Consider the following 72,089-nt stretch of genomic DNA (forward strand, 5'->3'; position numbering starts at 1 on the left):
CAAATTTCCAAGCTTCGTTGAGCAGCTTTTCAGGCAAGCGTCCAAACATGCCATTCTGCTTCAGTAGTTTCGGCCATAATTCAATGACTGGCTGGATGTGGATGAAGAACTCATCCTCTTGGATTTTTGGGACGTTGCAGTCATAAACATTTATCACCCCCTCCTCAATTATGAATTCGAGGGTGACAAACTGTCTGACATTTATGTTCATGATAGTAAGCACCCTTTTGGCACCAACCCACTCGCGACCACCTTTGGCTGGTGCAGTACCTCTACAGTAAGCGATAACATCATCATCCCATATAAAATCATCAAGCATTTGATTGAATGGAATAACTTCTGGCTGTGTGCTTTCATCCGACAACTCTGTGTATCGCTTGAGCATGATATTGTAGAAGTTGAGATCCAAGATTATATCTGTGGAAGCATAGTGCTCAGTGAAAGTGCTTTGCCTCACACGCATTAAGAGCATAATTACATCAGCATACTGCATTAAAAGTATAAGGAATGTTAGTCACCTAAACAACTAAGTGAGTTGTTGCAACAAGTATTGGTCTTGTTCCAACAACTCACTTAGTTGTTGGAGTTTTCTTACAGCAGTTGGGGAAATAGACCCAACTACTGTAAGCAAACTCCAACAACTAAGTGAGTTGTTGTAACAAGACCAATACTTGTTGCAACAAGTGTTCCACTCGTTGCAACAAATATATAACTTGTTGCAACTGATACGCTCAAATTACACCTATTAATGGCGTAAAGCGGACGTTGTCAAATATAGTAACCCAAACAAGGTTGGGGTCGAATCCCACAGGGAATATGGAGAGAAAAGGGTACTAATTGTATGCGATACTAGTGTTTAAAGGCTTTAGTCCTATTCCGAATATTTTAAAAAGGAGATTTGGTTTGTATTTGCTATTTTGAACTGTCTGAAATTTGTTTGGAATTGGAGAACCAAAGTTGTGTCCCCGCAATGATTAGACGTTATGCTATGGGTGTCAATATGATATATTTCTAATGGGTCGCGGTTATGCATGCACTTAATCTCTAATACACTTCCTAATATTTTTCAATAGTTAGAAAGTATTTCTTTTCATGATTTTCCCAAATGCAGAAAAGTTATAAATAAGGTTGATTAAATATGCCAAGTAGAACTCATCTTATTCCTAAGCGAGTTCATTAAACGAGGGTTAGCGCCCCGAGTCCTTGTTATATTATTTCAAATCACACCCTAGTTCATCTTTCTAAATAAACTAGGGTTTGTGCATGAACAAGTGTTTGCAACCACTTATAAAACAGTGAATACGAGAAATAATAAAATACATCACAACCCATTATATATATATACAATGTTAGATACCCATCACATAGCACACATCATTTTGGGTCCACAACTTTGATTAAGGAGACTACTCACTCACACATTATGGTCTCAAAAGTAGTAAGCAATAAATGAGACATAAAGCTTACAAAGGTAGTAAAGATGATGGAATATAGAATCTTGTTGTTTTCACTAAGCTCCAAAAGGGGAGTATTCAATGCTCACCCACCAATGGGACTTTTTAGTTGAGCACAATAAAATCTCAATATCAAAGTAAAACCTAAAATGTTCTTTAAATAGGATCCAAAAACGCACAGCAAAAACTGACAAATTGCCCCCGATAGCAAGATCGACGGACCGTCGATTGTTCGACGAGCCGTCGATTTCTTCGTCTTTTGTAACTTCAGCACTGTGTACCGTTCGACGGTGCCGTCGACCAGTTCGACGCTCCGTCGATCATTTCGTCTTTTTCTCCTCTGTTGAAAGATCCTTCTTGACGACACAAATGACGAAACGTCGATCAGTTCGACGCTTCGTCGATGCCTCCGTCCTTTGTCGCCTTCAACTTTGTCATCACTGGAAAATCAGGCATATTGACGGTTCAAATGACGGTTCGTCGATAGATCGACAGACCGTTGATCCTCATTTCTGGCAACTTTTTCTGTTGTTCTTTGCTTTTTGCTTTTGGGCCATTGTTTTCCTAAAACACAACAAAACATATTAACGAGAACCAGACTTACTTGAAAACAACCAAGATTCATAGTAAAAAGGCGTCGAATGTGCCACAAATCTGCGGCACATCAATACCCCCAACTTAAGATCTTTGCTTGTCCTCAAGCAAGTCAAACAAAACAAACCACAAAATAAAATTTGCAACTATGCTAAAAATAAAGTAAAAGTGACTATAATGGTGTTTGCTCATTGCTACCGGCATGTGCATTTTAAAATCAACTCTCTCTTTCATCATTTCCCCAACAAGGTTCTTTCAAAACAAACTTATTAGAATTGACCCTGCCGCTTCAATTGATGACATCACATTATTAGAAGCATTTATGCGTGTAAGTATTCACCATTTTGCCCTCACTTAGCTTATAGAATGTCCCACACACAATTTGACAATAAGAATTGGGGCAAGGATAGAAGAGAATAGAAAGCACTCGCGCTCACAAAGAAGTTCATGATTTACCAGTGCAGATACCATATGCTTGCCTTTAATTTCAATGCCTAACACTTTCGGATGGTTCAGTTGTGATCACTATAGGACTTGTTTTTGGGTTGTAATGTAGGCTCGGGGACGGGTAGGATACTCATTTGGGAATTAGTGACTCATCCTCCTTGAGACTACAAAATTTGACCTTTCTTCTCATGCCCAATCTATTCATTCTTCAACTCCTGACCACGATGTGATTTTACCCTTTAGAATTTACAATCTTTTTACAAGACAACATTATTATTGCTATAAAACTATATATATACATATATATATATATATATATATATATATATATATATATACGTACACATATGTACATGAAATGTATATATACATGAGACAACATTTTTTTTATAAACTTTTCTCAAATTTAATCCGCTATCACATCTAGTCCTTGATTATGCAACTCACACACCCCCAACTTTAGGCTCTTCGCCTCTTTTCTCTAGTAGTGTCAAGGAGGAAATGGGTGCAAAGATGGAATGAAGCCATGAAATAGGGAAAAAGTTTGTTATAGCAAATCAAGAGAAAAAGTCAAAGGCTCAACATGGGAACTAGTGATATTCATATAGAACAGGTTTAGGGCTTTTTGAGGCTGACGTGACTATTCAGAAGGAAAGCCTATGATCACTTCACAACCGACTATCCTAAGCAATATAGCACGACCTACCAGGCAAGTTCTGGATCCACATATGCTAATAATGAACACAAGAAGTTCTCACACTCACAATGGCATAAAGATTTGAACACTCAATTCATACACACTCTAATATCTTTGATGTCACAAAAAGAACCATACATGTCAATTCATTACAACCTGAGATACGCAATCAAATTTTGGAGGGGTCAATTTCAAATCAACCCATAAAACACATCATAAAGATCCTTTTTCATCCAAAATCCATGCCATAAGTTCAAAATGCAACAACCATGAGAGTCACAATTACTTTAATCCATAAAACAACTATAAATATCCATAAAAAAAATATAAATATCCATAAAACAAATAAAAATACTGAAAAGTACATCAGGTTGCCCCACCCCCAACAAAAAGAAGATGCATTGTCCCCAATGCATCAAAAATCATACCATCACTCCATGGTGGTGGTGCCGACCTGATATACTCTAATCCTGATTTTGCTGCTGAGGTGCCTCTCCCGCAGCAGTCTGAATGGGTGTCCTTTCGGCGGCTGGCTCGGTGGACTGAAGCGATGGAGCTGACTGGCTCTGTGGCTGCAGGTCCTGAGGAGCTATCGTGATCGGCCTGATTGGCGCTGGGATAGCACTAGTGCTGGAAGATGCACCGGTGAACCTCATATCAAGGCGTGACCGCCGAATACCCTCCTGAAGCTCGAGGTCGTCATCCTCATCCTCATCATCAGCTATTTTGACAGGCCTCTTTCTTTTGCGACTCTCCCTCGGCTCGTCCTCAGTCACCAAATCAACTACTCTGATCAAATCGGAAATGCTGGCGACTGGTGCAGGTGGTGTCGGGTCATCCACAATAATCGGCTCTCTCGTCCGAAAGGCCGCAATCTCAGCTCGGATCTGGTCAAGCTCGGTCTTCAAATATCCCGAAGTACCAGACTCACTCTTCTTCTCAATAGTGAGTATTCGCATCTCCAACTGTCAAGTAGTGCATTGACTCTAGCATGATGCCTCTCCATAGCCTCCTGAAGGGGCTCCAACTCCGGTGCAATATCTTAGCGGATGAACTTACCCAACTGCTGTAGTATCCGGGTCACCTGCTGATCAACACGCTCTACTTTGATTGCAAAATCCCTGAAGTTGGTTCTGTTGAGGACAAAGAGATCCTCGGAAGCTGATGCTGTGGCTGTCGGAGGAATAGGAGATGCAGATGGGATAGCGGGCCGAGTTGGTGCCTCAGAAGAAGGGGTAGCAGCAGCTGCAGATGGTGTGGAGGCCTCTGTGGTGGACAATCCTTCTGTGCCCTGAGGTACTGAATCCGTGACATGCTCAGCCTGCTCATCCATGAGCTCTAGCAATGAAGTACTGGTGGCCTGAGATGTACAGAGGGTCTCATCCTTACTCTGCGTGATGTCGCACACCTTTGTGGCCTGAAGAGTAGCTGCAAATGCCTCCAGGTGCCGCACCTGGGCCAACCGACACAACTGCGTGATGAGGCACGGGAATATCAAGGCTATCGCCTTCTGTGGTGCGCGTGCCCGGATGGCCCTACTGATCAAATCACCCAAGTTCATTGGGTACCTCGAAAGCATAGAAGCCACAACCACTGCTCTATCTGGCGTGACTATGTTATCTGCTCCCGTGGGCAGAACCCGATAGATGACGAAATTCCACCAGAATTTAGCTTCCAAGCTGATATCTGCCTTACGGATGTTGGCACCCAATTTTCTCAACCATGGGGACTGGTCCGCTGGCCCTCTAGCCATTAATTGCGCAAACCATTCCCGTACAGATTGCTCAGCCCGTCTTTCCATTTTATCATCATAGTCAACTGTGGTCGGTGTCACGAAGTCATCACCAAAATAAAACCGGTTGATTGTGCGCACTGAGACGTCAACATGGACACCCCGAACATATACCTTGTCCAATGGAGGGGCGGATTTCAATGCTCTCTTGGTCTTGTGACGCTGCTCGAGTATTACTCTGTATGTAGCATAGAATTACCGAACCATGGTCGGGCAATAATCACCTGGAGGCTAGGTGAATGCCTCAAGATGATAGTGCCTGATGAGATCGGTGATCCGAGGATAGCTCTCCAAGCCGCTCATACTGATCTGTTCTTCCTCTTGAATATTTCTCCTCGGATGACCTCCGTCATCTGTATTGGCCCCTCGGACATAGTACTTGCGGCACCCTGCATAGGGGAAGCGGACTGCCGCTATCTCCATCTTTTGCAGATGCAACCGCTCGTTCTCCTCATCTGAATTTCGCTCAGGAGCGGCTGGTTGGTCTGTCGCTGCATCACTAGAATCAGCGGATGTGGAGAATGACGTCCCCTCGGTAGACTAAGAGGAGACTACAGTGGGTGATTCTGCTTAGGGTGTGGTGGTCTGAGCCCGTGACTGAGTCGTTAGGGCTACCGCTTGATTTTCCGAGTCAGATGGTTCATCCCTAAGAGTAAGGGCCAATTGACCCCGACCTCGGCCCTGTCTGGGACCACCACCCCGCTATACTTGCTTCTTTTGAGGCATTCCTGAGAAAAGAATACACTTCATAGTTAAGATGACCATAAAAACATAAAAGAATCAGTTTAAAGTACAAGACATGCGATCATTGATAAGGTTGCCAGTGGTCCGTCGATGTGCTAAAGCATCGTCGAATAGATCGACGGAGCGTCGAATAGATCGACGAACTGTTCGACGCACCGTCGATCGCATCGTTGATCACGGGTAAGCCACTGGAAATATCGAGCAAAAGACGGTGAGAAAGACGCCCCGTCGATCAATTCGACAGGCCGTCGATCTCATCGTCGATCTCATTTTATCACCAAATTTGCCACTGGAAATTCTAACTAAACGACGGTGGGAAAGACGCCCCGTCGATTGATTCGACGGGTCGTCGAATCCACCGTTGATGCTGTGTTTGGCAAAAATATTAGACAGGCTCATTCGACGTTAAATAGGACGGTCCGTCGAATTGAGCGTCGAATGTGTTTCACATGCTAGACTACAGATCCTATACATTCTTTGGTTGATGTGCCAATCGTCACGTATTTTGGGGTTACTCAGACTTCACCCCATGTTGGCTTGGGTTAGACCAGGGAAAACATTTGGCGGGTAAAACAACACAAAGGTCGTAATGCCCTCCAAGCCATTGTGACACCCAATGTCCCTCTTGGGCATTTCATCGAACAGTTGGTGGGCAAAACCACAACAACCTCCTGACTGAGGTGTATTTGTCGTAATGCCTTCCAACTTGGATAAAAATCAATCACCCAACAACCACAGACAATTCAACAAACCACCCCCAGCAAAAAAATAAGAGCATACCAGGCGAAAATAACACGATGCAAACAAAACAAGGAAAGCAGCCAAAAATAAGCACATAAGCCCAGAATGCAAAAACAAACAATTGCAAGGGAAACTAATCCAGTAAGGCAAATACCTGGAGGATTAGTTCAACGTTCTAGAATGGAAAACTACTCGAGAAAAAGTCACAGACAAAGAGAGACAAAGTAGTAGGGCAGGGGGGGGGGGAGATGGTGGTAGTGGCTGGTGAAGAAAGGGGAGAGTGGGAAGGGTTGGGGTAGCAGTTAAGGCAAAGGGGGAGAAGTGGGAGTGGAAGATAGAGAGAATTAGAGAAAGGGAGACGTTACATATGAAAAAGGGGAGGGCAACAGACGTGGGTTATAAACACACGTCCCTGAATATCCGAGTTTAAACGACGGAGGGTCTGTTCAATCGACGGAGCGTCGAATCAATCGACGTTCCGTCTTTTTATCACGACCCTCCGTGTCTTTCTTTTTTTTTTTTTTTTTTTTACAAAGAGCAGAAGAACGCCCGTCGAGCAGTTCGACGGAGCGTCAAACCTGTCGTCGATTTGCCATAATTTCCAGTGACCAATCTTTCCTGTGATCCACTCGACGGTGCATTTGACATTTCGTCGATCGGATCGACGGTCCGTCGAATGTGTCGGGTAACTGCTGTCCTGGCAATTTTCTAGGTTTCAACACTTAGGTTCTGCAACACATCAACAAACATGTAAAACAACACAACAACAAAAATCAGCGGAATGGAATAAAAATATATTGCAAAAAAAAAAATTGCACATGGGTTGCCTCCTAAGAAGCGCACAATTTAACGTCGCGGCACGGCGTGATACCACTTTGGATGCTAAGGTCTGGTGCCATGTTTTAACCGGTGAGCATCGAAAATCTTGTCACCATAAACCATCCAATGGTAGTGCTTTACCCGATGGCCATTGACTCTGAAAGTACGCGTCCCGTCGTCAGACTTTAATTCCATTGACCTATTGGGTGACATACTCACCAAAGTAAAAGGGCCGGACCACTTGGATTTCAACTTGCCCGGAAAGAGCTTCAATCTTGAATTGAATAGCAACACCGAATCACCCGGTTGAAAATCTCACTTCAGAAGTTTGACATCATGATAGTGTTTCATCATTTCTTTGTACAAACTCGCACTCTCATAGGCATGATACCGAAACTCATCCATTTCATTCATTTGAATCAACCGCATCTTGGTTGCTTGGTCCCAATTCATGTTCAATTTTTTTAATGCCCACAAAGCCTTGTGTTAGAGTTCAACAGGTAAATGACAAGCTTTACCGAATAACAACCGATAAGGAGAAGTACCAATGGGTGTCTTGAACGCTGTTCTATAAGCCCAAAGAGCGTCATCAAGCTTAGATGACCAATCAGTTCGGTTTGCATTAACCGTCTTTGCTAAAATGCTCTTTATCTCCCGATTGGAGACTTCGACTTGCCCACTGTTTGGGGGTGGTAAGGAGTTGCCACCCTGTGCTGCACGCCATATTTCTCTAAGAGGTTAGCGAATTGCTTGTTGCAAAAGTGAGTGCCACCATCGCTAATGATTGCCCTTGGAGTGCCAAACCTTGTGAATATGTTTCTTTTGAGACATTTGGTGTCACTCTTGCTATCATTGTTGGGCAATGCTACAGCTTCAACCCACTTGGACACATAGTCAACCGCAACAAGGATGTATCGCATGCCACGAGAACTTACAAAGGGGCCCATAAAGTCGATGCCCCACACATTGAATAGTTCAACCTCCATGACAAAATTCATTGGCATTTCATGCTTCTTCCTAATGGATCCTTGGCGTTGGCATTGGTCACAAGATTTCACCATCAAATTTGCATCATGATAAATGGTGGGCCAATAATAGCCACATTCAAGCACTTTAGCTGCTGTGCGGCTCCCACTGTGATGACCCCCCACGGGAGAGTCATGGCAAGCTTTCAAGATTTTCATGGTCTCAGATTCTGCCACACATCGCCGAATGATGTTGTCGGCACAAGTGCGGAATAAATAGGGCTCATCCCAATAGTATTGACGACTATCTCTCAAGAATTTCTTCTTTTGGTAAGCCTTGATATCGTCGGGGATAAGACCTGTCACCAAAAAGTTGGCGATATCTGCGTAGCAAGGGGCAACATCACAAGATATAGCCAAGAGTCTCTCATCAGGGAAAACATCATTCAACTCAAGATTTTCACTTGGTCTCCCAGCTTCCTCAAGTCTAGATAGATGATCCGCGACTTGGTTTTCAAAACCTCTTCGATCTTTGACCTCAAAGTCAAACTCTTGCAACAACAAGACCCAACGAATCAACCTTGGCTTTGCATCTTTCTTTGTCATCAAATATCTCAAAGCCGCATGATCCATATGAACAACCACTTTGGATCCAAGTAGATAGGCCCGAAACTTCTCAAATGCGTAGACAATGGCTAGAAGCTCTTGCTCGGTGACGGTATAATTCATTTGAGCTCCATTGAGGGTCTTGCTAGCGTAATAAATTGGGTGCATGATTTTGTTGTGCCTTTGCCCAAGCACCGCACCAATAGCAAATCCGCTTGTGTCACACATGAGCTCAAATGGCATTGACCAATCCGGAGATACAATAATTGGAGTAGAGGTGAGCATTTCCTTCAACTCATTAAATGCCTTAAGGCATTTCTCATCAAATGCAAACTTAGCTTCTTTTTCAAGAAGCTTACACATCGAGTTGGCGATCTTGGAAAAATCTTTGATGAATCGCCGATAGAAACCGGCATGTCCCAAGAAACTGCGAACCCCTTTTACAGAGATTGGTGGAGGGAGCTTGGCTATGACATCAACTTTTGCTCGATCTACCTCAATTCCCTTCTCGAAAATCTTATGGCCCAGGACAATCCCTTATGTCACCATGAAATGACATTTCTCCCAATTAAGTACAAGATTGGTTTCCTCACACCGCTTCAATACCTTGCCGAGATTGGCAAGACATTCGTCAAAGGAATCACCAACAACCGAAAAATCATCCATGAAGCCTTCCAAGAAATCTTCCACCATATCTGAGAAAATAGACATCATACACCGTTGGAAAGTAGCCGAGGCATTGCATAAGCCGAAAGGCATGCGGCTGAAAGCAAAAGTGCCATAAGGACAAGTGAAAGTGGTCTTCTCCTGGTCCTCTAATGCAATGTTAATTTGGTTGTACCCCGAGTATCCATCCAAAAAGCAATAATAAGATCTTCCAGCTAGCCGATCAAGCATTTGATCAATAAAAGGTATAGGGAAGTGGTCTTTACAAGTTGCGGTGTTCAGCTTCCGGTAGTCCATACACATTCTCTATCCGGTGACCGTCCTTGTAGGAATCAGCTTATTCTTGGAGTTAGGGACAACAGTGATGCCTCCCTTCTTTGGCACAAATTGCGCCGGACTAACCCATGGACTGTTTGCAATTGGATATACAACACGCGCATCCAACCATTTGATTATCTCTTTCTTGACCACTTCTTGCATAAAAGGGTTTAGCCTCCTTTGATGCTCCACACTTGATGAACTATCCTCCTTAAGCTCGATTCTATGTTCACAAATACCGGAGGAAATTCCCCTAATATCCGCAATAGTCCACCCAATAGATCTTCGATAAGCCAGCAACACTTTAAGCACCTTTTGAGTTTGTTCCTCACTCAACAAAGATGAGAGAATAACCGGTAAAGTATTATCTGGGCCAAGAAAAGCATACTTCAAATGAGAAGGAAGTAGCTTAAGCTCAAGTTTTGGAGGCTCAATAATTGAAGGCTTAGCCAGGGGAGTTGTTCTGTTGTCAAGATCAAGAGATAGTTTCTTCGGTTCATAAGAGTATGAACCCGGGCCAATGAGAGAATTAACTGTTTCAATATAGCCCTGCATGTTATCCGCCTCGAAGTTCACCAAAATAGCCGAAAGTGTCTCATCAAAGTGCTCCTCTTCTAACTGATGCTCCACCGCTTTGTCCATCACATCGAACTAATCAATGACCGAGATGCTCTCATAAGCACTAGGCAACTTCAACCCCTTTCTAGCTTGGAAGGTTACTTCTTCATCATTGACCCGGAATTTTATTTCATTCCTTTCCGAGTCCATTAGGGCTCTCCCGGTGGCAATAAATGGCCTTCCCAAGATAATTGGGACTTCTTTGTCAACCGCACAATCAAGGATGACAAAATATGCCGGTAATAAGAATTCCCCTACTTTAACAAGGATATCATCAACAACCCCTACCGGTCTCTTGATGGTTCTATCGGCCATTTGGAGACGCATGCTCGTTGGTCTAGGTGTTCCCAAACCAGCTTGCTTATATATGGCCAGTGGCATCAAATTAATACTAGCTCCATTGTCACATAAAGCACGAGAAAAATCATGATGACCGATGGTGCTAGGGATAGTTAAAGCCCCGGGATCTCCCTTCTTTTCAACTATTGATGACGAAATAATAGAGCTCACACGGTGGGTGACTCCCACCGTATCATGCTTGATTGGACTTTTCTTCGTCAACAAATCTTTCAAGTATTTAGCAAATCCCGGAATTTCATGGAATGCGTCTAGGAATGGGATATTCATTGACAACCCTTTCAATTGGTCGTAGAATCGTTGGCACTTGGCATCCTCCGTTCTTTTCATCAATCTTTGTGGGAACGGGGGAGGAGACTTATATATTTGAGTCAAGGGTTTAATTGCCCCCGTGACCTTGTTCTTTTGAAAGCTCTCACCAGTAGCTTTTTCAACACTTGGCTCCTCCTCACCCTTTTGAACAATAGGGTGAACTTCTTTCTCTTTCTCAACAATAATAGGCACTTCAATTGGTGCCTCAATTTCTTTTTCAACCTCTTCTTCAATAACCTCATCAATGATCGGCTCGACATTGATAGGTTCAACCACCTTCTGATTTACCGCGTTTAGGATCTTTCCGCTTCTAGTGGAAATAGCTTTGCATGAGGCAATGTTATCGCCTCCACTACCCCTTGGGTTCGGAACTGTGTCGCTAAGAAGGCCCCGTCTTTGCGGTGGATGTTGCTCACAAGAAAGATCTCGCATTTGTGACTCCAGTTTATGAATTGAAGCGGTGTGAGAGCCTACCACTTCAGTCAGATTCTCCATTTTCTTGTCGCTCTTACGCTGGTGGTTGTCCAGTATCTTTTCAAGCATAGATTCCATTCGAGAAGTCCCCTGATCATTGGAAGGACCTTCTCGCCAATTATGAGCGTTAGACATACGACCCTTTGGTGGAACATAGGCATTGGGATTCCGATTACCATAATTGTTGTTGTTGTAATCCCTCCTGTCGGAACCACCATATTCATTTCGGCCATATTGATTGCTTTGTTGTTGGGGTCTCCATTGCTTTTGATAGCCCCCTTGAGAGTGATCGATATAATTGGCATCCTCATTTTATGGCTGCCTCTCTAGATAAGCTTCCTCCGAGACTTGGTACATTCCGGGAGTATGAGGCAGCATCTCTTCGACAACATTCACACTTTTAGATTCTTTCTCCGTAAGCCTCTTTGACAACAAATCCACGGTGGTTTGCAACTGAGCAAAAGTATGATCTCGCTCATGATTTTCTTTGGCCACTGCGGCAGTAGAGGGACTACTATATGACAGGACTTCGCTATCACTCGAGTGCCAAGCTTGATTGTGGGTGGTGAGCTTATCAAGCAACCGTGTAATAATGATAAATGACTTGTCTATGAAGCATCCTCCTGCGGCAGTATTGACAGCAATCTGATTCATTGTATCCAAGCCCTTGTAGAATTTTTCCGTGAGAATAGCATCCGGAAATCCGTGAGTAGGAGATTGAGCTAGATAATACTTGAAATGCTCCCATGCTGAATATAATTGTTCCCCCGGAAGTTGTTTGAACTCAAAGATCTTATCCCGAAGCTCAGCCTTTTTGCTTGGAGGGAACCATTTCTTCAAAAATGTATTGGCTAACTCGTTCCAGGTATGAATAGAATTGCTGGGGAGCTTTTCATACCATTCCCTGGCTTGACCAGCTAAGGAATATTTAAAGACCCATAATCGAAGTGCATCTACAGAAACAGCACCTTGGGATTGTTGAGAACACACATGCAAGAAGTTCTTCAAATGTCGAAGTGGACAATCCTCCGAAGAATTTCGGAAATAACCTTCAAGTTTCAAAAGTTGATAGATGGAACTATCAATTTTGAAAGTAGCATTTCCAGTTCTAGGAGGAACCATGGCAGAAGCATAGTCAACTTCATTGATGAAATCCGCAAATATGTTTTCATCTTCATCCTCTTCTGGTGCAGGTTGGTTCACTTGGAGACCACCTTGGTTTCCTTGATTCCGATTATGTCTTCCAGCCATGTTCACCTGGTTCACCACAACAGCAAACAAGGTGTGATGGAATAGAAAAAGTTTTAAAGAAGAGTACACAACAATTAGTAATTTTTAAACCTTATTCCTCGGCAACGGCGCCAAAATTTGATACGCTCAAATTACACCTATTAATGGCGTAAAGCGGACGTTGTCAAATATAGTAACCCAAACAAGGTTGGGGTCGAATCCCACAGGGAATATGGAGAGAAAAGGGTACTAATTGTATGCGATACTAGTGTTTAAAGGCTTTAGTCCTATTCCGAATATTTTAAAAAGGAGATTTGGTTTGTATTTGCTATTTGGAACTGTTTGAAATTTGTTTGGATTTGGAGAACCAAAGTTGTGTCCCCGCAATGATTAGACGTTATGCTATGGGTGTCAATATGATATATTTCTAATGGGTCGCGGTTATGCATGCACTTAATCTCTAATACACTTCCTAATATTTTCCAATAGTAAGAAAGTATTTCTTTTCATGATTTTCCCAAATGCAGAAAAGTTATAAATAAGGTTGATTAAATATGCCAAGTAGAAATCATCTTATTCCTAAGCGAGTTCATTAAACGAGGGTTAGCGCCCCGAGTCCTTGTTATATTATTTCAAATCACACCCTAGTTCATCTTTCCAAATAAACTAGGATTTGTGCATGAACAAGTGTTTCCAACCACTTATAGAACAGTGACTACGAGAAATAATAAAATACATCACAACCCATTATATATATATATACAATGTTAGATACCCATTACATAGCACCCAATATTTTGGGTCCGCAACTTTGATTAAGGAGACTACTCACGCATTATGGTCTCAAAAGTAGTAAGCAATAAATGAGACATAAAGCTTACAAAGGTAGTAAAGATGATGGAATATAGAATATTGTTGTCTTCACTAAGCTCCAAAAGGGGAGTATTCAATGCTCACCCACCAATGAGACTTTTTAGTTGAGCACAATAAAATCTCAATATCAAAGTAAAACCTAAAATGTCCTTTAAATAGGCTCCAAAAATGCACAGCAAAAACTGACAAAATTGCCCCCCCGATAGCAAGATTGACGGACCGTCGATTGTTCGACGATCCGTCGATTTCTTCGTCTTTTGTAACTTCAGCACTGTGTATCGTTCGACGGTGCCGTCGACCAGTTCGACGCTCGGTCGATCATTCCGTCTTTTTCTCCTCTGTTGAAAAATCCTTCTTGACGACACAAACGACGAAACGTCGATCAGTTCGACACTTCGTCGATGCCTCCGTCCTTTGTTGCCTTCAACTTTGTCATCACTGGAAAATCAGGCATATTGAAGGTTCAAATGACGGTTCGTCAATAGATCGACGGACCGTTGATCCTCATTTCTGGCAACCTTTTCTGTTGTTCTTTGCTTTTTGCTTTTGGGCCATTGTTTTCCTAAAACACAACAAAACATATTAACGAGAACCAGACTTACTTGAAAACAACCAAGATTCATAGTAAAAAGGCGTCGAATGTGCCACAAATCTGCGGCACATCAGCAACTAATACAACCAAAATAAGACTTGTTTCAACAAAAATAATTGTTGTTTTCAAACTTACACTAGCCGGCCACCAATCTTCTATGCTTGTCATTATCCTGAAGTCATCGGCCTTAAATTCATGCAATGAATACATCGTACCCTTGCTCTTCTTGGCATTGACGAATTTTTCAAGCTTCTTCATTTTTTGAGCATCTGCCTGCTTATACATATTTACCTTTTTAAGATCAACAACAGCAGCTGCATTGTGGGGTGTAGAAGATTTCCTTGACCAAACATCGACAAGTGCCTTGGAAATTGCTTTTCCCTTCTTGCGAATGCGAATAAGAGTATAGGGTGAGGTCAGCTTCTTGGATGGATTGACACCCCTCTTGGATAACAAATTCTGTAAAGCAGAATTTGTGTCTTTTTGTGCCTTCACCAACTCCTCAACATTATTTATCAAATCATCCATTCGCTGCTTGCAATAGGTGCATTCACAAGCACATTTCGATGTGTCGGCACCAACAAAGGAAAATCTACCACCAAATCCGCCATAACTAACATCTCCATCAATTGGAGTTTGTCCACCGACATCACCACCAATTGGAGTTTGTCCACCAACACCACCACCAATTGGAGTTTGTCTACCAAAATCAACATCATCATCTATTATTTTTTCACCGGCAATTTCTTCCACAACGTCATCAACAACAGGTTGACCACCAGCAATAACACCACCACCACCAACATCTACCACAACTGATTCCCTTTTGATGGCTGTCACTCCAGCCAATTCTAATTTCATCCCCTCAATCAATATATCAGGAATAGATTGTAAGGGCTCAAAGGAAGCAAGGAATGGCATCTCCAACTCCCGTACTGTCGGGACAAGCCACGGGTGCACAACCTACAACAAAAAAGTAGATATATTAAAATGGTCCTAAATCATGAAATGCAACAGATAACTAGGTTGTTGCAACAGGTGTCATACCTGTTGGACATTGTCCAACAGATTAGTAACTTGTTGCAACAGGTGTCATACTTGTTGGACATTGTCCAACATATTAGTAACTTGTTGCAATAGGTGTCGTACTTGTTGGACATTGTCCAACAGATTAGTAACTTGTTGCAATAGGTGTCATACTTGTTGGGCATTATCCAACAGATGACCAAGTTTATTCTATATATATGTCTTAAGGCTTACCTCTTCCAAAGGAGGGTTAAAAAGATCAACACTCAATCTTGTGTTGCTCTTTGCAGTCAGCCATCTAAGCATTCTTGGAAAAGACACTTCTGAAGGGTAGTCCTTCACTTGTTGTCGGAGGTAAGGAATGGCTTCAAATGCCCAAGCCTAGAAAACAAGATACCATCAAAATTAGAATGATGATATAAATACAAAAAGTACAAGAAATTGACATTGCAAATGCTTTACCATGAAAGCCCAAGGGAAGCCATATAAATTGACTGTCTTCACTATTGGCTTAAGCTCTTTCGATAAATAGTCAACAGTCAACTTGAAGCTTTCCCGGCCCCATCCATGGTTGTTGAATGCCTCATAGTCCTCCGCAAGTTTAAGCAAGCCAAGTGGTATGTTCAGACTTGTATCTTTTTCCATAAGAACACAATGCACAAACCAAACTAAACACAAGGATTGCTTATGCTTTTTTGACATGGTTTTGGACTGCAAATCTACAAGCTGCTTATCTCCTTTGTAGCTTTTTCCAACTAACTCCACCAAACCAGTTTCACTCTTATCTTTTCCACCCTTTCATACTTTCTTGGCTTCTTTGGCTGTCTTGCTAGTCCGGGCTGGCTTATTCAATACAACAGTAGGAAGCTCACAAGGATGACATCCAGGCCAGTAACTATGGCAAACTCTTTCAAGCCAAAGCACACCGGCATGCCACAGTAATTAATCCAAAGCTCATCCTTTGCATCCGAAAGAATTCTACGCTTCATAAGCCCATATACCATTTTCATTTGAAACCGTGCACCGGTCTCTTCAGGAAGATCCAAATACATCCCAAAACAGCTTTTCCTAAAGAAATCCTCTAACCCCTGCTTTTTAAGAATTATCCTAAACATAACAAAGTTCTTGCCCATGCCTGATTTGACCGTAAGATCAACGGTCAAATCATTATTTTCATTCAATGGCATCCTCACGACATACTTGTCAATACTGAAAACCTTGACGACCTCAGCAATGGAAGGTCTTTTATGATCTATGTCCAATCTACTAGAAGATTTTGCAATTAAATTGGCATTCACACTATTTCTCTTCTTTGTTCTTAATTCAGCTATGAACGTCGACAATTGAACTGTATTTTCGGAAGCACTGCCCTTTTCATCATCTTCATCCAATCCATCTAATCCATCAGCAGTTTCTTCAGCTTCTAATTCTTCTTCACTTCGTTCATTTGTATCTACTGCTTCTTGGCTTTGTACTTCCTCTTTTTTTGAGGATTGATTGTCAGTTTGGCTGTCTCTTTCCTCTATATTTGCTGATTCAACAATAGATTTTGCTAAATCAGCAAGATTCTCTAATGATGATTGCACTCTAGCTTTTTTATTATCTCTATGACCCTCAGTTGATTTCTCAACTTTTCTTTTGGCTGGAGACATTTTATCTACACACAGGAGAAAAAAAAAGCTTCAACTGATTAGTGCATCATTTAAAGTAAACAGATAATAAGAAGTGCAACATTTGATCAAACAAAATACAACAAGTAACAGAATTCCCCAACAACTGAAGAATTTGTTGCAACAAATGATGTAACTGTTGCAACAAGTGAATAGGTTGTTGCAACAGATTCTTCAGTTGTTGAATAAGTGATTAAGGTGTTGTATATCTTCTACAAACACAACCAAATAACTGAAGCAATGTCCAACAGATTTATAGTTATTGTAACATATTGTATAGTTGTTGCAACAAATGTATAACTTGTTGCAACAACTATAAATCTGTTGGACATCTTCTACAAACAGAACCAAAAGACTGAAGCTAAGTCCAACAGATTTGTAGTTGTTGCAACATATGGTATACTTGTTGCAACAAGTGTATAACTTGTTGCAACAACTATAAATCTGTTGGACATCTTCTACAAACAGAACCAAAAGACTGAAGCTAAGTCCAGCAGATTTGTAGTTGTTGCAACATATGGTACACTTGTTGCAACAAGTGTATAACTTGTTGCAACAACTATAAATCTATTGGACATCTTCCACAAACAGAACCAAAAGACTGAAGCTAAGTCCAACAGATTTGTAGTTGTTGCAACATATTGTATACTTGTTGAAACAAGTGTATAACTTGTTGCAACAACTAAAAATCTGTTGGATATTTTCTACAAAACACCAAAAAACTGAAGCTATGTCTAACAGATTTGTAGTTGTTGCCACATATTGTATACGTGTTGCAACAACTAAAAATCTGTTGGATATCTTCTACAAACAGTTGCAAAAAACTGAAGCTATGTCCAACAGATTTGTAGTTGTTGCAACATATTATCTACTTGTTGGCACAAGTGTAGAAATTGTTGCAAAAACTAAAAATTAGTTGGACATAGCTTCTATAAACAGAACCAGATAAATACTAGGACAAGAACAAAAAAACCATCTATTGGATATCCACTCCTAAACCCTGAACCATACCAGGACAACAACAGAAAAAAATCATTTATTTCACTACAAACACACAACAACAACAACAACAACAACAACAAAAACAACAATAATAATAATAACAACAACAAGATGGATTTTATCCAAGCTTTTCCTAAACACTTAACCAAACCAAAACAACAAGCATTTACTTCCAAGACAACAGCCAAATCGTCTACTACAGACACATAATCATACAAGTTAAACAAAATACACCAAATGTATGTGCAATAATTGTTTATCCTTTCTTTTCCTAAACCATACCATAACAGGACAACACCAACACCAACATCAACATCAACATCAACATCAACACCAACATCAACATCAACATCAACACCAACACCAACACCAACACTAACACTAACACCAACACCAACACCAACACCAACAACAGTATTTCACTACAAATACACTAAATAGAGGTTTTTAAAGCAGGCAACCTGTTATATCCCGTAATTTTGCACATTTGGATAAATCGAAATAATTGTGGCTAGTAAGAGATAGGGCAATATTTTGATTTTACTTAATATATAAGTTGTTCATGGAAAAATATTGATGCGGAAATATGGAGGAAGGCTAAGGGCAAAATTGGAAATTTGGAAAATAGTTTTCATTAGTTACAAAAATTTGTCATGAAATAAGTGGGCTTGGAAAATTAAAAAAAAAAGGATTTTGGGCTTGAAAAAAAGGCCAAGTGGCCGGCCACCATGAGGTGGGCCTTGGGCCACATGGGAGCCCAACTTTAAATCATAAAATATGTGGACTTGGGCATTATTTTTCATTCTTCTCCTTAGAGTTTTCAAGAACATTCAAGAGAGAGAAATTTGAAAGCAACAAACAAAGGCCATTCGGCCAAGAACAAGAGAAAGAAAAAATTTTGAGGCCATCAATCCTTGGTCCAAAAATTCATTTCTTCTTGAATTCTTACTAATTTCAAGACCCTCTTCAACGTGATATAATTATTTAAGCAAGAAAACCACTTTGGTGACAAGTGGAAAAATTGAAGAAAAGGTAAGAATTGCTATTCTTTTACATGTTATGGAAGATTTATATATGTTGTAATATGTGGAAATGAATGAAAAGTATGAAATTTGTGTGTTGTGGGTGTGGCCGTGTGGGTGTGTGTGAGTGTATGTGGCCGTGTATGTGTGTGTAGTGTAGGGAAGATGAACTAATTTTTATGTAGTAATTTGGTTGTTGTTGATATGTATTCTATGATGAAAATGAGAATTTGATGATTTAAGTTGAAGTTGTGATGGTTGTGGGCCGTTTTGGAAGCCATCGTGGTCATTAACGTAGTTCTTGTATTTGTGGAAATGGAGTTGCTAAAGTGTGAATTGTTGTTGTTGTTTTTGAATTTGAAGGAAGAAATTGTATTGTTGTGGCTTTTGTTGTATTGTAGAGATTTCGGGTGGAGTATAGTGTTGGAGGAATTGTTTGAATATTTTGTAGAATGTTTGAAATGCTTTTGAATTGTATTTGAATGATTTTGGATTAGTAATGAAGATGTGAGCGTTGATATTGGCTTGAATGTACGTAGTCGAATTGAATATGATAAGCTACGTAGAGAAGAAAGTTACTAATGTTAGAATGCGTTTAAATTGATTCTTGATGATTATTAGTATGGTTGTTGGTATTGTTGGTATGGTTGTTGATAAATTTGGCCGAGTTAAATTCTCGGGGATGTTGAATTTACAGGGGAGATGCTGCCGAAATTTCTGTAGACAAGTACTAGTTAGAATTGAATTTCTAAGTACTTGTAGCTAATGTTTGGTAATTGATAACGTTATTGTAGATATTGGAGAGCCCGAGATTTGAGTCGGGATTTGTTTAGCGAACGATCGAGGTATGTAAAGCCTACCTTTCGTTCTTTTGGCATGACCTTTATGAAATGAACCAATAACACATATGTATGCCTCTAAAGATAATCCTATTCTTAGAGCCACTAGGATGGACAACATCTTTGACTTCCATAAGCTATTCCATATGGCTTGATACGTATTTTATGATGTTCGAAGATTCTAGTGGTTATGTTTCCGAATGTTGTTCGAAAGAAAATCGAGATGACTAAAGTTTTTGATGAATACTTTGATACGTAAATATGGTCTTAAAGTCTCCATTTGGTTTGATCCATAATGTTATTCAAAAGTTCCTAATATGAATGATACTTGAATTTCCAAATATGGCTTATGAAATGTTTTTAAAAGGTTCTGTACTTCAAAAGCTCATAACTTTCGTATACTAATTCCGATTGACTCGATACTTGTTTCTGAGCTTTCTGATATCGGTATATATATATTTATTCATCGAGTCTTGGAATCTATTTACTCATATGCATATGGTTTTCTCACTACTCCGCTCGTGCATACTACTACTACATCGTTCGCCGGGTCCCGGGCCGGTTTTGTGATCGTGCGCACTATGTTATATTCGGCAGTATGATGTGTTACGGTTCCCGAGTTCCTCGCTATAGGGCCGGGTACCGCTTATATACGCCGTTATGATGTGATATGGCATATGATGTGTTCTGATGTTGTGATATGTTTTGGTGATACGATATGTTCGGGGATTGTACGGAGATTTGAAACCTTCTGGAGTATGATGTGTTGTGGCGCCAGCGTCGGAGTGGCGACCACGTTCCTGAGCCCTATGCATGGTTTTTATTTGCATTATTTATGTTTTCAGCACAGGTTTTGATATACTAATTATGTATCCATTTTTCGTACTTCTCACTTCAGTTCTGATTTGGATTACTGTATTTCATGCTTTACATACTCAGTACATATTTCGTACTGACCCCCTTTCTTCGGGGGCTGCGTTTCATGCCCGCAGGTACAGCCATTTGTTCTGGTGACCCGCCAGTGTAGGACACTTATTCTGCTATTTGGAGTACTCCTTTGATCCAGAGCTCATATTTTTGGTACATATCTTTTGTTATACATATTTCTGTATATATGACTATTTGGGGTACGGCGGGGCCCTGTCCCGTCATATGTTTCTGTTATGGTTTGTAGAGGCCTGTAGACATATATGTGGGTCATGGGTCGTGTTTGTTCGATTATGTCTGTGACTTGTGCCTTAAGCGGTCCTGTTTGGTATTATGGCCAAAACGGCCCATATGTTTGTATATGTATATATATCCGGGCGATGTGTATTCCGCCAGCCTGCCGGCTTTTGTATTATATTTCTGTTACAGGTGACCGCTTAAGATGACGTTCATTTTCAGTAACTGTTCAAAATAACGTATGCTAAATTTGAATAAGTCTTTGATATGTCGATTTGGTGAGCGAGTGGGTTTGGGTGTCCAATTAGGACACTAGTCACGGCCCACGGGGCTGGGTCGTGACACAACCTCAGCAACTGTCTGCAACTGTCAAACAAGTGCTGAAGTTGCTGCAGCAACTTACTCATCTATTCGAAAAAGTCAACAAGATTGCAAGCCATTTTTTCGAAATCTTAAGGAGAACAAGAACAAAAACATCACAAAAAATCATAATTTGAGAACAATGTACGCTATTTACAAACGCAAAAACCCCAACAAGTCAAACAAATACCCTAAATAAGGGTTTCTCGAACAAGGAACAACAAAATAAACAACGTTGAAGACAAACCCATGTTCTTCTTCTTCTTTTTCTACAACCAAAATCGTCAATTTTTACCAAATAACTTTTGGAACAAGTGAAACAAAAACTTTACCTTGATATTAAAGAAGAAGCAGCAGCAACGACACCTATAGACGAGGGTGAAGAAGAAGATGACAAGAAGAGAGGAGAGATGAGAGACGTCCAAGTGAAGGAGATTAACTGTTTGCTTGGGAGTTTTGATTTTGAAATATGGAAGAAGTGCGAGGGAGTTGTGGGGAGGAACGGTTTGGGAAGTTTTGAATATTGGGTGGGTGTTTTGGGTTTTTTTGTAGTTTGTAAAAGATTAAGAAGTTTTAAAAATTACATTTTGGACCCCAATCTTCTTAATCCCAAATTTAATTGGGTTTTGATGTGGGATGGGCCCTACACGTCACCTTTAGTAATTTGAAGACTTTTTAGTCACCTAGAATTAATTCTTCGAAGAAAAAAAACAAACAAGAAAAAAAGAAGAAGAAAAGGTTGAAATGCGGGAGCGATAATAGAAGTCCAAAACGCAGACGACTCTAGTTCGTTTTCGTTTGTTGTTCGCTAACAAAACTATTTTTCAGTAATTTTAATGAGACAAAACATATTTTTGTAACTTTATTTTTATAACGAGTAAAGTTCATTATTTTTAATGTTGTAATGATAGATAAAATTCAACTTAAATGACGTGATTTCCATTTCAAAATCACTTTTCAATAAAGAAGCATTTCATGAAAGGAGTGGTCCAAATTTCAATAAGATTTAGCCCCCGTTTGGCCATAAGAATTATTCACTTTATTCCGGATTTTTTTTTCACTTTTTTCCGGATTCAGCGTTTGGCCATGAGAATTCCGAATACAACTTGAAGTTGTATTCCGGAATATCAAAAACTTGTTTTTCAATTTTTTTTACTTTTTTAACTTTTTTTACTACATTTCACCAAAAACTACAATTTCAAAAACTATAGCCAAACACAACTCCAACTCCAACTCCAAAATTCCAAAAAAAGTGATTTTTTTTTTTGTTATCTATGGACAAACGGGGCCTTAGAGTCTATTTGGGTAATGATAAAGTAGTTGATAAGTATCTAAGTGTGGAATAACATTTTTAAGTTTTAAGAATAGAAGCTGATTTTATAAATAAGGAATAATTTCAATGAACACCTCCCTTTTTAATTAAATACAAGAAGAACAACTAACTAGAGAGATTCTAATAAATAATAATGTTACAAACATGTCTAATCATCTAATAATTCAAAAATAAAATCAAAATATAACAAACAAAATTATCTAATGGATAGGATAGAGTAAACTAAGCCTAACTAACTAAGAGATTTGATCTTATCTAAATACATCTCCCTCAAGTTAGGTGTGGTGCATCAATACCTAACTTGTCTAAACAACGAAGAAAGGCTGGCTTGGGCAATGCCTTTGTGAGAGTGTCCACATCTTGTTCAAAAGAAGTATGCTTCACAACTACTTGATCAGATCTCACATTATTGCGAACAAAGTGAAAATTCACTTCTATGTATTTCATTTTGATGGGAAAAACTAGATTTTGATTCAAGTAATGGTGGGCATCTTAGAGACGGAGTAGCTTTGTTCACCCAACAAGTTCTTAACCCACGTGAGTTCGACAAGAGCATTGGCAACCGACTTGTATTCAGCCTTAATGGAATAATGAACAACCACTTGTTGCTTCTTAAAGGACCAACAAATTGGATTTCCTCAAAATAGAATATATTCAGGGGTGGAAATCGTATCATCTAGATTTCTTGCGCAATCCGCATCAGCATATATACATAAGTTTCTATCAGTATGATGGAGAATTTGTTGACATCATGTACACGTGGCCTTCATTATTAGAAAACAAGGAATTAGTGATGGACAAAATTTCGTAGCTAAGCAGCAAAAATCCCATGCTAATCTTATTTAGCTACGGATTAGCGACGGATTATAAGAAAATCTAATTAGCGGGGAGCTATTTAACGACGGATTAGCTAGGGATTACCGACAAATTCCTTAGTTAATTCCATGTTCTCTTGTACTGAGCTTAACGTATCTCATGACCCTCTTGACCGCCTTCCAATGCTTAGAGCTTGGAGCATAACAATATGTTAATGAAAAACGAAATATCAGGTCGTGTAAAAGTTAATTAAGTATTGCAGTATACCAATTGTGCCGCGGTAAAGGGTTGCATCAGCCGGCAAAGAACCATCCATCAGTAGCTCGTGGAGGTGCACTTGAACATATGGGGGATGAAACACCTTTGCAATTGGCCATATCAAGAGCAAATAAGATTTAAAGAATATAACTGTACTGTGATATGAAGAGATCATCGGAAATATATTTTACATCAATGCCTAAGAAATAATTTAGACGGCTAAGATCTTTGGGAAAGAACTGACCGACAAGGAACTGATAACAAACTTAATCATATGTTGATGATTTCCAGTAATAAGTGTATGTCATTAACACACCAAGACATAAATTGTGACTACTAGATTTCTCGAAATAAATAGAGAGGCATCAGACTTAGATTTTTAAAATCCCATATGCTACAAGTGAGACTTAAGGGCCTCATACCAAACCTGTGGAGCTTGTTTCAACCCATAAACTGCGTTATTAAGGGGACATACATGAGAAGGGAAGTCAAAGTTGATGAATCCTTTAGGTTGAGCTATTGAAATATGTTCTTTTAAGTCGCCTTACAGGTACGCATTGTTCATGTTGAGCTGATGAACTGGCTAGTTATGTTGTTCTACTATGAAAAAAATGATGCGCATATATACATCTTTAAAGTAAATATTTACAAAACGCGACGACAGTTTTCAGTTTACAAGATATAACAGTACAATACTTACAAACCTATACAAAACCCAATTAGAGGCCAACCCCACGGAATCACGCACGCAAATACCATTGCTTCCTACTCTTCCCATAATATCTCCCTCGATTTTTCTCCCCCAATTTCGCTCAATGTTTTCGCCCTATCTCTTCAGTTTTCATTGAGGATTCGAATGTGATTGAAGAAACAACTGCAACGTTGATAAACAATCAATTCCTCAATCAAAAACCATTGAAGTATCAGAAGTAATACAAATTTCGAGTTCCAAAAAAAAAAAGGAGCAGGTATTTTCCTTTTTTTGTTGTTGATATTTTGTGGAAGAATACAATCTGATTTAATAGAAGTCGATTGATGCATCAATTACCTAAACAAATTATCAATTATATGCGATTGAAATTTCAGAAGAACCATTCAAAATCGTACGGATCAAAGCTTTATTAGTGTAACAATGGCGGATAGCACAATGCAGTCAATAATGATACAACACAGTGGAAGATGGGACGCATCAGGTGAATATATTTGAACTCCAAATACATTATGTTTTGAAGGCAATTAAAAGCATGTAATCTCGTGCATGAAAGAATTTGTATGAAAATTTGTATGAACTTCATATAATAAGTAGATTCTGTAGTAATATATCGTTTTTGTTCAGGAAAAATTTGTCTATTGGAGTATGTATGAATTTTTGTTGAAAGTTGTATGAACTCCGTATACTAGGTAGAATCTGTAGTGTGGAACTGATTTTGTTCAGGAAAAATTTGTCTATTAGAGTATGTATGGATTTTGGTTGAAAGTTGTATGGACTCTGTATACTAGGTAGAGTCTGTAGTGTGGAACTGATTTGGTTCAGAAAACTTTGTCTATTTTAGTATGTATGAATTTTGGTTTAAAGTTGTATGAACTTCGTGTAACAGGTCGATATGTAGAATTCTAAATTGAAGGAATCCAGTACGATTCAAATTCGAACTATAATGGATTGATTTCTACAATTGTTGCTCAACTGGGGATAGATACCACAGTCCAAACCATAATGATTAAATACATTTCTAGTGACCGATGCCCACCAATGATCATACACAACGACATGGGTGTTTGGGTATATTTAGATAAAAAAAAAGAGTACAACGATTTCTTCAGTAGGTTTCCTTTATGTATCACATTGGAGGATAGTGAAATGGAGGGAATTGAATTCCATCATGATGGTGAAAGTAGTTCCAGTTCAATAAACAGGGGTCGAGAAATTCAATCTTCATACATGGGAAATATTATTGAACAGATTGATATGGCTTCAAGTGAACATATTGAGTTGTTGGATAGTTGTGAAACTGAAATAATAAGCGACCCTCGACATGAATTTGTTGTGGAAAAACAGATTTACAAGGATAAAGAAACACTCAATGCAGTTATGAGGCAATATGCCTTTATGAAGCAGTTTCAATTTCAGGTGAAAAGGTCTGGTACAAAAAGGTACGAACAAATATTATTGTTTATTGTAGATAAATAAAAAATGTATGAAGCATGTATGTATTTAAATCACATATATAATATAGGTGGGTGTATGAATATTACATGATGTATGTATAAAAATGTATATTTTTCAATAGCTATCATCTCGTATGCCCTGGTGACAATTGTTCATGGTGTTTAAAGGCCTCAAGTCTAAATGAGTCAAGGCTTTTCAAGATTAGGAATTTCTGTGATGTGCACACATGCTTGTTAAAGGATAGAATTTATGAACAACGTCAAGCAACTTCCAATGTCGTCAGCATTATTATAATGGATAAGTATGAAGATACAAAAACAATATACACACCCAAGGATATATCTAGGGACATGAGGAAACAACATGGTGTAACATTGACCTACATGCAAGCTTATAGAGCGAAGCAAAAGGCAATGATTATGTTACGAGGGGATCCCACCGACTCGTACAGTAAAATTCCAGCCTACTTATACATTTTACAGAAGACATATCCGGGATCGGTTGTAAGATTGGAAAAAACAGAGGAAGACCGTTTCTTGTATACCTTTGTAGCACTGGAAACTTGTATTAGAGGATGGGAGTATTGCAGACCTATAGTGGTGGTTGATGGAACCCATCTTAAATCAACTTACAAGGGGACTATGCTAATTGCTTGTACATTGGATCCAGGAGGTTTGTTTTTTATCTTTTTTTTTTTTAAAAAAAAGTTTATAACTGATTGTATTATTTGTGTATGGAAGCAGGTAGTATACTGCCGCTTGCATATGGTATAGTTGATTCCGAAAATGATTCATCTTGGACATGGTTCTTTGAGCGGTTCAGGGATGCTTTTGGTGAGAGGGAGAACATGTGCTTTGTGTCGGACAGGCATGAAAGTATATGGAATGCGAGTGCAGCAGTGTACCCTGGGCTGCCTCATTATGCCTGTATTTGGCATTTGTGGAACAATTTAATTAAGCAATGCCACAGAAACAAAGAGCAGATGAGGAAATTATACTATGCAATGGCTAAGGCATACACCCTCCAAGAGTTTAACGAATGCATGGGAAGGGTGACCAAAATAGATAGGAAGCTGAGGAGATACTTGTTTGAGATTGGTTATCATAAATGGACACGGATACATGCAACAGTAAAAAGAACATGGACACAGACTTCAAACATAGCTGAATCTATAAACAATGCTACAGTGAATGCTAGGGAATTGCCGGTGGCAAAATTATTGGATTTCATGAGGGAATTGGTTGAAAGATGGAATGCGACGCACAATGAAGAAGCAAAGAATACATTCACAGATCTTACTAAAAAGTATCAAGAAATTATCAACAAGAATGGGGTATTATCACACCGTATGACTGTAAGATAATCCTTCTGTTAACTTATATCCTTTTTTTTTCTGTCATATGTATGAAAACTCTATAATATGTGTATATATGTTGTATGTTTAGTGTATAATTTCTGAATTACTTGTACAAATGTAATTTTGATTGCAGGTACGAGCTTCCACTGAATTTCTACATACAGTGATTGATGGTGTTAGGAGGTTCACAGTGTGTCTTCGAGCTAGGACGTGTACTTGTGGAAGATTTCAACTAGATGAGATACCTTGCGGGCATGCTATGGCTGCTATAGTGTATAGGCACCAACATGGAGCGGAATATACCTCTGCCTACTACAGCAATAAGAATTTCCTAGATACATATGCAATACCAGTTGTGCCTCTTCCATGTGAAAGTACGTGGGATATACCGAGGCATGTAAAGGAAGAGATTGTGTTGCCACCAGATGGTAAAAGACCACCAGGAAGACCAGCTACCAAACGAATGAAACCATTCCACGAGGGGAAATTTAAGAAATCAACAGTGACATGCAGCAGATGTGGTACAGAAGGCCACAATAAGAAGACCTGTAGCAATATTCCAAAGGGAAATTAAATAGTCGACAATGTTATGGCGGTGATATTTTTTTTAATGACAGTAGAAACTCTGTTTTTTTTCTTTTTTAGTAACAGTAGAAACTGACTCTGTTTTTTTTTTTTTTAGTAACAGTAGAAACTGAGTACAATTTTAATAATAATAATGTTGAAAAGTTGATATGAATTTGGTTATCAACATTACGTGTTTGGTTTTGGTTGGCTATAATAAAATCTTATAGTTTGTCTGCAATATGTATGGTTACTGTATGAATAATGTATTTAACAGGCTGATGTATTGTGGTAAATATGTCAGAGCTCACATTACCTGTGGTTTGTTGGTGGACTCACTGGCTTTCACTTGTATCTAATAAGCACCAATCAGGTCAGTTGCTTTACCTTGTATTCATGTTGATAGAATTGGGTTTTACCACAGGAAGGCCTTTTGTGTTTTGCCTTCTGGTTGCTTTTATACCTTTGTTGGACCCATGAATATGCTGCTGTTCCTTTAGCAGAATATGATTGGGACCTTTTGATTCCTTTTTAGTGACCTTATGATGCAAGGAAGAGGAGGAGCCTAATGTACTACTTTCTCTGTTCCCATAATTGCTTCTGCATTTTAGTATACTGTTGGACGGGAGGGTAGGGTCAGGTTGGTGTTTTATGTCTTCTTTTTTACTTCAAGTTGTTCCTTCGCATTTATCTATAATAGATGCATGCAGTTCTGGTGAAGGTTTTGGGCTGTTCTGATTTAGGATAAACTGCACTCTGGTTTTCTTGCTTTTCTTTCCTTCTAATCATTTAAACCAAATAATCTGTTTTGGTTGGGTGGTCATGCATCAGGTTTCTTTTAGTCAAACTACTGTCTATATAAGTTAAAGTAAAATAACTTTTAGACAAGGTGTCTTGCTGTGAGATCCCACGCAAAGCTTGACACCTAAATATGTCAGAGCTCACATTACATTATTTTCAATTTGGCATTTCTTACAATCTGCAGAACCTGAAGCAAGAGCAGCTACACGATTCAAAACGCCTCTCAAACCAAATTGTATGAAAGACGTATCAAATATGATTAATAAACTCAAAGATTAATAGCAAGATGAGTTACAATATTTTCATAACAAAACAGGCAAAAACTTAAGATGGATCCCAACAAAATGTATCATAACCACTGAAAGATTCATATCAAGATGAGTTACAATATTTGCATAACAAAACAAGCAAAAACTTAAGATAGATCCCGACAAAATGTATCATACCCAGTCACCAACAAACTATGTTTTTACATCAAACGCTACAAACTAGTAACTCTAAAAACTAATTTTTCACTTTTCGTTTAGGTCTCGGTAATTTTTCCCACTGGGGGACAGGTTCCTTGCGAATTCTTGGCCCACCTAATTTATCGGTAACCAATCCAGTGGCTTCACACTCACTAATAGCTCCAGCATCCTGCTTTTGCCTTGCATAATCCCACAGTAGGGCACCATACCTACTACGGTGAAGATGATGATCGAACTCGTCCTTTGGGATTTCCAAGATGCCTTGGCTGATATATTCAGCAAATGCACATACATAGACTCCACAATCACTGAAAAGAAAATGATAATGGAATGTATGAGAAAAGAATTTTTTATGTATGAAAACTATCAACAAATGTTAAAAATTGCAAAAGACCATATTTCATAGAATAAATATACGTACTTTGATTCCGGATCTTGTTCTGGCAAATTCTCCACGAAGACATAATCCAAAGGATCAGAAACACCCTTCTCAATGTATTCTATGTTATTCTTCCAGTCTACGTCATCCCTTTTGCCATAAAATCCAGTACTGTTAAAGAAGAGTGGTATCATTTTTGCCAGTTTTTGAACAATTTCTCTAACCGCACGAGTGTGCGCTGCACCTCCCGGGAGTGAATCATAGACATAAAGACACCTGCTTTGTATAGATAAAACAGCCATCACCCAATGATGTTTCTGGCCTACATTAATCGGTATGAGCACATAGTCGACTTTATCCCAAGCGATATTTGCAAGCAACTTATACCCACGGATAACTTGCGCGACATCATGTTCTGGAGTGATCAGACTATGATCATTATGGTTATCCTTGAACTGATTGTAAATTAACTCAACCCACGACTTGAAAAAAACATCAGTCGTTACGTATCTGACTGGATTATTTGGCCCATACTTGGCCTTTTTCCTCAGGTAATACATAATCACATCAACTTGCTGAAAACATGTCAATTAAACTATGAATCAGATTTTAGGATACCACATTTCATACACATTCCATACATATGTCTGTCTACTGTCTTAGACGACATAAAAGAAAAAACCACATTCCATACATATTACATACACATTCCATACATATGTCTGTCTACTGTCTTAGACGACATAAAAGACAAAACCACATTCCATACATACATATTACATACATATCCCATACATATGTTTGTCTACTGTCTTGGATGACATAAAAGTAAAAACCACATTCCATACATATTACATACATATCCCATACATATGTTTGTCTACTGTCTTAGATGACATAAAAGTAAAAACCATATTCCATACATATTACATACATATCCCATACATATGTTTGTCTACTGTCTTAGATGACATAAAAGTAAAAACCATATTCCATACATATCCCATACACAAGACACATAATAAGAAGAAACCAATCTTTAACAAAGAGCAATCAACTATGAGACCCGAATCACATTTTTAAATTATTCAAACAGTGTCAGCCCACACATAAGAGACGAACCACAATACAAAGATCGTAGGACCAACAAAATTTACACATGAATGACCTAAAGCAGAATATATTCAGACTAGTTTCAATACATATTTCATACACTGTGGAAGTCAAAAATCATAGTCAGACAATTTATAGGTTCAAGACAATGTACCGAGTCTTGCCAACACTTTCCAGTAGTCAGTATAGTGTGGAACCACTCCATTTTGTCGACTGTATCAACTCCCATATTAAAAGGATTCACAATCTTATTGGCCTTTTTAGAGAACACTGATTCCCTGCAAAATAACAGATGTTTTAAAATTGTAGAATAACATGTGTTAAATAAATAATTCTCTGCAAAATAGCTGATGTGTTCAATACAGACCTCCCATGTCTTGTAGACATTTTCGATTTCACCCAATCCTTAAATTCGGTGATCAGATCATTGTCAACATCAAAGCCAATGCAATTTGTGAATGGGTGTTTAAAGTGAAAGTATGTAGGAGAATTGATTGTGCTGCTGCCGCCTGAACTAAAATCAGTGTATGGTGATTTACCATACGGTCCAGGATTTCTATTTCTTGCTTGTTGTTCAGGTGTAACGATGTCACCACCTTTGGTTTCAATCGCTACTATTTGAGACTCGGTAAATGGAGGCATTTCAAAATCATCAAGGGTAGGGGTCTTAGTGGCAGAATTGCCCAAAGCACCCAACTTATCAATGCCAGCAACCACATCATCTAGATTATGTTCTGTAAAATTTGAACATTTAAATTTCATATCAAAATCTTAACCAAATCATTTAAGATGTTATCATGTAAAATGTATATTTGTTTAATGCATATAGTAAAAATGAAAACTGAGTGGTCTCATTACCTGAAATCAGAGTATCAATAGGATGACTCTTCAATTTGTCTGGGTCAACTATATATTTATCACATGCTTCACCATCTCCAACTTGCTCACCAACTTCATGTTTCACATAAAGGCGTAAGTTTTCTTATTTTTCTACATTTTGCATACATTCACATGGGTCTGAAAATGTGTAAAATATAAAGGAAACTATACCTGGAATAGAAGCATTAATCCCATTCTTCAAAGCAGATGCATCTACTACAATGTGATTGGATATTTGCTCACTTACATCCTGCCCACCAATGTCAAAATCACCTATCGGTTCATCAAAATGAAAATATAGGTTGTGCTGAAGTCCATCATTCTTGTTGCTTGTCTTTGGTTCTTTTGTAACATCCTTAACACTGCCAGACATCTGTTTATTAAGATATGTATAAACACATTTAGATAGAAAGGGATAATACAAAAGACATTAACTCAAATTTTGATAAATAACCTTAGCTTCAGGAGTTTCAGTTTGCCTGCCAAACATGGACTTTAGATCTTTAAGTAAATTCATAATTGACTTGTCCATGTAGTCTTTCATGTCAACAAACTGTTCACCGACCTGGGATAAAAAGGAAAATATGACAAGAAACTTAAGCTAATCTATATACTACAATGAGAATAAAATTATGAACTTTGAAAATTATATTAAACTTGTCAACCTTTTTCTCAAATGATTTAAGATCTTTGCGGACCTGAAAGATGTAGAATAACATTAATGAATGTCTTAACCACAAATACAACTATTTCATAAAAAAAATATGAATGCAATTAGTGAAAACACATGCTTACATTTGCAACTTCCTTCTTCAACGCATCAAATTCAGAACCACGTACAGAGGGACTCGACTGTGTGGGATCCTGTGGTTCTAACACATCTTTGACCGCTGTCTCTTCTGGAAACTCCATAAAGTTGATAGCTACCTTCTCCTCATCTGTTGGGAGAATGTTGGTAAAAACCAGCTACCAACATTTTAAAAAATGTATAAGCTGACCAGTTAGCATGTATAAAAAAAAGAATGAATGAAATATGTATGATTAATGTATGACAATCAGTTAGCTTGTATTGTTACCTGATTGCTGTACTTTTTGAACATCCCCTTCTTCAGATGGGCAAAGTAGACTCTTTGCGAAGTTGTTCGCCAATTAAAAATACGAGGGAAGTGGTTTCCAATACGGGTTGCAACCGTAGGATCTACCTTCGAGCAACATTCATAAAACCATACTTGAATGGCCAGGGGAAAACCCTCAAACCTATAGTAGGTTGGATCATTCGCCAACTTGTGACTGATTGAAGACAACAGCGCTTTGAAGCAATCATTTCCCCATGGATAATTCATATATTCTCCGCTTTCAACCAAGTCAAAGTGTAACTTGGGAACAAATGCTCTATTACTCTCAGTTGAGAATAAGAATGTGTTGATAAAATAAAGTATTGCTATCTTAAAAGCATCAGCATCCCCAATTTCTTTTTTTTTTTGTGATGAAAAAGCTCAATCAAATCATTTTTCGGCACTTTGGTTAGTCCGTTAAAGTACATATCCATCAGTCTGTTGGGGGAATCGGGGTCCGAGACAAATTCGCTGTCCATGCCACATTTTAAACCAGTCACAATGGCAAACTCTCTAATGCCGAAATGAAGCTCTTTCTCATTCAAATTGATGATAAACATATCATCCCTATCATGCTTTGTCTCGGCATACATCAGGCATCGAATTAGCTGTGGCTGAACATTCAGCTTTGGCAAATCCAGAAATAACCCAAAAGGGGACTCCCTAAACAGCTTCAATTGCGCGTCGTTAAGGCGGTCCTTAACTTCAAGTGCGACTTCCACGTTGGTGTAAGAACACCAATGAGTCTGTGTCTGAATATATTAAATAAGAGATAGTTACAAAAATGAAAGCATACATAACTATAAAGCGAGTCAAATCATCTAAATATGAGATATACCAAAGTCCATACATATTTTATACACCAAACTCAAGAATCCAATGACATATCTAGACACATTATATCCACAAAAATGCATTACAACTTTATAACTAAACATGTTACTCAAAAATCTTGCAGTCAGCCCACTTTTCATACATATTTCATACACCACCAAATCTAGAATTCAGTATTTGTTCTCTAGATAAATTGATAACTTAGGAACAGAGAACACAAAAAGGGAATTGCTGATCATGAGGCCCAACGGTCAATGCAAGACCACAAAAAGACACTTATCATACACCAATTTAATTAAATCTAAAACAAATAATTAAACATTAGCCACTTCTTTTCAATACTGAAAAACCAACTCAGAACACTTTCCTTACATTTTTCATACACTACCAATTCAGAAATAAAGTTATACACAATTGTTTAAGAGAAATCATACAGTCAGACCACTTTACATACATATTCCATACACCTCCGGAACTCAAAAAAGCATATAAAAAGACCAATCAAACCCTTTTTATACCACAAATCATACACATGCAAGTAACCAAATATTCAAAGACTAAAGTGTAAATGCTTTTTTATACCTTCTTTGTCGGGTTGTTTTTCTTCCTCTTTGATGTTTCACCTTTCTCAACTTTCTTCCTCTTTGATGTTTCACATTTCTCGACTTTCTTCCTCTTTGATGTTTCACCTTTCTCGACTTTCGTCTTCTTTACTGTTTCACCTTTCTCGACTTTCTTCTTCTTTACTGCACCACCTTTCTCAACCTTACTTTTTTTGGCTTCAGGATGCTCAGTTTCTTTTTCGAAATCAGAGTCGTCAGTGACTTTTTTTGACTTACTAGTTGACGTTTCTTTTCGCTTCCTTTTGGAATCATTCCAGGGGGTTGATTTGATTTCAACAATAGTGGGACCAACATTACAAGGATCGTTTAGAACTTTCGTCCTAACTTCATTTTGAACAAACAATCCTTCATCATCAGAATCTTGCTTTTCCCTTCCTCCTTTTTTTACCGGGGTTTGAGTGAGTAAATTGAAGTTTGGAATTGGCCCTACTTTCGGGCTTGTTGGGGGCCCCAAAAATCTAGGGCTTTTGCGCATAGGAGAATTTATCGAATTGTTTTTACTCATTTTCACAAAAAAATGGACTGGAATCACAACAATTTAAGTTGGTACAGAATGATGCGCACACAAAACACCTGGAAAATACGAAGTAGAAACCCTAAATAAACCGTTCAAATTGACTGAACAAGATGAAATTGATTGAAATGAAGATAGAAACACATCAATATATATTCGAAACTAACACAACAATAGATGATTGAAACTATATGATTGAAATTAACACAACAATATATGATCGAAACTAAAGGAATTGTGAACCCTAGATTACCTTTACTAATCATGAAATGGAACGAAATAGAGGAAAATGGAATGGAGAATCACACACATGCGCACACAAAAAAACTGGAAATACAAAGTAGAAACCCTAAATAAACCGTCCAAATTGACTGAACAAGATGAAATTGATTGAAATGAAGATAGAAACACATCAATAGATATTCGAAACTAACACAACAATAAATGATTGAAAATATAATTGAAAGTACCACAACAATATATGATCAAAACTAAAGGAATTGTAAACCCTAGATTACCTTTACTAATGGTGAAATGGAACGAAACAGAGGAAAAATGGAATGGAGAATCACACACTTTACATGTACATTGCAAACACAGTAGAGAGAGAGAGAAAAAATTTGTATGAAATGGTGGGTTAAGAGTAGAGAGGGAATATTGCAGAGGAAGAGAAGCATTCGCAGTTGGGCTAAGATGAAATGCCAAAGCCCAAAATCGCCCAAAATCGTGGTGCGGTACTAAAGCCCAAAGCGTGGTACAGTACTAAAGCCCAAATCCGTCATGTTTCGTAAATTGTCATTATGTTCCGTAAATAAGGAAAAGTATCGTTATATTTTGTGATAAAGAGTCTTAAGTTGGTAGTCTATGTTATTTTCCCATTTAATAACCAGGCTGAACGTTTCATAAAAGTCCAGGCCCGGTATCCTTTTGCAACAAGGTGCGATTTGTACTTATCAATTGAACCATCAGCTTTCTTTTTAATGTTGTACAACCATATACAATCAACCTCATATTTTGAGGGGTCCTGTGGTACCAATTCCCAAGTGTTGTTAATTCCTCATTAGAGCCTCATGTACTCCACTTGCATGACTTTCCTCCACTTTTCGTGCTTAGTTGCTGGTATAACAGTGGTAGGTATAGGAGTGAGATGTGCGAGGAAACTGAATTATTAGGGATGTGCAAAAGGTAACAACGACAAGTAAAAAACGGGAGAGTATCTACATTAAGTAATGTATTATGATTTTTGTGCGCAATATATTTGTTTTCCAGAAAGTGAGTTCATCAATGTTATTATTCTTTATTAAATTTAAGTCATGAATCTAAAAATCTTTGCAACGAGCTAGAGTTATATTTGATGTATACTTAAATATAAGTATATCTCATCCCAACATTTAACATAAGTTAAATCAAACAGCATTGCCTTCTCAACTTGAACAACAAATGTTCAAGCAAGTGCAGCAGCAGATTGCATTTTTACCGAGTATTGTCATGCTTGTTTCTACAGTTACTTGTTCACTTATCAAAATTTGCTTCTTCTCTACCACCAAGTAATAGTTTTCTCACTGAACTCTGAAGACTGTTTTTCTTCTAAATTTTAAAATTGCACTAAAATTGGAACGAAAAAAGTAACTACCGATTGTAAATCAAGTGAACCTGTATTCTTTTAAAACGTATCATCCTGTAAATATATCATTAGTCTGTATTCAATTTATAGTACCGTACAACGAGCAAAACTATGGAGGTTGTACCGTACATGGAGCAAAACCTAATTAGCTCTATCTATAGTGATTTCCCATCTTGGATGGTCATTAGAGACTGAGGTTCGTGGTGTTGATATCCCATTATTAAGTGCATTATTCATGTCAGGATAAGGTCCATCTTGATTGCTAACTACTGGTTTCATTGCTCTACTCACCAATTTCCCTCTAACTCTCTGCTGTTGCACCGCTAGTACTGAAGCTGTGATGCCAATATCCGACGACGCCAAGAAATCTCCCACTACACCAAGTTCAGGACATTCACTCCATGCCCCAAGACCCACTAGCAAAGGAGAATCTTCATGGTGCCTCCCTACTACAATTAAATCAAATCTATCTTCTAAACCTCTAAGTGAAGCAGATAGCCCAACCCCATCTCTTGTAACGTGTTCTTCGTATACGAAATTCTCATTGGTTGAGTTCTCATAGCGGACTGCTTCAATCAGGCTATTGTCTAGCTTTCTTTCTCTGGCATTGTCAAAGCCAAACATAAGGAAACGGATAAGTGTTATCGACACAGTTTGGTGTCTCGCCAATCGGGCACCATAGGCTAGTGATTCTGCATCATCTGGACCTCCAATGTAGACCACGGCAACACGGTACACGCCCTGATTGTTTAGTGAAGCCATGGATCCCTTTAGGATTCCACGGTCGACTAGTATGCCCACAGAACAAGGTGCTTTCTTGATGACTTTGGAGTTGATATTTTGTATGGCACGGCTTGATGTGCCAACGGAACCATCAATTTCCCAATGCTTGTGGAATGGCAGGATGATAAATGTCGCATTCTGATCCAATGCAACGCGACAAATATCTTCGTGCATTAGTTCAAAATGCGTGATGGTGGTGAATGGTTGAAGGGTGACACAACTTTCATAGGCAAGCTCATATTGTCTGAGTGCATTGATGATTTGCAATGATATTGAAGCATCCTGAGGGATGGCTCCCTGGGAATGATTATGAGTGATAAGAAGGGGAGCGGCTCGACCCGCGAGCTCAATGAGTACCAGAGCGATGACTCCAATGGGGCTTTGCTCTGTTGCATTGGATGCTTCAAGTAAGTTGACCATAGTTGGCACACTTTGTAGTTCGTGAACACACACCAGTATCCTTAGCTCCGAGTCAGGCTTTGAATGCTGAAGTGTCCTTCTCTTCGTTGGAGCTTGTTGTTCGATTGCACGAAGGAGGAATCTTATTAGCGGTGTAATGATCACCATAACTAAAACAACTGAGATCATGATAACCACAGCAAAGTGTTCATCTGACAGGGCCTAGCATTCATTAGAAAAAGTAAATCAGTTTTTGGAAACGGAAACTAATTTGAGCAAAAGAAAAAGAAAAGTTGATAAAATGTCACCTTTGAAATTCTCCATAAGTTAAAGAACACAACATCACAGACGCCTCTAGAATTCAACATCAGACCAACGATAATAGAGTCATGAATGGTCAACCCCGTGTAGCGAGTTATGATCATCATCACTACAATCTTGATGAGGACGCCAAAGAGAACTAGAAGGGCAATAACCCATAGGGACTTAAAATGAATGGTGAAAATATCCGTTTTGAGGCCACTGGTGGTGAGAAAAACTGGGTACAAAACTTTGCCAACTGGATAATGAAGTTTCCTGATCAAAGCTGCGCCCAAAGGCGGGCCTTCAGGAATGGCCATGCCTAACAAAAGTGATCCAAATAGGAAGTGTTGCCCAATCGTCTCCGCAGCTAATATGTACGTCAGTGCAAGTACTAAAATGCAAACAAAGTAGTTTTCCCCAACAGGTTTCCCTTCCGGTCTAAGTCTTAGTGTCTTCTTAATTGCAGGCCTAACGAAATAAATTGTGAATATGACTAAGATCAAAGGAGAGAGAATCGAACCCATTTTCTGCGATATAGAATGTTCTTTCTCCATCTGCAACTTTATAAAACCTACTGCACCCAAGGTTAGGCCAATTACATCACACAACATAGCTGAAGAAGTGGCTAGGCGGCCTTGGTCAGTGTTGAGAATTTGCATTTCTTTGAGAAGGCAACATATGTTGGGGAAACCAATCACACATTGTGAAGCTGCTATAATAGGCAGAGATTTTGCAAGACGAGGATCCATAGGGATAACACTTTTTAAAAGCATGGATAGAGCCAAAGTCGATCCCAGTGAGGTAAACATTACAGAGATGCCTATGACAACGGCTTTTTTCCCTGGCCTGAACATCCTTTTGGAGTCACACTCAACTCCTATAACAAAAAGATTGAAGAGAACACCAAATGTTGCTGCAGTTTCTAATGCCATAACGCCTCGGGTAGGGAACATGGTTTCTCTTACTGTTTCTAAATGTCCCAACAGTGATGGTCCAAACACTATACCACCCTGACATGTAATTCATAAATTGTCAGCTCATATTTCATCACTGCCATGAATCTTGATCACTAGTACAAAATTGCACAAGACAAATAACTCAAAACAAATAAATTGAAACACAAATACAATAGGGATCGATCATTCCATTGTGGATATCATAGGTACCTTGTAACCAAATAATATTGAAACATACTTATGGATTTTGATAATGTGAATCATAGAATGACACAATATAATGATTTGGTAATTTAACTTGCAAGTTTACTAACATAGCTCGAATTTTGAATAAAATACTACTCCAAGTAAAAGACCATATTGGTAATGTGGATAAATTACGGCTAAAATATGCAAGCCTCACTTTATCTGAAATAACCTACACATACATATGATACATTCATCATAGTTTTATTACTTAGTCGAGTGGCTATAGAATTATCTAATCTTCCAATTCTCGAAGTTAGCCTGAGGCTTCAATGTTGATTAATATTGCAGAAGCCTATTGTAATTGCTATTGATGCTATGGCTGTTAATACATATACATACACACACACACAGATGCCTCCGTCCAAGCTAGTTGGGGTTGGCGATATGAATCCAATATCTCTGCTAGTAATATAAATTGATACTTCCTCTGTCCAATAATACTTGTCATGTTTCATTTTTCGAGAGTCAAACTAGATTGAATTTTACCAACATTTTAAGATAAAATTTTCACCATATTGATATGAGAAGAATTGCAGCTTATAGTACTTTTCATGTAGTTTTAATTTGAATATCTAAGTTGAAATTTTAAAATACCAAATTAATCTAATCTAAATTATCTCTGAATATTAATCAAATTGACTCTCGAAAAGCGGATAACTAATAAGGGATAAAGGGAGTACAAAATTTTATTAAACGTGCACTATAATATGGATCCAAGATAATTAGGAAAAGTATACTTACAAGAACTTGTGCGACAAGAGAAGGTTGACCCAAAGGCTTGAGGCCAACATCAATTAACAGAGATGTTAATGAGATAACAGATAGCTGAAATACCATAAGAGGTGCAGGAAATTTTAATGGATTACGGACTTTATAGCCATTTGAAGAAACATCTGCAGGGTCATAACACAAAATATTCTCTGCAGTAAATGAGGTGTCGGTCAAAGCTGACGATTTCGCCATTGTAAAATTCTTTTTTCCTTCTTCCTATCTTAGTTTCATCTTTTTTGGTAAAGAGGTGATGAAGATGGACAAAGAAAAGAAGATGAAGTTAGCTTATTCCATGCATGCACTAGTGAGATGAATAACTCATGATTGGTGGATTAAATTTGTTATGAGTAAACGGTCTATAAATTCAAGGATGATATTAACTAGACACGTATCACTATTTTCGCTCCACCTTTTTACCGCTACAAACGTTAAAACAAGTACTATTTAATAAAATAACTTAAGGTTTCCATCATGCGGATTACATAGCTAGATGAAAATGTCATCGATCGAGTATATTTGTAGTCCACGAAATAAACCTAAAACTCAAAAGAAATTGGAGATATGACTTGTATGTGGCCATTTTTCGCTATACTACCATTCGTAATCCATATGCCCTTCATGTCTTATAAGAACTTAAATCATAGTAAATCTTAATCAAAATTGAGCATTTGTTAAAAGTTGAAATTTTCATGGATCCTTTGTGTATATTGTCAGGGGACTAATTTTTAGTGAGAAATCTACTCAATTTTATAGATTTTGACAACCGAGAAAATAGATCAGGTCCCACCAAGCACTCTAGTGTTGGATTTAGAAAAGAACTAATTACTGGCAAATACAATTAAAACAACGGAAAAGTGCCAAAATTACCCCTGAACTTTGAAAAATAGTTCATCCATACCCTTCGTTATACTTTAGGGCCAATTATACCCTTACAGTTATACTATGGGATCAATTATACCCTTATGTCTAACTGCTGCCACGTGGCATCATTACCCACTAAAATAACTCAATCCGACCCGAATTTCTTTTCCAGCAAAAATAATACGGAATTATTTTTATTTTATTTTGCTAGAAAAATTATCCGTATTTTTTTTGCTGGAAAAAAAAAATTCGGGTCGAGTTGAGTTATTTTAGTGGGTAAAAAATTATTTGAGGGTAAAATAATTTTGAAGGGCTGGGATGATGCCACGTGGCAGCAGTTAGACATAAGGGTATAATTGATCACATAGTATAACTGTAAGGGTATAATTGACCCTAAAGTATAACGAAGGGTATAAATGACCTATTTTTCAAAGATCAGGGGTAATTTTGGCCCTTTTCCATTAAAACAATAATGGAAGTAATTGCTGCCTCCTCTCTTTCTGTTGTTTCTGAACATCTTCCCCTTATCCCTATTTTCTTTCTTCTATAGAGGCTCCACCACCATTCATGGAGCTATCAGATCCGACATCGCCTGATCCCACAGCATGTTACAAGTTTTAGAGGAGTTCAAAACTTAAACGTGAAGTAATTTGAAATAGCTAGTTTGATTTAGATTTGAGTTACATTTCACATTTGGATTTTTCAAGTATGTTTGTTATTTGCATGGGGTGTTGTTCCAGTAGATTCTAAACATCAAAAGGAGTTCAAAACTTAAATTTGAAGTGATTTGGAGTAGATTTGACCTACCTTTGAGTTAAATTTCATAAGAGGCGTAAGGAAGAAGACGAAGTTTTTAGACATTGTTTTTAAACACATCTTATAATTTTGTATAATGTTTGTATACTGGGTGTGTAATATTGTATATGAAGTTTTTAGACATTGTTTTGTAAAAAAAAAAAAAAAAAAAAAAGACGAAGTTTAACACAATGTTGTATACCGGCTGTATAATATAGTATATTGGATTTTTGAATACTTCTGTAAGAAAATAGTGGGTTATGCAACTGAAATTTTTTAAAATTAACTACGTAAATACAATGTGGTGTGGCGGGCTATATTTTTGTGCAATTATCGCTATCATCAGATGATACACATCAATTTCCCTGAAACATGAAACAACGAGAATGATTGTTCTTCATTTTATGTCCACACAAAATCAAACAAACGTACATTTCAAAAACGTTCAAATTAGACCCGTTGTTGGGTCCAAATGCACACGCAAGTGTACGTGGTCGTACAAGTAATATAGTGATTTTAGAAATCGGATGTCGAACCCACAGGAAGTTATGATTAACCGTCAACTAAATTAAACTATCCAAATTATCTATACAAGAGATGAAATTCGAAGATTGTGATTATAAACTAATTGAAGATAAAAGAGACAAATAGTGAACTTCAACCAAGAAAGAGCGGGTTTTTATATTATCAATGAGACGAATGTTCTAGGGTTGCGGTTGGTTCACCAATCCTATTGAGTTTTCGAACTATTTCCCTTTAATCCGAATTGTCGACGATTGCTAATTTATCGGATTGTTAACTCTCGTAGTATTCTCCCGAACTACTACTCGCTTATTCAAAACAGTTCGTCACCTATATTCCTATGGAATTGACTTGTTAAGAACGCAATTCGTTTATGGTATTTAATTGAACGCGGCGCCTAGGTATATTCCTATCCTAGCCACAAATCCTAGCCCAACTGTAGGGATAATCAGATCACGCCCTCTTTAATCCTTCTCTAATCTAACAACATCTTTCCCAAGCATGTATATTAGATAATTGATAGAACCTAACTGTTGGCCAAACAATCACGCAATTATGAACAGAATTAAAGAAGCAATCAAACTCAACAACTCATATTAAGATAAGAAATAATCACCAAACATCAATAATCATGGTTTACCACAACCCCAGAACGAGAAGTTTAGCTCCACATAGACATGGAGGAAAAGCAACAAATCATTCAAAGAAAATATAAAAACTAGTAATAAGGAGAAGAAAAGATAAAACTCAATAATCTCCGGCCTCCACGGCGGCTCCTACTCTCTCTAGGTCAAAAGTCGTCCATTATAATGTAAAAACGACTATTTATAAGCTAGGGCAAAAATTGACATAAGTGGGCCCAATCCCGATCTAAATAGGACAACTGACGCCGCTTGTGCGCTGGTTGTGCGTCGCATGGCCAGCGCATAACCTCCTTTATGTTCTTCTTGTGCGGCGCATGACCAACGCATGGTCTGTCTGAGATTCAGGAATGGTGTTTTTGTGCGCTGGATGTGCGGCACATGGCCAGCGCATGAGACCCTTCAGTGGTCAGATTTTGCCTTCAATTGCTGGAACTTCCTTCGCAACGTTCAATCGACGTACACAGTCTCGGAATCACTCAAAACTGCCCGAAATACCCTTCGTTGGTCCTTGTTGTACCTATTCATATAAACATATCAACATAAGCTCATATACAACAATTCGCATTCAAAGCTGCAATGAAAGTGCTAAGAAGTAAAGTGTAAATGACACTAAATCTAGATATTTGTGCCAAATATCACCCGTCACTAACAATGAAATGCAATGGCTACCTGATTCCACAAGAAAAATCTGTGAAATGGCTATGCTCATCAGGTGAATTGTCCAAACCTTGGGAAATTCACCAATCATACCCTCATCGATATCGAAGTACATTAAAGCACCCAACATCTTATACAAATGAATGGCATTGTTCCAATACACTCCATAAGATAAATGCACATCTATGTGCAGTAATATTCATTATAACAACACCCAAATTTGTAAGTACTTCAATTTCAGCTTAAATTGATCCTGATTTTCAGATCTAGCTTCCCCTCAATTTAGAGAACAAAACCCACTCTAAATTGAAATCAATTGATCACCAAACCTCAAAGACTCGCTTGTTCTTCAAAACCTTAAAGTCTAACAATGGTGAAACACCCAATTCAACTCCAAACAGCTTGAAACTTTGGGATTTGTAGCTTTGACCTCAAGGAACTCAAATCTAACAACAATTTCGCTCAAATCACAACGCACGTTTTTTTTTTTTTTGAATTTTCATTTTTTTTTCCAGATTTTTGTATTTTTCAAAATAAGAAGAACTAAGGATTAAAAATTGTAGAAATAATCTTTTAGCCTAGGCTCTAATACCAAATGACACGATCATAATTAGGAGAAACGCGGAATCAAACAATACAATTAAATGCGGAAAATAAAGGATAGAAGCAAGACACAATTAGTAATGAATTCATGGGCAAACTTGGATTGGTTACCAAATCCTTCCAACCTAATCCAACTAAGAGCACCAATACTATTTGAAGACAATAAGAATTAACCCAATTGAATCCACAAATGAGTAATTCTTTATGAAATCAAAGGAAAAATAGATTGAGAAAGAAATGATAGAAATCAAGTAAATGATCACCATCCAAGAAAGAAGAGACTTGAACACATGCTTGATCACCCACAAGGTTAGATTCAAAGAGAGGTCCAATTAAAGAGGCTAAGGAATAATCCCTACTCAAAACCCTACACTCACTAGCTAACTAAGAGAAAACAATTCCCATTCAATATTCATCCAAAAACTAAGCAATCAAATGAAAAGTCTAGCATTTATACTTAAGGCTAGAACTAAGATTATTACAAAAATACCCTTAATAAAATAAGGGTTTTCTTTCTAGTCTTCCAAAGCATGATGGCTTGCCTTTGGAAACTAGCCTCTTTACACAAATAGCCCTTTTCCATGCTATCTCCCAAAGCCTGATCATCTTTATATATGGGTCTTCAATGGCCCTACCCTCATCATCAAAGAGTGTGTAACGTGAAGATACGCAGTTGAGACTCTTTGAAGCGCCTCAAATATGGTGAATGTGCTCCATAAACCATCATTGGCTTGAGGCCGAGCTCCACCACGAATTCTAACCCTCAAAATCACTCTCGAGCTTTCTAGGGTCGTATCAAAGAAGAATTTCCTGATGAACATATTTTTTCGGTTGTGACTCAGCCACCCTAATTTATAGATATCGCAAATTACTTGGTTGGAAAGTGGACATCCAAGATCTCACGTACCAACAAAGAAAAAAGCTTATATCTGATGCTAAATATTACCTATGGGACGAACCTTACTTATTTAGAAATTGTGCAGATAATATCATTAGGTGATGTGTACCTGAGGAAGCTATGAATAACATACTTTATCACTGTCATGGTGGAGCAATTGGAGGACATTATGCAGCCAACCGAATTGCCTTTAAAATTTTAGAATCTGGGTTCTTTTGGCCGACAATATTAAAAAATGCTTGAGTATATGTTGCACAATGTGATAAATGTCAGAGAACAGGTAAAACCACTAAGAGAGATGAGATGTCATTACAATCAATACAGGTATGTGAAATATTTGATGTTTGGTGGATATATTTTATGGGTCCCTTTCCTTCTTCTCCTTCTTTTACATATATCTTTGTAGTTGTGGATTATGTATCAAGATGGGTTGAAGCAATCTCTACAAGGAAGAATGATGCTTGTACAGTGTGCGATTTTCTTAGAAAAATATTTTTTGCTAGATTTGGCACACCACGAGTCATTATTAGTGACCAAGGGGATCATTTCATCAATAGACAATCTCCTCGTTATTGGCAAAATATGGTGTGACTAAATAAACAGAAACACCATATCATGCTCAGACACAAGGACAAGTTGAAGTTTCTAACCATGAATTAAAAAGACTACTTGAAAAAAAGGTTGGAATTCCCGTAAAGACTGGGCTTTAAAATTAGATAATGCATTATGGGCATATCGAACGACGTTCAAAACACTAATTGGTACAACCCAATATAAATTGGTATTTGGAAAATCTTGTCATTTACCAGTTGAACTTGAACACAAGGCCTTTTGGACATTGAGAGCGTTAAATTAAGAACTAAATTCTACTTCAAAGAACATGTTTATGCAGGTGTAACGACCCGTTTGGTCTTTCCCAACTTCCCTTAATCTCTACCCAAAACAATCCATGTTCGGGCTCGCACCAATACTTATACGAGTGGAATTTTTAGTTAAGATTGACCTTTAGTCAAGTGGGAAAGAAATTTAAATCAATCTAGGATGTCCCAGTTCAGTTCCTTTGCCCTAGCGATAGGGGGCCGAGCCAGCGAGTTTGCCCCGGAGAGATCTCTTCCGCCTCGGCGGAGAGATCTCAGGCTGAGATAAGTGAGTCCGCCTCCGCGAATGATTATTCCGTTGGAGCATGACCGTCCCAGCGGACCTAGTATTGCCCTAGTGGGAATCGCTGGGCAGATCTAGTATTTAATTCCCTATTTCGAGATTGGACTCTATTTTCCACCCAACATTTATTCCAAGATGGTTTTGGGAGCATTTTCAGAGGAGATTTCTTATGGGCTTAGGAAGGGTGAGTCCTAAACCTTATTACTTTATCTCTCTTTAGTTTCCTCTTTTACTTATTAAGGATTTAATTCTAAGGTTTGATAATTTGGGAGGTTTCTTGACATTTAAAACCCTATATGGGGAAAAATGGCTTTCTTAAATTAAAATCATGGATTAGTTGGAAGGATTTCATAGCTTCTAGTTTAGGCTAGTTATTCCAGTGCAAAGCTCCTACTTTCCACAATGGTTTTGCAAATGCGCAAGTTCTTGGGTTTTCTTAAAATTGGGGGTTTCAAAGATAAATGAAGTTGATGACTTGTTTGGGTTTAGATGACTATGGAAATTAGGTTATTAATCAACGGAGACTTAGAAAAATAATTTAAGAAAAAGTTTCGATTTACCCTCGTGGGCTCGGGGTCGTATCTTAGTAGTCTAGATTTCTTCTTAGGTTGTACCAATCATATATTCTTAACTCTTGCTTACTCGAATTACTTGCATTTTCTAGACCCCTCCAGACTCGGCATTCCTCTCCGGAAATGGAAGGGCCTCGAGATAGGTTACGACTTACTTGAGTTAGACTCCGATTAGGATTTCATATGTGAATGTCACGACCCAATTCATGAAACACTGTCCCCCCCCCCCCCCCCCCAGGTAGGCGAACCATTCCCAAATCATTTTTGTCATTTATAGAATTATGCAGAAATAAACAATAATTAAGCTAACAGATTCAAATTATATGAATGATAAACGCGAAAGTGATAAAAACCCCAAAATCTGGTCTGGACTAGTACAAGAGCCACTATTACATAGATACAAGTCTGATAGGAACTACAAATCTCAAATATCAATACCGTCTTAGGAATACAAAGTAGACAGTTTAAACAAGGACGAGTCTCTGGGTTGTAGATCTAGTCCAAAAGCTCACCCTGGAATCTCTGTCACGCAGACTCGGATCACCCTCGACGACAGGAACTGAAACTAGTAACAAATGCTGCACTCAAAAGAAAAGTACAACAAGAGTAGCATCGGTACAAACAACACGTACTGAGTAAGCATCATAGGCCGACTAAGATTAGTTCACGCATACAAGCATAAAATCAACAAGATAAGCAGATAGGCACATAATACTCAATCTAAGGTCATAAAATATCTCATAACTGAATCACAACCTAAGAGGAAGCTTCTAAAACCACCAGTCTGTCGAGTCTCCATAATCTCAACCAATAATCGCGAATCCAAGTCTTGAACCTGGGCATAGCCACTACTCCGCAATCTGACCCAGTTCAAAATTTGATCCATGCCACCACAATGATACTAACAGACTATAACAAATCAGAAATAAGAACTATATGATGATGCAAAATAAAATGTAATGATGTGAAGTGCAATGCAATGCACTGGTCAAATACCTTAAACCTGTACACACATGCTAATGGTATTGTTTGCCCAATAGTCATGACCCATGGGGGGCCTCGCAAAGTCCATGTACCCTTCGCTCCGGAGCAGACCTCGGATCACGAGTTCACAAACAGGCCACATCCTCACCCCCTGTTGTGTGCCTTATATACATATATCAGGATGGGCCACATCCCCACCCCCTGTCAGATGTGCCTTTATACATATGTTGTATGCAAAATGAGTATTCAAAATATGGTTCCAGTATAGAACCTCAAGATGGAACATCAACCCAAAGTAAGCATGATCAATTAATGAAATCAAATACCAATAAAAGTGCAAGTCACAATGCCATAACTATATCAGGACATAGAATAATCAGCTCAACCCTGGAATGAATCATACAAATCCTCTCGATCAACATAAGAGTTTATGACACCCTTTACTTCCACATATAGCAAGTACCCCTCACAACTAAGTCTTGCATCACCAAAGTGTTCCATTTTCTTTCATAGTTGCCATAAGTCTTTCATCAATCATTTCCTAACCCTTTCCATCATGTATGAATGTATAAATGCAGGAATGAGAAATCAGTGCAATGAATGTAAATGAATATGCTATGAAGATCACAAACACCATAAGCTGTATCAAATCTTACATAACTTCATTACCATCAGCAAATCATAATCAAGATCTCATTCGTGCCTTATCACAAGTACACATCCAATTCAAGTCTAATCTCAATAACTGGTCACAATATGAATCTCAACGTATTTCTAATTCAACAATTAATATGGGACATGATCAGCTAATAATATCAGGGTCAATGAATACAAGGCACCATGCCACAAGTCAGAACAAGACTCAAATAAATCACTCAACAACAGCAAGGATATATAACCATCTCAATCAACAAGAAGAGTATATATTGACTCCTTCCTTCTCATATCACAGCAAATACACCTCAGGTTTCAGTACATAAAATAATGGCGACAAGCCCACATAATCAGAAATCATACCATCCTAGATAATATCCAACCAAACACCATGTCCGAAGACCTAATCATGCTTTCCCCCCTCAATTTTATACAATATATACGTTTTGCTAATCAAAGTCTAACTAACGTAAGCGGTAATCTACCTTGAATGCAAAACAGGAGCCGCGAATTACTCCACACGAGCCTTCTATTTTTGAAGCATTTCGGAACGGTCAAAGTCTAGCAATATAATGATAAGTAAGCAATAGACCTTCAAATAAATATAGGGACAACATTGGGGAAAAGGACCCAATTACTTATACCCTTTCTGAATGGTGAAACCATCATTAAATGGTAAATTTATCATAATCTCAATCACAACAATCATAATCTTCCAATTTATGGGTTTCTAATTAATTTAGTCCTTCCAAAATAGATTTTAGTCCAAAGTTCCCCTTTTTTATTAGAACCCTAAGTCTCAATACAAAACTAATCAATTTCCCATCCTAGAAGGTGATTACCCACACTCTTAGATGATTAAACAATAATAAAATCAACAACCCGTTAATTATTCTAGGGTTTAACGATTCTAGGATTCTAGTCTTTTCATTCACCATTAAAGAACCTTAATTAGCATAAGAACTTAAAGATGATAAGGGAATTAACAATGAAAAGGTTTAAAACTTACCTTCAAAAGAAGAACTTCACCCTAGCCTTAAAAAATCGCCTCACTTTCTTGGGAACTATTTTTGGTGTTATGTGGTGAATGACTCGTAGTTCATTAATATAAAAGTGGGTTTCTGTCTCCCGTCGACGGCTGCAGCGGTCACTATGTTCACTGCAGCGGTCTGATCCACCGCTGCGACGGACCTCATTAACTCCCCTAACCCCGCAGCGGCTACCTTCGCCCCGCTATGGTGGACTTATTGCAGCAACCTCCCGTTGTCCGCTGCAGCGGTCGCATCCGACCAGTAACCTCTGTTTTTTCAGTAGATTTTCACCCAAAATTCCAATACCAATCCGAGGCCCTACAGACACAACCAAACATGCACACATAAGTAAAAACGCGCTATGGACTCACCCATGGCCTCGAAATTCCCAGCGGAGGTCTAATTTACTAAGTCACACCCAATGGGAATAAACCTAGTTTTCCCAACAATGCACAACATAAAATCAAATACCTTAGTTTTTAGAATTCTAACTTTTTAAGTTCTCACTTGACTCGCTCCTAGTCTCAAAAATGAACTGACATGGATAAAAGGGTCAAAACGCACATAACGACCTAGCGGGTCATTACAGTGCATGGTAGAGATTGATGTAGAAAGCATGCTTAGGTTTTCGAACATGGTGTTGGGATGGACATTTCTAGGTTGGTACTGTTATGTGTGGCTTGTTGCCATTTGTGATGTTGAACTTGTCGCAGGTTTTTGACCGTGTGAACTAGTGGCTTGTTAGCATGAATGGGCTCGCGCTATGCCTTATATGTTATACTTGTTGACCATTTATCTTTTGGTTAGACTCCAGTTAGCGAAACATATGAGATTTAGTTATTGGCCGAGAAAGAATGTTAAGCTTCATTTATGAAGTTGGGATGGATATTCTTAGGTTGGTATTGTTGTTGACTTTGTAGACTTGTTGCCTTGTTTGTGTGATTTGGCTTGTTGCCATGTGTGTGGTATTGGAATTTTTGCAAAATTGTCATGTTGTGGTTGTGATATTCGTCTCTCACTTATCTTGACATCATCATTGATAAAGGAGAGAACTTGATTCAGTAATGATATTGTGATATGTGCTCATGTAGAGGCACGATTGAGATTAGATCTGATTAAATTTGAGTTTGACATTACGCACAACATTTATACTCATTTTGCATGATACATTGATATGAACGGTGATTGGTACTGATGGTGATAAGTGAGAAGGAAACAATCGAGATTTTGGACAGATTTGATATAGTAGTCATCTCTAGGCTGTGTGTGGAATGGCTAGTGATATGAAAGCCACCTCTGGGCTGTGTGCGAAGTTGCTGGTGTCGTGAAAGTCATCTCTGGATTGTGTGCGGAGTGACTAGTACATGGACTTCGCGGGTCCCTCATGGGTCATGACTATCGAGACGTGAAGGATATCCGTCCGTAGCATGTGTGTACCATCGGTCATTTGGTGCATTGCATACATTCCCATACATGTGCATTGCATTTACATTTGGTGACTTCTTTATTACCTGCTCCTTGGTTATGAAATTTCTCTCTAAAAGATTGTCCAGTTACGTGGTAGAGCTCTTGAAAAGAAAGACATGTAGTAAGGATTAGAGGTATGACTTAGAATGTGAACAGAATACAGTAAGACTATTCCATTTGATGAGTTGAGATAGGTTATGTGTGTATGATCCTGTATTTAGAAAACTAAAGCATTGAGGATTAGAAGGGTATATCTAGGTCTAAGATTTGAGACCATTGCTAAGTTTATAACTGTTTGTTATGGACCATTATCTGATTATGTCTAGTAACCGAGTTTGATTGCCTATCATTCTTATCTGTAGATCTCTATTGGTTTATATGTTTTCCTAATCATTACCACCCTATGATTACTTACATGTACGTGTGTTGTATTGATACTACTCTTGCTACACCCTATTTGGGGTGTAGAGTTGTTACAGGTTATGTTCGAGATTTCATTAGCTTCCGAAGATCTCTCGGTGTCCACTCCAAAGCTTCTGTTAAATTTCATTCTAGAACAGGGGTTACATTTTGGTTGTATTGTAATTCTATTTAAGTTGTAAATCTTAGAAGCTCTTGTACGAGTCTAGACCCAACTTTGGGAAATGATTATTGATAAAGTAACTCTTATTATCTTATTCTTCAAAAATGATGTTTGGGAAATATCTAGTATGGATTCTTCTTAATTTGGTATATTTTTAGTTATCCTTTTTGGGAAAGGTTTGCCTACCAGGTGGGACTGGATAGGTGCCCGCACGATCTGTGATTTGGGTCGTGGCAGCAAGTAAATGAATTATGAGTTAAGAATGGAAGCTTATGAGAATACACGAATTTTCAAAGAAAAAAAATGGCATGATAGTCTGATTAAGCACAAAGACAAGGCGGGAGATTTAGTGCTTCTATACAACAACAGAATTAAACTTTTTCCTGGAAAGTTTAAATCTCATTGGACAGGGCCTTTCATGGTTACAAATGTGACACCTTAAGGAGCAGTAGAAATCCAACTACAGGAAGGAAGAGATAAGTTCAAGGTTAATGGGCACAGATTGAAACTGTATGTCCACGGAAGATTTGACAGAGTAGTTTCTGCAATCATAATCAAATAGTTAAAAAAAAAAAGTCAAGCTCTCAACGATAAACTCAGAACTATTCTTTATATATATATATATACACACACACATGTATTTGTTTGTGTGTCTACATATGTATATATACCTTAAGTAATTATATGTGTGTGATTATATATACATATATGAGTTTTGCTAATCTATTACATAAAGGTAGTAGGTTAGCATTGTACCCATCTTTTGATTCACTAAAATAACCTTAATATTTGGTGCTGACACATTAAATATAGGGACCTTTTTGTCTTTGACCAAAACTTCCCTTCTTTCTTCTCATTCCTAGATATAACTCCCGCTTAAAACAACCCTGATGCCTCATCTATGCCCATCATTTTTTCCACCTTCATATGTGTGTGTCTCTCTGCTAATTTTTCTTTCATAGTGAAGATTTCAATCTTTTTAAGCCTGTAAATCCAATAATCAAAAGCTAAACCAAATCTAATCAATTTCATTGGTATAATTTGAGAATGTAAATCGAGCAAGCAAAGCTATACCAAACCTAACTAATTTTTATTGTTATAATCAGAAAATTCAAACCCAAGAGTCAAAAGCTAAACCAAATCTGATCAATTTCGTTGTGATAATACAAAAATGTAAACCCAGCAACTAAATGCTAAACTATAATTAACCTATTTCTCTGTTATAATCAAGAAATGTAAACACAACAATCAAAAGCTAAACTAAGAAGACGTTAGTTGATCTATGCTCTTTTTAAGCTAAATTTAAAAGTGGGTTCTATTCTAGTTATTCTTTTCAAGATGAAATTATAGCTCAGTTGATTGATGTACTCTTTAAGCAGCCCATTCACAATCCCGAATTCATAGAGACCCATTTATAAATGCACAAAGGAATCACTGAGCAAACGGAATGTAATTTTCAACGAGAAGAAGGAGAAGATATTGTGAGATGAAGAAGGAAAAATCAACAGAGCGAGAGAGAGAGAGATAGCAGATAGAGAAATGAGGAAGGAGTGATTTTATTTTGTTGGCAAAAAGATCAAAAACCCTTTCTCATTCATTTAGGACGACAGGAGCTGGAACTAGTAACTAACTCTGCAGTCAAAAGAAGAGTACATCAAGAGTAGCATCAGTACAAACAACACGTACTGAGTAAGCATCATAGGCAGACTATGTCACGGCCCAATTTGGCTAAGCCGTGCGGGCACCTACTTTTCTCACCTCGGTAAGTGAAACCTCAACCCAACGATAATAAAGGCATAAACAAATAAATCAATTAAGCGGAAGAGAATGAATCACGTAAGTCTTACGATAATAATATAGAAGAAAGTGCGGAAATAAGAAAATACACCCAGGGTCTGGTCTAAGCCATACAAGAGCATATAGATCCGAAATATACAAGTTTGGAATTATAATAATATGTCACATCTGTATATGTCTCAAAATGGGAAAGTAAGACATAAATAAGAAGAGTCTTCAAGGCAGCGGACATCTCGTGCTCACCCTGTAGACTCAAAGCAATCCTGGTAGCGACTATTAACCACGAGAGACAGAAGAAGATCTGACCTGGAACTCTGCACTCATAAAAGAATGTAGCAAGTCCAGGTCAGTACAAAACCACAGTACTGGTAGGTATCATAGGCCGACTAAGTGTAGGTAACATAATTCAGACAATAAATCAAGATAAGCAGATAAATTAACAAGTATAAGTCAAACACCATCCAGAACCAAGTACACATCATCACCTAGGTTGAAGCATCTAAACCCAAGTGTGCCAAGTCGCAATATATCCAATCCGAATCCTATCAACACAAGTAAATCACCAGATCATCATAAAATAACCATAATGCAATGCAATGCAAATGAAATGCTATGCAATGTTGTGTACACATGTACTCCGGACGAAAGTATCGACGTCTCGGTAGCACGACCCAAGGTGACTCGCTAAGTCTAAGTGCTACTCATCCCGAATCTTTGCCCAACGGACAGACGAGTCACCGGATCTTTACCCACAGAGGATTTTCATCAGCACCACCCCGAGAGACCAGCGGAGTCCATGCACTCACTCAATCCACGATTCCGGGACAAATATAGGATATCGGACTCTCACGTCACTTTCATCCAAATCGAGCCCAGCTCATCACAGTGTTTCATCAAGTATCAACAGTATATCATGACGGATGAGAATGCGTGCAATGTATGTGTCAACATCAATAATCAGATCAATATCACAAGTACCAAACATGGGTACGCCAACAATATCATGAAAGACTACACAAGTCATATAGAACTCTATCCTTGTATCAACATCAACAAGTAAGGTACTACAATATCACAATCAAGATGTAAAAATAGTCCCCAATATCTACTATCATCACGTGGCATCAAGCTAACAACAATAGAACAATCAAGTCACAACACAACGGGGTGACTAACCCTAATCACACAACAGGGCCCAACCTAAGACAATATCCAACCTAAATTCATATCCGAGGGTTTACATGATGTCTCCGACAGTATCATCTAAATATATGCTTCGCTACACGAAGTCTCACCAAGGGTAAGCCATAACCTACCTGGATGGCCGAACAACAATACACCAACAATATCCTTAACCTTGCCTTTCTGCTGAGCCTCAAGATCAAGAAAGTCTAGTCAAATTCGAAATCTAAATTTAAAATCATGAAGATCGACACCTAAATTGCTATCATTCAAATTAGGTCAAAACACAACCCTAGAATTTTGGGAAAACGGGACCCACAAGGTCAAAAAGGAAAATTCGGGGGTAAAATATCCAATTAAACACTAGGTGATCAAAACCCATCAACTAATAGCTAAACTAAATCAAGGATTCACCCAATTTTGAAATTCAACCAAAACCCCCAATTTTGGGTATATACCCTAACTCTTAGATTCAAGAATTCAACACTAATAATGGGAGATATATGATTAACAACCTTTGATACATCGTAATCTAGCATAAACCCAATCAATTTCATCATTAAAAAGCCTAGATAAAAAAATCCATCAAACCCACTTTTTATCTTCCATTACTAAGGAACTAAAAAGGAAAGAGGGATTCTAAGATGATTAGAAATAGTGAATTAGCAAGGGGATTAGAGGGACTTACCTCCCTAGAATCTTCTCCAAGAATCCTCTAGAATAGTTCCAAGAGCACAAATTTCGGAATGGCAATAAATGATAGACTAAGGGCTTTTAACACTTCATTTAATGAAGTAACTGCCCGTCACCCGCTTCCGCGACACTACTACCGCTCCAGCGGTCCGATAACAGCTGCAACGGTTATGCCCAATTGGCAAAGACCGCTTCAGCGACAGGGTGACCGCTGTCGCGGTGCTGGTGCTGCCAAAGCGGGCACCAGACACCAGAAACTTTCCTAAGTTTCACACTTCAACTCGAATTTTCGACTAATTCCCGAGGCCATCTCCTCACAAACCACATACACAGACACACATAAAAATACACTACGAACGCGCTCATGGCCTCAGAATTCCCAACGGAGGTCTCGTTGACCGAGTCAACCCCCGATACCTCAATTCCAACTTCCCAACCCAAGTCCCAAATTGCATCCGAGTGCATTGGGGACCGAACCAAATATACACACAAGTTCTAAACGGCCATCCGGATCTCTCAGAATTGAGGAATTTTTGAAAAAGATTCGTTTACCCAAAATTTAACTTTGAGTCAACTCTTTTTCGCTTTAAGCCTAAATTTCACGAAAATGCGCCCGAATCAAATCTAGACACCTAAGGAAGTGTGTCAACGGTTCCCTCAGATCAAAAGTGAGCTAACCAAGCTAGAAAAGAGGGGAAAGTGCCGGAAAGACTATAACGACCAAATGGTTCATTACATCAAATACTAATTAAACCATCGCTCGTCCTCGAGCGAAGAAAGGAAAAGAGCGGGGAATTACCTGCATCAGTGAAAAACTGGGGATATCAGCTACGCATGTCGAACTCAGTCTCCCAAGTAGCCTCCTCAACAGGATGATGCTTCCATTCCACCTTCACAGAAGCAATCTCCTTTTATCTCAATTTTCGAACCTGCCTATCCAAGATCGCAATAGGCTCCTCCTCATAGGTCAAATTCTCATCAAATAATATCGAATCCCAACGAATAATGTAAGTACCATCGGTGTGGTACTTCTTCAGCATAGAAACATGAAAAATCGGATGAACTCCCGCCAAACCTGGCGGCAAGGCTAACTCATAAGCAACATCGTCCACACGGTCAACAATCTTAAATGGGCCAATAAACATGGGGCTCAACTTTCCCGTCTTCTCGTACCTCATAGCACCCTTCATGGGTGAAATCTTTAATAGAACCTGGTTACCAACAACAAACTCTAGATCTCGGACCTTTTGGTCTGCATACATCTTCTGCCGGCTTTGAGCTACCAAAAGCTTGGCTTGAATAACTCCCACTCTATTAGGGGATTATCTCAACAGGTCCGTACCCTAAGGTCGAACCTCGAACCTATCAAACCAGCCTACCGAAGATCTACATCTCCTACCATATAAAGCCTCAAAAGGCGTCATACCAATACTCGAATGATAACTGTTATTGTACGCAAACTCTGCCAATAGTAAGTGCTAATCCCAATGACCACCAAAATAAATAACACACACTCTCAACATATTCTCGAGCACCTAAATGTTCCTCTCGGACTGGCCATCGATCTGGGGATGAAAAGTTGTACTGAGATCCAATCGGGTACCCAACTCATCATGAAAAGCCCTCCAGAATCGGGAAATGAAGATAGTACACCGATCATATATGACAGAAATAGGAACCCCATGCAACCTCATAATATCACGAATGTATAACTTGGCTAACTTCTCCGCAGTATAAGAAACCTGAACCGAAACAAAGTGAGCGGACTTAGTCAATCGATCAACTATCACCCAAATAGAATCAAACTTGCCCAGGGTCTTTGAATGACCCACAACAAAATCCATGGAAATCCTCTCCCACTTCCACTCGGGAATGGGCATCTTCTGAAGTAAACCGTCGGGTCGCTGGTGCTCATACTTAACTTGCTGACAGCTCTCACACTTAGCCACGAAATCAACTATATCTCTCTTCATTCGACGCCACCAGTAGTGCTGTCTCAAATCACGGTACATTTTAGTCGCCCCCGGATGAATGGAATAGCGAGAGCTATGAGCCTGAAACAAGATCAATTGAATCAAATCTCCAATATGAGAAACGCACACGCGTCCCTTAATCCTCAAAATGCCCTCAGGATCAATCAAGACCTCCTTGGCCTCACCTCTCAAATCTCTATCTCGAATCTTGCTCAACTGAGCCTCCTTAAAATGATGAGTCCTGATCTGATCCAATAAAGATGACCTCGCCTCTACACAAGCTAAAACCCTGCTTGGGACTGAAATATCAAGGCGAACAAAACTGTTGTCCAGAGTTGGAACCTCCATGGCCAACGGACGCTCAGAAACAATCAAACGAGCTAAACTCCCCATATTCACTGCCTTGCGACTCAAGGCATCAGCCACCACATTGGCTTTTCTGGGATGATAAAGAACAGAGATGTTGTAGTCCTTCAGGGGCTCCATCCATCGGCGCTACCTGGAATTACGATCTCTCTGGGTAAACACATGCTGAAGGCTACGGTGATTGGTGAAAACCTCACAATGGACACCGTACAAATAATGCCTCCAAATCTTCAAAGCAAAGACCACGGCCAACAACTCCAAATCATGGGTAGGGTAATTCTTCTCATGGATCTTCAACTGACGGGAGCATAAGCTATCACTCTACCCGCCTGCGTCAGCACAACACCCAAACCCATACGAGAGGCATCACAATAGACCGCGAAATCCTTATCCTCTATGGGTAATACTAAGATCGGGGTTGAAGTCAAAAGAAGCTTGAGCTTTTGGAAGCTCTCCTCATAGTCACCTGAGCACTGGAAGGGAACATCCTTCTAAGTCAATCTGGTCAAAGATGAAGCAATAGCAGCAAAACCCTTCACAAAGCGACGGTAGTAGCTGGCCAAACCCACAAAACTACGAACCTCAGTAACAGTAGTAGGCCTCGCCCAACCTCTCACAGCCTTAATCTTATGTGGGTAAACCATAATCCCATTCTTAGACACAACATGGCTCAAGAATGCCATAGACTCCAACCAAAACTCATACTTCAAAAACTTAGCAAACGAACTATGCTCCTTCAACAACCCAAGAACAGTATGAAGATGGCCCTCATGCTCCTTTCTACTCTTGGAATACACCAAGATATCATTAATAAACACAATCACGGAGGAGTCAAGAAATGGCCTAAAAATGCCATTCATCAAAGTCATAAATGCGTCCGGAGCATTAGTAAGCCCAAAATATATCACTAGAAACTCATAGTGGCCATATCTCGTCCAAAAGGCTGTCTTCGAAATATCCTCAGCCCTGATCCTCAACTGGTGGTAGCCTGAACGCAAGTCAATCTTCAAAAACACCGAAGCACCCTGAAACTGGTCAAATAGATCATCAATACGAGGTATAGGGCACTTGTTTCTAATAGTAACCTCATTTAACTGATGATAATCAATGCAGATTCTCATGGCCCCATCATTCTTCTTCACGAATAACACAGGAGCACCCAAAGGGGAGACACTCGATCTAATGAACCCCTTGCTCAATAAATCCTGTAACTGTTCCTTAAGCTCTCTCAACTCGGCAGGTGCTATCCGATATGGCTGAATAGAAATAGGGCGAGTGTCAGGATTCAAGTCAATACAGAAATCAATATCGCGATCGGGTGGCATACCTGACCGATCGGACGGGGATACCTCTGCGAACTCGCTCACGATAGGAACGGACTCAAGGGGTGGAGATGCAATAGTCGTGTCTCACACGTGAGCCAGGTAAGCTAAACACCCCTTATTGACTAACTTCTTCGCCTGAAGGAAGGAAATTATGTTCTTCGGAGCAGGACTAGAAGTATCCCTCCACTCAAGCCTAGGAATGCCCGGCATGGCTAAGGTGACTGTCTTGGCGTAACAGCCCAAGATCGCGTGATAAGGAGAAGGACAGGTCATCCCTAAGATAATATCAAAGTCCGCTATATCGAGAATCATCAAATCTACCCAAGTGTCATAACCCATAAAAGTAATCAAACAAGACCTGTAAACTCGATTAACAACCACAGCATCTCCAACTGGAGTAGACACATGAACATGTATATCTATGCTATCACAAGGCAAATCCCAATCAACAGCATGATATGCAGACACATAAAAATAAGTGGATCCAAGATCAAATAACACAGATGTTGCTCTATGACGGACATAAATGGTACCTGAAATCACAGAATCTGAGGCCTCTGCCTCGGGCCTACCCAGAAATGAGTAACAATGGGCCTCACCATATCCAGTCTGAGATCCCGCTCTCGCACTCTAGGACCCACCTCTAACTGCCTGGGATCCACCTCTAGAACCCTGAGAACCACTGCAGCCTGACTGAGCACCGCGCTTTTAAGAAACACCACCGCGACCACCAGATGATGTCGAAGTCCTTAGAGGCTGATAATCCCGCCTGGGCCAGAAACATATCCTAGCAATATTCCCAACCTCTCTACAAGAAAAACAGATCAGAGGGGACGAAGGCTGATAAACTGAAGCCGAGGACCCAGATGAAACAACCCTGTCTACCGATCGAGAAAATGAACTCTCGGGAGCTCTCTGTTTGGGTAGCTCACTGGAGAAAACCTGCAAGGCTGAGTGCACAAAGCAGCCAAAATATGGTAGATATGGCCTAGAAGACTGACCGGCGCCCCTCGAACTAAAACCACCATAACTTCAAGTCTAACGTTGTCTCTTGTCACCACCACCTCCAAATGCACGGGCCTTAGTGCCCTCAACCAAAGAAGCATGCTCGATGATGGACTGGAAGGAAGCCCCCATAGCCTCCATCTAAAGGCAAGGAATCTGAAGTGAATCACCTAGCCCACCAATAAAATACCTAATCCTGTCAGGCTTGATAGGGATCAAAGGAGTGGAATAACGGCCCAGATACAAATAGCGGTCCATATAGACCTCCATAGACATACCCCTCTGCTGAAGATGTAGGAACTCCTCCCTACGCGCCTCTCTCAAAGACCGGGGCACATACTTCTCAAGGAATGCCCGGTAGAACTGAGTCCAAGTCAAGGGAGGAGAACCCTCAGGTCTGTAAGCCACAAAATACCTTTACCAAGTCTTCGTGTCGCCGCGAAATTGGTAGGACACGTAGTCAACTCCATGGGTCTCGACGATCCCCATTCTATGTAGTAACTCATGCATATCCAAGATGAACTCATAAGCGTCCTCAGAAGAAGTACCCAAAAACCTCGGCGGCTCTAACTTCCTAAACCTCCCAGCAAGATCCTGATCAGAGACGGTCATAACAAGGCCCTCCATGGGCCTAAGATCATCACTTGGGGCTGGTACAACATCAATATGGGGAGCCATAGCTGCAGCGGGGTGTGCTACCCGAGCAGGTCACTGCTTAGGGGTCTGCACCCTAACTTTGGTCTATGAACCTCCGCCAGGAGTAGTAACACCAGCGGCAGCCTGCTGGGCATCTAGATGAAGTCAGACTCTGGCTATAGTTTCCTGCATATCCTAATCAGAAGTAATCTCGGGCAGTGTCCGTGCTGGGGCCACATCCTCTACGGCCTATTCTCGATCCTACTGATCCTCAGGCTCTGGAGACGGAGATCTCTCTCGCCGCTGTCCAACCGCAGAAGCCCTGCCACTGGCTGGGGCAACCCCGCAGCCTCGGGCTGTCACTCGCCCTCTGATGCCGGCCGCAGCTGTGGGCTCTGGCACCTGACCTCGGGCTATAGTAGCTCGAGTCCTCACCATCTGTGAGAGAAGAGATAAGAGTCAGATAACAATTAGATTTTTCCAGATACCAATTAGAATAAAGTAGCACCAAAGAATGAAAGAAAGTGAGATTTCTTAAATGTCTTGTAGCCTCTCGCAGATAAGTACGGAGCTCATCGTACCGATCCACGAGACTCTACTAGACACGCTCTTGTATTATAGATCGGGTAACCTAGGGCACCTACCTTTCCCACCCCGGTAGGCAAACCCTCAACCCAATGATAATAAAGGCATAAATAAACTAATTAATTAAGCTGAAGAGAATGAATCACGTAAGTCTTACGATAATAGTATAGAAGAAAGTCAGAAAATAAGAAAATACACCCAGGGTCTGGTCTAAGCCATACAAGAGCATCTAGATCCGAAATATACAAGTCTGGAATTATAATAATACGTCACATCTGTATATGTCTCAAAATGGGAAAGTAAGACATAAATAAGAAAAGTCTTCAAGGCTGCGGACATCTCGTGCTCACCCTGTAGACTCAAAGCAATCCTGGTAGCGACTATGAGCCACGAGAGACAGAAGAAGATTTGACCTGGAACTCTGCACTCATAAAAGAATGTAGCAAGTGCAGGTCAGTACAAAACCACAGTACTGGTAGGTATCATAGGCCGACTAAGTATAGCTAATATAATTAATATAATAAAGCAAGATAAGTAGATAAATCAACAAGTATAAGTCAAACACCAGCCAGAACCAAGTGCACGTCATCACCAAGGTTGAAGCATCTAAACCCAAGTGTGCCAAGTCGCAATATATCCAATTCGAATCCGATCAACACAAGTAAATCACCAGATCATCACAAAATAACCATAATGCAATGCAATGCAATAATGTATTAATGCAAATGCAATACTATGCAATGTTGTGTACACATGTACTCCGGACGAAAGTATCAACGTCTCGGTAGCACGACCCAAGGTGACTAGCTAAGTATAAGTGCTACTCATCCTGAATCTTTGCCCAACAGACAGACGAGTCTCCGGATCTTTGCCCACAGAGGATTTTCATCAGCACCACCCCGAGAGACCCGCGGAGTCCATGCACTCACTCAATCCACGATTCCGGGACAAACAACAGATATCGGACTCTCGCGTCACTCTCATCCAAACCGAGCCCAGCTCATCACAATGTTTCATCAAGTATTGACAATGTATCAATGGTATATTATGAAGGATGAGAATGCCTGCAATGTATATGTCAACATCAATAATCAGATCAATAGCACAAGTACCAAACATGGGTACGCCAATAATATCATGAAAGACTATACAAGTCATATAGAACTTTATCCTCGTATCAACATCAACAAGTAAGGTACTACAATATCACAATCAAGATGTAAAAATAGTCCCCAATATCTATTATCATCATGTGGCATTAAGCCAACAACAATAGAACAATTAAGTCACAACACAATGGGGTGGCTAACCCCAATCATACAACAGGCCTTAACCTAAGACAATATCCAACCCAACTTCATACCCGAAGGTTTACATGCTGTCTCCGACAATATTATCTAAATATATGTTTCAGTACACAAAGTCTCACCAAGGGTAAGCCATAACCTACCTGGATGGTCGAACAACAATACACCAACAATCACTCCTTAGCCTTGCCCTTCCGCTGAGCCTGATGATCAAGAAAGTCTAGGCATATTCCAAATCTAGATTAGAAATCATGAAGATCAACACCTATATTGTTATCATTCAAATAAGGTCAAAACCCAACCCTAGAATTTTGGGAAAATGGGACCCATCAACAAATTGCTAAATTAACTCAAGGATTCACCCAATTTCTAAATTCAAGCAAAACCCCCAATTTTGGATATAAACCCTAACTCTTAGATTCAAGAATTCAACACTAATAATGGGAGATATATGATTAACAATCTTAGATACATCGTAATCTAGCATAACCCAATCAATTTCATCATTAAAAAGTCAAGATAAAAAAAAATCCATTAAACCCACTTTTTATCTTCCATTACTAAGGAACTAAAAAGGAAAAAGGAATTCTAAGATGATTAGAAATAATGAATTAGCAAGGAGATTAGAGGGACTTACCACCTAGAATCTTCTCCAAGAATCCTCTAGAATAGTTCCCAAGAGCACATATTTCGGAATGGCAATAAATGATAGACTAAGGGCTTTTAACACTTCATTTAATGAACTAACTGCCCGTCACTCGCTTCCGCGACACTACTACCGCTCCAGCGGTCCCATGACCGCTACAGCGGTTATGCCCATTTGGCAAAGACACCGCTTCAGCGGTACTGCTGCCGCGGTGCTGGTGCCGCCAAAGCCGGCACAAGACACCAAAAACTTTCCAAGTTTCACACTTCAACTCGAATTTTTGACTAATTCTCGAGGCCATTTGCTCTCAAACCACATACGCATACACACATAAAAGCACGCTATGAATGCGCTTGTGGCCTCAGAATTCCCAACAGAGGTCTCGTTGACCGAGTCAACCCTCGATACCTCAATTCTAACTTCTCAACCCAAGTCCCAAAATGCATCCGAGTGCATTGGGGACTGAACCGGATATACACATAAGTTCCAAACGGTCATCCGGACCTCTCGGAATCGATTTTTTTTAAAAAAAGGTCTGTTTACCCAAAAGTCAACTTTGAGTCAACTCTTTTTTGCTTTAAGCCCAAATTTCATAGAAGGTCACTCCAATCAAATTTAGATACCTCAGGAACCGTGTTAAGCCCCCCCTCGGGTCAAAAGTGAGCTAACCAAGCTCGGCAAGGGGCGAAAGTGCTGAAAAGACTATAATGACCAAATGGGTTGTTACAGATTAAGATTAGTAAATGCATATAAGCATAAAGTCAACCAGATAAGCAGGTAAGCACATAGTACTCAAACCAGGTCATAGAATATCCCATAGCCGAATCACCACCTAAGATGAAGCTTCTAAACCACAAGTCTGTCTTATCACAATAATCTCAATCGATAATCACAACTCATGTTCTAACCTAGACAGAGTCACTCCCCAGCAATCTAACCCAGTCAATAATTCGATCCATTCCACCATAATAATACGAACCAACCATACCAAATCAAAAATAAAGAGTCATATGATGATGCATGAGAATATGTAATGATGTGCAATGCAATGAAATGCAGTGCGCTGGCCAAATACCTCAAACTTGTACATACATGCTAATGGTATTGTTTTCCTAATAGTCATGGCCCATGGAGGACCCGCGAAGTCCATGTACCCCTCGCTCCGGAACAGACCTCAGATCACGAGTTCACAAACAGGCCACATCCTCACCCCCTGTCAAATGTGCCTTAAATATATATATATATATATGGGAAAAGGGTCAAATATACCCCTCTACTTTACATTATTGCCTAACTTTGTCCTCCGTTAGCTAAAGTACTCAAATATACCCCTCCGTTAGCCAAAGTATACACATATACCCTTGAATGGATGAAAATCCTCAAATCAACCAAAATTACCCATTTAACTAAAATTACCCATGCCTCATAAGTTAGACCCGACCCGACCCAAATAATTATTTCCCCCACCCTAATATACCCCTATACGCTTCTATTCTTTAGTTAAAACACAACTTGATGTGGATCGATAAAGTACCAAACGTGTTTCACCAATTAAAAGGTTCATGAAGCTCGCCATGATCGCCCACTATCCCCGAAACATCAAAGTAAAACAGTAATTTAAAGCCACATATGATAAACTAGCAGAAGGTTTCCCTCAGAGGAAGAAGGCACATACCATCATAAATCAAACTCAAAACAAGTAAATAATGTCGTAGACCAAATTGTCAGCTATCATAAATTTCCAAATCGATTTAATTCCAATAGAATCATTCACTGCATTTAACACAAATAAAAGAAAGGTGATACTTCAGCTACAGACACAAACATGCTTATGATAAATCTTTATCGATAAAAACATATTAGGGAACTTTCTGGACAATCAATGCACTCACTTTCCTCATAAAGCTCACAAGCATTGGACTGTTATTTCACATTTATTAAGTTGGCACTTTTGCATGTAAGAATATCTCTAATAAATTGGCTTGATGTGAGCACATCCCAGATAATCTTATATGCAAAACTACCAAATTAATAAATGTTAGTAATATTTGGAGCGAGATAGCAGAGATATACCAAGTAAAGGAAAGCTGATAGCGGATGTCAAAACAAAAATTTCAAATGATGAAGCCATTGAGTCTTTGGAGCAAGTCTCTGGTGAAAAAAAAAAAAGGTTAAACTACGGATTATTATTTGGGTCAGGTCGGGTCTAACTTATGGGGCATGGGTAATTTTGGCTGATATAGGGATTTCCATCCATTCAAGGGTATATATGTATGCTTTGGCTAACGGAGGGGTATACTTGACTACTTTGGCTAACCGAGGGCAAAGTTAGCCAATAAACTAAAGTAGAGGGGTATATTTGACCCTTTTCCCCATATATATCAAGATAGGCCATCTCCTCACCCCCTGTCAGATGTGCTTTTTAAACATTTAGTGTATGCAAGATGAGTAGTCAAACTATGGTTCAAGTCTGGAACCCCAAGATGAAATATCAACTCAAAAGTAAGCATGATCAATCAATGAAATCAAATGCAAATGGAAGTGCAAGTCACAATGCTATAAGCCATATAAGCCATACCAGAACTTATATAAGTCAGCTCAACCATGGAATGAATCATACAAACCATCCCGGTCAACATAAAGAGTCTATGACACCCTTTACTTTCGATTATAGCAAGTACACCTCACAACTAGGTCTTGTGTCACCAAGGTGCTCACTTTTCTCTTGTCTCATTATCAGTACCAAGTCATAATTTAATAACACCATACGTACGAAATGAGAATGTATACCGTGCATGTTATCATCAATAACAGTAAATCATACATCACGTTTTCATTTGTGTATTATCATAAGTACATATCACGATTTAGGTCTAATCTCATTATCCTTCCTTTCTTCGATGACATATGACACCATGAGTTTAGTGCAACACGTATCACAACACAACAATTCAGGTAACAAGTCTAATCACAAGAATAGGGCAACAAGCCACCATCAACAATAACCAACCTAATAGAACTCCATCCCGAATCACCACAGTATGAATACAAATACACCATCACAATACGTAAATAACGACGACAATTCCATATAATCAGAATTCATACCAACCTAGATAATATCCAAAGCAAACACTATGTCTGAAGACCTAATCATGCTTTCTCCCGTCAATTCTACACAATATATACGTTTCGCTAATCAAAGTCTAACTAAACTAAGTCGTAACCTACCTCGAATGTAGAACAGGAGCCACGAACTACTCCACACGAGCCTTCTATTTTTTAAACGCCCTAGAACAATGGTAGTCTAGTAAATAACAACAGATCATAATGGTAAGTAAGCAACAGACCATCTAATCAAACAAAAATCCACATTTGGGACAATAGTGCCCAAAATACCCCTAACCATCCGAATGGACGAAACTAGAATTTCAGGGTGAATTTATCCTACCCTCAGTCCCAACAATCGTAATCCTCCAATTTATAGGTTTCTAATCACTTTAGACCCTTCAAATCAGATTTTAGGCAAAATCCCCAATTTGGGTGAAACCCTAAGTCTCAATATATAATTTTCACAATGATTACTAAATTCCCATCCTAAAAGGTGATAACCTACACTTCTAGATGATATAAACAGTAATATAAACCATATTCCATAATTTTCAATAAGGGTTTCATGAATTTAGTGTTCTAGAGCTTTCACCCACCATTAATGGACCTTAAAACTAACCATGGAAACTCAAAGAAGGAAGTTAAAGGAACAAGTAATGGTTAAGACTTACCCTCAAGTAGAATCCACCAAAGCTATAGAATATTCGCCTTTTTCTCTCCTGGAAACTATTCTTTTGGAGTTATGAGACCAATGACTCAAAATTGTCAATATAAAAGTGGGTTTCTGCCTCCCATCGACCGCTGCAGCTGTCATTATGTTCGCTGCAGTAACTTGTTGTAGTGGTCTGACCCACCGCTACGGTGGACCTCATTAACTCCCAATCCCTGCTAAAGTGACTGGCGCCCCGCTGTGGCGGACCTCGTCCGCTGTAGGGGTCGCATCAGAACCAAAAACTCTGGTTTTTCACCAAGTTTCCACCCAAAATCCCAACATCAATCTGAGGCCCTACACACAAACCAGACATGTACCCATAAGTAAAAATCCGCTACGGACTCACCCGTGGCCTCGGAACCCCTAATGGAAGTCTAATTCACTAAGTCAACCCCCAATAGAAATAAATGTGTTTTCAAACAAGTGCACAAAATACTATCGTGTAACGACCCATTTCGTCGTTACTGTGAAATTCGAAAGAAGACAACAACTATGGCCCGTAACAGTGTCTCCACCTATTCACGTCCTGGAAACCGTTCGAGCCAAACCAAGATCGTCGTGCGCATCGCGTAAGCAATAGAAGCGTGAGCAAACAGATAGAGCCAGACCGCCACAGCGATCACTTAGACGCTACAACGGTGATGTTGTGGTGGTATACTAACCGCCGTAGCGGTAACCGCCTATGACTGCGTAACCGCCATAGCGACGTATTGGCGGCCTTGGCGGTACCGCTGCAGCGGTACACTTACCGCCGGGACGGTTTCACATAGTGAATTTCCCAATTTAAGGGATCATTTCGGGAATTGTCCCATTTTTTATAACCCTAAATTCCAGCCACCCAGCTCGGCGGGAGAGCTCAAAAATGAGATTTTTAGTCTAAATAAGTCCTTCTAACACCATCCAACCCTCCTTCCACCTAAGAAATTACTCCTAAACATACTCACCTAGAGAATTATCAAGTGGGTTTCAAGTGATCTAGAATTGGAAGAGTGATGAGGTAGCAACATTTTCTTCCTAAATTCCTTCTAAGACACCTCCCATGTTCCTCACCGAAGAAATAAACTAATAACCTAGATTGTTACACTCTTTTCCTTTAAAAAAAATAGATTCTTGTATGGATCTTGGAAATGGGTTCTTCCCAAATATAAGCTTGAAAATGGGAAAACCTCTTAGCATTGATATAGAAGAAAACTAGAGATGGTTTAAGAGCCCAAACCTCCATATTAGTCCAAATCCCTTCTGAGGGGTTCAAGCCGAAAGCCTAAATCTTGGGTAACATGGTTGTCTCCAAACTATTTCACGTGAATTACGATGTGGTGATCAAATTAAAGTAATCAATGCATGTTCGTGGAACCCGCTCGGCCATGAGGTAGTTTACGTCTTTCCTTTCGGTAGACTCCGGTTAGTTTTCCGTATTGTTGTGTAGAAGAAACGGATAATGCATGTATAGGAAATCGGAGATCTGGGATGGAACTTTAGGATGGTATTGTTGTGTGTGACTTGTTGTTCGGGCTTGTGTCCTGTAGACTCCTTAGGTATTGATGTGACCTTGTTGATTATCGGTGGATTTATGTGACTTCGGAGTAGCGGAAGGAATTTAATCGTGCCTATTGATGAAATTATTTGTAGTGAATCTAAACGCTAGATGGGAATATAAAATGCATCATGGTAGTGAATGATGTCCTAGTTAAATGGTGACGAATGACTCGAGTGTAGGGTAAGATTCTTATCCTAAGCAAATATGTTGATTTAGGAAAATGGTAATACCGTATGAAAAATGATTGACTTGATGTGTGTTGGGACTAGCTACCCGTTATGTGTGCCTGATTGTTTAATTGTAATGGTTTGATGCCCTTTGTAGTTGGTAGATATCGAGTTCTGTTGTGTCGTCCTGATTTGGATAGAATTGACATACCGTTACTGGTATTTGTGCTCGATCTATGTTGGCGTACCCATAGTGGTATTTGAGTTATAGATACATATTAGAGTACCCCCTGTTGGTACATGACTTGATATATATTAGCATACCCACTGTTGGTATTGTAATGTGATGCGTTGTTAACATATCCCGTTGAGGTACTTGTGATATTGAACTTGATTGTTGATGATTGACTTATGCATTGCATGCATTTCTTATATTTATCATGCATGGCCGATACCTGGTCATAGTCCGGTATCGTTGATTGAGCGAAACTGATATTTGTTAAACTCTTTTACTTGAGTGATTGTGAAAAGGCCGATGTCCGAAGATCCATTTCGGAATCATTGATTTTATGAAATTGATATTTGATGAACTCTCTACTTGAGTGATTGTGAGAAGGCCGATGTCCGAAGATCCATTCCGTAATCGTTGATTTGTGAAACTAATATTTGACAGACTCTTTTGAGTGATTGTAAGGAGGCCGATGTCTGATGGTTATATTCAGGCATCGTTGTTGTATGGCCAATTCCGATGCTATCCCAGAATCGTTGTTAGTGCATGGGCTCCGCGGGTTCCCCCAGGGTGGTGCCGGTGAGACTCCCTCTGTGAGCAATTAGCCAGGGTCCCGTCTGTGTGTTGGGCAAAGATTCGGGATGGGTGGCATTTAGACTTCGCGAGTCACGTTAGGTCGTGCTACCGAGACGTCGATATTTCCGTCCGGAGTACATGTGTACACCTCATTTTCATCGCATGGCATCGCATTCATACCATTATTGCACCGCATTACATTATGACTTGGTTTGGGTTGTTGTCATGATTGAATAGTGATGATGTTGTAGCGATGATTGGATTGTAACGAATCTATTATGGTGATTGGATTGGATCGGATAAACTCAGACTTATCCTATTTGGGTTTAGATGCTATACATAGGCAATGACGAACATTTGGACTCGATGATCGTGAACTATATTGTTGACCTGTGCCTATTAATTAACCTAAAACTAGTAGTAAATTGTTTAAGCAAGGTAGGATAAAAGGGTGCTGTAACGATGAGCTCGCCCCTAAAACACCCGCGAGCGACTTGGGAATTGCAAAGATGTTGAGAACCTGTATAGGTGTTGACCAACTTATAATTCATTGAAGAGTAGTTGTGACTTAAGTTATATTGACGTTGTGACCTGCTGTTTTGGGATATGTGATTTGATTTAGTGATTATCATCATTATTCGTGAATTCCTTACCAATATGTATTACTAACCATTGTCGGCCTATGATACTTACTCAGTACGCGTGTTTTGTAATGACATTGCACCTGCTACACTTTTTTTTGGGTGTAGATTGTTTCAGGTATTTGTTGATGTGAAGAGGAACTCACGGTGCCTATCTGGAAGGCCTCCTCCCACTTCATTCGGGACGGGGGATGCATCGTAGAATGTAATGGTAATTTGAGTCAATAGTCGCTCTTGTGCTAGTCTAGACTAGGTCATGAGAAGTCGTATCGAGTCTGTAAATTGGTGTTATTGTAGCATATAAAAACTTGTGTTTATTGAATATTTATAAATAGAATTCCGCTGTATTTCTTAATTATCAAATGCTTTTAAATGGAATGTGGTGTGATCGAAATGTTTTATAAACGAGAGGGTTCGCCTACCAAGGTGGGAAGGTAGGTGCCCGCACGAGCCTAAAATGGGTTGTGACATATCGCAAGCCTTTGCTTTGAAATTCTAAATCTTTAAGTTCTCACTAGACTCGCTCCTAGTCTCGAAAATGAACTGCTAGGGGTAAAATGGTCAAAATGCTCCAAACAACCTAGCGGGTCGTTACATCAGATACCAATTAAGTAATCGTTCGTCCTCGAACAAAGAAGGGGAGTACGAAGGCTGACGGTAACCCAAGAACCTGTATTATAACCACCCGGAACCCACTACGGCAATAAGTGGGACAAAACACTTCCCGATCACCTTATCACTCAGGCTTCTTTAATTTAGCTCAAAGATCCAATTTTCCATATTTCCCATACTCGAATTTCTTTCCCCACTGATTCCCGAATATAAGGATAGTTTCTGCTGGAATTCTCTGATTCTATGAATCATACCTCTGAACGTGATCAATAGGTCCCACAAACATTTCTCAAAACAATACAAACCTTTAAATATATACACAATCACAGCGCACTCGAAACCAGTAGCATACTTTGATTCCGCTAACCCTTCTTTCACACCTCTAAAGTCGTTCTTCGCACCACGATTTTCTAGCAACACATAAGCACACACCACAAGCCCGAAACCATGACTTACTTTTGCCAGAAAAGAATCTTCGCTCCATCTGAGAACTCTACGCAATTTTATCAAAACTGATCTTGCTCAAAGCCGACTTCACTAATTCCAAGTTCGTTAATTTCTAACCCGGTGTTGAACCCATTTAACCAAAACTGTAGCTTAGACCTTCTCCAACCCTTAATTGCCATACTGAAAGCATACTAACTGATTACCTTGCCGAGTCCAAACCCGTAAGGAACCACCTGACTACTCTAAAGACTGCTCACAACCATAGTACCTCCTCAAATCATTACTAAGCCCCGACATAAACCGTTAAAACTGTCTGAATAACTGACCCCTGGAAGTAAATGCACATCTTCTCAAATACCACTAATAGTCACTCGAGCCGACCCAAATTTTCGAAACCAATCACAGTCCTATCACCCATCTGGGGAGACTAATTCTAGTCCTTTAATATTCTGAAAATGCCCACTCGAGCTATCCGAGTAGTAATACCCACAGTATAACACACTACCACGAATACCATCTCATCCCCCAAAATATAACTCTAGTTTTCACGTTATAGGGTTTCCAGATTTTCTTTCCTTTAAATCACACAAACTCCTCCATAGAAGGGTGCCATGAAATTACCTAAGTGGGTACCACACAAGCCACTTCCCATAAGTCTTAACATGTCGGTTACTCGAAATTTTCTTCTCACTAGTTGCTGGTCACGAAACCTCACGAAACTATGTCATATCACTTAGTCCTAGACTCCTTTCCTTAAGCGTACTCAACAACCACAACCCACCTGAAATATGCAAGAAAATGGCACCACAATCCATACTGACCCAAGTAATTCCGAAGATGTGCCTCATCCTTACTGATTCTCGATCAACTATGCCTTTTCTTGACTTTTCAATTCCCAGTTCCAATCAAATCATAATCATCATCACCGTCTAGCCATTCTCGAACCCACTCGATAGAACTCCGCAAAATCATATGTCTTGCCAACTAACCGAGTCAATCCTGGAGATAGTAGCATGTCACACACTTTACACCCTAGAGTTCTCTTAACACATTCAACTCTAAAACTGAATACTTTCTAGATACAGCGTATCACATACACCATCCTACTAATGTTCCCACGTACCTTTACCAAGGTACCTTTGCTCAAATTCCCTTAACTCAAATTTCGAAATGTTCTCTACAACTCGAATTAATGCAAAACTCATTATTAATTTACCACTTCGATGCCTTACTTGTTGAACCGGAACACCCTTAACCATTCGCACGATTATCCCTTTCATTCGATTAACTCAACCGAGTAGTAACACCAGTAGTAGTAGGAACTAGTCGAACTTACATAATAGGTACAAGGCTCTCAACCCTAATTCATTATTATATGCAACACCCGATAATTCCTTAAGCACTAAAGCTTTATACTTGACCA

General features: G+C 39.2%; 4 protein-coding genes and 1 non-coding gene across 5 annotated transcripts; 2 read left to right on the forward strand and 3 right to left on the reverse strand.

The window, feature by feature from the left end:
• Positions 1-12,304: 12,304 nt before the first annotated feature.
• LOC132612415 (small nucleolar RNA R71) lies at positions 12,305-12,410 on the forward strand. The gene has a single exon (XR_009571779.1). It is a non-coding gene; the product is annotated as a small nucleolar RNA R71 (small nucleolar RNA).
• A 13,237-nt stretch (positions 12,411-25,647) lies between these two features.
• LOC132612055 (uncharacterized) lies at positions 25,648-28,957 on the forward strand. The gene is made up of 6 exons (XM_060326400.1): positions 25,648-25,940; positions 26,078-26,628; positions 26,700-27,289; positions 27,447-27,834; positions 28,182-28,250; positions 28,863-28,957. The coding sequence occupies exons 1-6, from the start codon at positions 25,648-25,650 to the stop codon at positions 28,955-28,957; spliced, it is 1,986 nt and encodes a 661-aa protein (XP_060182383.1).
• Positions 28,958-29,116: 159 nt separating this feature from the next.
• LOC132608802 (uncharacterized) lies at positions 29,117-30,087 on the reverse strand. Its single transcript, XM_060322550.1, has 2 exons — positions 29,567-30,087; positions 29,117-29,453 (listed from the first exon to the last, which is right to left on the reverse strand). Exons 1-2 carry the CDS (start codon positions 30,082-30,084, stop codon positions 29,183-29,185), a joined length of 789 nt encoding a protein of 262 aa, XP_060178533.1. The 5' UTR covers positions 30,085-30,087; the 3' UTR covers positions 29,117-29,182.
• A 590-nt stretch (positions 30,088-30,677) lies between these two features.
• Positions 30,678-33,083, reverse strand: LOC132612056 (uncharacterized). Its single transcript, XM_060326401.1, has 9 exons — positions 32,593-33,083; positions 32,312-32,482; positions 32,182-32,214; positions 31,971-32,081; positions 31,688-31,889; positions 31,496-31,588; positions 31,005-31,371; positions 30,792-30,915; positions 30,678-30,692 (listed from the first exon to the last, which is right to left on the reverse strand). Exons 1-9 carry the CDS (start codon positions 32,857-32,859, stop codon positions 30,678-30,680), a joined length of 1,383 nt encoding a protein of 460 aa, XP_060182384.1. The 5' UTR covers positions 32,860-33,083.
• A 3,178-nt stretch (positions 33,084-36,261) lies between these two features.
• LOC132611242 (cation/H(+) antiporter 15-like) lies at positions 36,262-39,926 on the reverse strand. The gene is made up of 3 exons (XM_060325667.1): positions 39,658-39,926; positions 37,717-38,721; positions 36,262-37,630 (listed from the first exon to the last, which is right to left on the reverse strand). Exons 1-3 carry the CDS (start codon positions 39,877-39,879, stop codon positions 36,368-36,370), a joined length of 2,490 nt encoding a protein of 829 aa, XP_060181650.1. The 5' UTR covers positions 39,880-39,926; the 3' UTR covers positions 36,262-36,367.
• Between the last annotated feature and the right edge of the window lie 32,163 nt (positions 39,927-72,089).

The sequence above is a fragment of the Lycium barbarum genome, chromosome 9 (genome assembly GCF_019175385.1).
Source record: "Lycium barbarum isolate Lr01 chromosome 9, ASM1917538v2, whole genome shotgun sequence".
In the NCBI taxonomy this organism is placed as follows: Eukaryota; Viridiplantae; Streptophyta; class Magnoliopsida; order Solanales; family Solanaceae; genus Lycium; species Lycium barbarum.

Bases quoted from the DNA above. Each gene is read 5' to 3' on its own strand.
- LOC132608802 (XM_060322550.1), bottom strand. From the start codon at position 30,084: ATGTATTACCTGAGGAAAAAGGCCAAGTATGGGCCAAATAATCCAGTC. The intron at 29,454-29,566 runs GTACGTATATTT...TTTTCTTTTCAG, and splicing joins GAACAAGATCCGGAATCAAA to TGATTGTGGAGTCTATGTAT.
- LOC132611242 (XM_060325667.1), bottom strand. From the start codon at position 39,879: ATGGCGAAATCGTCAGCTTTGACCGACACCTCATTTACTGCAGAGAAT. The intron at 38,722-39,657 runs GTAAGTATACTT...ATTACATGTCAG, and splicing joins CTCTTGTCGCACAAGTTCTT to GGTGGTATAGTGTTTGGACC. The intron at 37,631-37,716 runs GTGACATTTTAT...AATGAATGCTAG, and splicing joins ACTTATGGAGAATTTCAAAG to GCCCTGTCAGATGAACACTT.
- LOC132612055 (XM_060326400.1), top strand. From the start codon at position 25,648: ATGGAGGGAATTGAATTCCATCATGATGGTGAAAGTAGTTCCAGTTCA. The intron at 25,941-26,077 runs GTACGAACAAAT...ATTTTTCAATAG, and splicing joins AAAAGGTCTGGTACAAAAAG to CTATCATCTCGTATGCCCTG. The intron at 27,290-27,446 runs GTATTATCACAC...TTTTGATTGCAG, and splicing joins AAATTATCAACAAGAATGGG to GTACGAGCTTCCACTGAATT.
- LOC132612056 (XM_060326401.1), bottom strand. From the start codon at position 32,859: ATGAATTATCCATGGGGAAATGATTGCTTCAAAGCGCTGTTGTCTTCA. The intron at 32,215-32,311 runs GTAAGCATGTGT...TACATCTTTCAG, and splicing joins TGAAGAAGGAAGTTGCAAAT to GTCCGCAAAGATCTTAAATC. The intron at 32,082-32,181 runs GTTGACAAGTTT...TTTTTATCCCAG, and splicing joins TTAAATCATTTGAGAAAAAG to GTCGGTGAACAGTTTGTTGA.